General features: G+C 41.9%; 3 protein-coding genes and 1 non-coding gene across 10 annotated transcripts in view; 3 read left to right on the top strand and 1 right to left on the bottom strand.

The window, feature by feature from the left end:
• The window catches only part of DNM3 (dynamin 3), a 645,907-nt gene extending 617,633 nt beyond the window's left edge, over nt 1–28,274 (top strand). For 2 of the 6 annotated variants that reach the window (XM_005902410.2, XM_070385284.1), the window contains one exon: nt 17,040–26,086. In XM_005902410.2, the coding sequence (XP_005902472.1) occupies nt 17,040–17,109 (70 nt within the window). In that variant the 3' untranslated portion in view covers nt 17,110–26,086. The other 4 variants (XM_070385288.1, XM_070385286.1, XM_070385287.1 and 1 more) reach the window with 3 other exon arrangements.
• A 10,290-nt stretch (nt 28,275–38,564) lies between these two features.
• Nucleotides 38,565–41,112, bottom strand: PIGC (phosphatidylinositol glycan anchor biosynthesis class C). Of its 2 annotated transcripts, none has more exons than XM_005902414.3 (2): nt 40,974–41,112; nt 38,565–39,960 (listed from the first exon to the last, which is right to left on the bottom strand). In XM_005902414.3, exon 2 carries the CDS (start codon nt 39,740–39,742, stop codon nt 38,849–38,851), a length of 894 nt encoding a protein of 297 aa, XP_005902476.1. In that variant the 5' UTR covers nt 39,743–39,960; nt 40,974–41,112; the 3' UTR covers nt 38,565–38,848. The 2 variants fall into 2 exon arrangements, with proteins under 2 accessions (XP_005902476.1, XP_014335816.1); XM_014480330.2 differs by lacking the exon at nt 40,974–41,112 and adding an exon at nt 40,751–40,956.
• Nucleotides 41,113–41,760: 648 nt separating this feature from the next.
• C16H1orf105 (chromosome 16 C1orf105 homolog) lies at nt 41,761–63,017 on the top strand. Its single transcript, XM_070384406.1, has 7 exons — nt 41,761–41,781; nt 42,378–42,463; nt 46,289–46,379; nt 54,690–54,764; nt 56,974–57,041; nt 59,571–59,638; nt 62,629–63,017. The coding sequence occupies exons 1-7, from the start codon at nt 41,761–41,763 to the stop codon at nt 62,772–62,774; spliced, it is 555 nt and encodes a 184-aa protein (XP_070240507.1). The 3' UTR covers nt 62,775–63,017.
• TRNAY-GUA (transfer RNA tyrosine (anticodon GUA)) lies at nt 53,138–53,209 on the top strand. The gene has a single exon. It is a non-coding gene; the product is annotated as a tRNA-Tyr (tRNA).
• Nucleotides 63,018–71,553: the final 8,536 nt, after the last annotated feature.

The following is a 71,553-nucleotide window of genomic DNA, read 5'->3' as shown; positions in this document are numbered from 1 at the left end:
TGCCATTGTGCCAAGAACGTATGGTGGCCATTGGGGGAGGGCTGTTAGAGTCCCACACAGGAGCCTTGAAGTCAGCTATTTTGTCTGTTTAGCTATAAGAAGGAACCAGAGCAACCTGGGGATGCCTGTCTTCAGGAATGAAAGTGCATGTCTTTGCCTGCTCGCTTGGCTGCTTCACCTCTTTGTTTCAGATAAGCTGGCTTGCTAATACCCTTCAGAGATACTGCTGAATGCTAAATTGATTTGTTAAGCCAGGTGGAGTTGCCCTTGGTATTTCTGAGCTCACTCACAGAGGGTAGCCGGCAGGAATCAGCCTCCCGAGCCTGAGCTGGAGAGGGAAACCTCCAGGTTTCAGTCGTCTGCACTCGGGAATTTATAGGACAACAGTTGTGTTACTCAAAATTTTTAGGGTATTCTCAAGTTAGAGCCAGACTTAATTTGATCTGGCCTTGCAAAGAGTCTCAAATGTAAAACAGAAATGAGAGTTCTGAGTAAAAGAGGAAAGTTGGTTGTTTTCTGCTGAGCCTTCGAGTTTCAGCGCCAGTTCTGCGCATTGGGAGGGAAATCCCTGGAGGGGCAGGGGGGTGGTCACCTGAGAGAGAGCAAGAAAGACTCTGTCAGGATCCTTATGCCTATTAAAGTTTAGCTTTAGATGGAGAATTCTGACCACATAAAGTCTGTTTTTAATAAAAGCCAGAGCGGGAATCCTACCAAATGCAAGCCAGAAATGAGGTTTAAGATTTCAAAAAAAGAAAGAGAGAGGAAAGGAAAGAGAGAAAGAGATAGAAAGAAAGAAAGAAAAAGTTAAAGGAATTCTTGTGGAAACTTCACCTTGTTCTATTTATTTATGTATTCTCTTTTCCCTCCATGACTTGCCTCCATTTTCTCTATTAAAATCTAAAAAACTTGAAATGCCATTATCCATCATCTTCAGAAAACCAACCCTTAGCTTTCCGAGAAGGAAATTTAATTTTTTTCCCCAGTCCTTTGCTTTCTTAAGGGCCCTTTCTCCCCTTTTATCTGAAACCAGAAACTCATAATATGACAAGACAGCACAAGGGGTATCCCGCCAGCTCCCTGTTGGGCTTTAATGTTACAAAGGCAAACACTGAACTTTTAGCAGCAGAGGATTCTGCCATGCACTGTGTGCCCGAGCTTAGTTTTCTTCCGGATAATTCAGAGTTTCATTAGCAGGCTATGATCTTCACTTTTAAGAGCATAGATTTATTATGACCCTATTCAGACATAATGAAAGTGCTTACAGTTGTACAGAAACCATGAGTATTCTGGGTGTTTTTTTTTTTGTTTTTTTTTTTTTTAAGTGATTATTATTTTATCTTTCCGTTTCAATGTAAAGAAAGAGGAAGGAGAGAGGCTGGTGGAGTCATTTTTGGCCCAGGTTTTCTCAGCTGCTCAAACTGTTCTGGTTTATGTGCATGGAGCCTTTCAGTGAGGGAGCTAGAAATATTGCAAACTACATGCCTGCTTTAATTAATTCCTCCTGAACTAGGGAAGCATTTCTGTCCAAAAGAGGCTCATCAACAGGGATGATTCTACCATTAGAAAGTTGACTGTACATAAATCTGACTTGGGGAACATTTTCTGATGCTAGACGGTTTCGTGTGTCCCCCTCCTCTCTCACCTCCATCAGCTTCTCTGGAGGGGCTGAAACCCAGTTGGAAAACCCCATTTAGTTGTATCCTTGTTTAGCAAGATACTCTTAAACAGACCTCAGTACCTCTTTAGGGGCCCTATTCTTTTACTTGAGGATCCTAATGTCTAGGGCTGATGTAGCTATTTTCAGTTAGAGCTTCTTAAAATTAGCTAATTGGGAATCACAGCCTTTGACATTAACAGAACAAATTAACTGAATCAGAGTGTGTTTTTCCTGGCAACGGTGACTCTGGCATTATTTTATTCATTTGTCTTCTCCCCTTTCCTTGGACTAAGCTATTTTGCAACGGTCAAAAGGGGATAAGGGTGGGAGGAAGGGTCTCTATCCAAGGAAAAGCAAACTTCACTTACCTCATCACCCAGTCTTCTATTTAAAAAAAAAAAAAAACTTAAAAAAAAAAATAGAAGTCCTTTTTTAACCACCCCCTATCACCAAGTCTGATGGTGTCTTTTAAAAATGACACAAGTGAATCAGAGGAGAGGGTTAGCTTTTACTCCAGCTCATTCACATGACAGAAACACAGCATGGATATCAAGAGTGCTGGATAGAAAGAGTCTCTCTCTGGGGAGGCCCATGGTGATACCGGCATCCCTGCCTTGCAGGGACAGCCCTGGAATAGCATTAAGATTACCCCAGGGCCTCCCACTTGCACTCCTTCCATGACTTAGTTTCCCTGACTTTACATGGAGCACCTTGAGAGTCTCCTCACAGCCCCACATTCTCAGTAATTCATGGTTCAACTAACCATAGCAAAAGATACATCAGTTCTTTATGTGAAGAGACAGTCCATGCATGCATGTTCTTTTCTTTACAAAGGTAAAAGCCCTTTGATTCTCTTTAATCTTGTTTTAAATGGTTGACCTTGATGTCTTCTGTACCGTGTCTCTTTTATGCATACATATTTTATGCATTGATTTAACTGACAGATAACACAGAATCCCTTTCACCTAGGGATAAAGCTCCCCTGTTTTGTTTTGTTTTTAGCCAGTTCCCCAAATTTTGAATAAGAGAAAACCTGTGATTCTTATGAGTGTGTCTTTGCATCCCTAATATCAAGGTTTGGTGCCATGAAGGACGAAGCTGCCGAGCCTTGAAGTCGTGGGCTCAGGGTTCACGGACAGTTAAGCAACTTGTGGGACTAGCCTGTGTCTGACTCCTCAGCAGTCATGTTCTGGAAACATCCTGACTTACTCCCTCCTCAACAGCCCTCTAAAAGCATGACTTCTTTTAGCAGCTGAGTGTCTTTGGACGAATGATGAATTCATCTTGTGATTTCTGATTTCAGCCATGAGCTTTCTATTTTCCTCACCATCTTTCTCCTTTAAAGAACAAACAGATAAATTTATGATTAGGTGTATTGATTTTTCAGGGAACAGTTATTATATTTAGCAACTGGATTTAAAAATCAAGCAAGGATTTTTACAAAGTATAATTGCTGAGACTAGAAACACCTTCAAAGCATTGTTTCTGATTCTTAATATTTGAGGCATATTGTGAGGCTACTATGTCACAGAATTTGTTACTGAAACCCCAAATGTAATTAATAATTTGTTGTAGGTTTACCATGAGTTGTCATGATGCTTAATATATTTTCATGAATATAGGAATTTGGCCACAAGATGTTCACTAAAGAAAATGTCTTTAATTTTATTTGATCCTCTCTATTAAATATTTCATCAAAATCATTCAAATACCACAGTGATTCTGGTTGTAACATAATAATTCACTAAAGTGGATCAATGGTTAATGTCAAAGGTTTTCTTTCTTCAGGGTCTTGGTTTCATTCTAGTTTGAGTGGAAGTAAATTAGTCTGGTGGTTTCCTTCTTGGGTCTAGCAAACTTGAGTTACTTTACACAAACATCTCCATCCCACCACAGTCCAGACTGACTGGCAGTCTATTTAGGTCAGGCTCAGGAATGTGGGAGCTTTACAGCTGTGTCAAGATAGACTTCAGATTGCCTTTAAATTTTCAATGTGCCCCTTATCTTACTTTTCCAAACATCTGATATTGCAGGAGGGTACAAGAAAAAGGAAAATAAGAAAGGATCTACATGAGACAGTACAAACAACAGAAATGCAGACAGAAAGCAGGGCAATAAATATAACAATAGACCATATACCATCTCAGCCCCATGGTAACTGGCACTGAGTTAACAAAACAACTTCTTCCACGTCTCACAACAAATAATAGCAAATAGCTCTGTCATTGTTCTTGTTTGGGGCTGTACATTGCTAAGCTTCAACAATGAAGGGAAAGCCTTTCTGAGTTTCAGGGTAGCCCATCCACCCCTGGTTTCACCTGATCGAGGAAAACAGCCAAGACTGGAGTCTGGCACAAGAGCCATTGTCCGGTGAAAAACGCACAGTCAATAGTTATTATTCGTCCTGTAGCCAGTCAGCAGCCAACTGTCACCAGCTGGAATCTGCTGAATGTTCCTACATACAAGTTGATGTCAGCTGAAAGAAAAGAAAACAATTCTACCCAGTGTAAGCAGACCCACAGTCTTGTAGACGCACACAAGCTAGTACTTCTGTTTCATCACTGCCCTCTTTTGTCTCCCTCACTGTAAGAAAAGAACGGTTTTACGGGGAACGATTTTTCATTTTCAGGCAGTTATGGTCAGATGGCATGTTTTTCAATGACTTCAGAGATTCATGGCACAGCATGATCCATGGCTCTTTCACCTCTAAATTTTCTGTAAGCAGCCAGCTCCAAGAATAAGCTGCTGGATGCTTCTTCCTCCCTCTGATTTATCAGTTACAAGGAAAAAATCAGAAGTGAAATTTAGCTTACTAGAGCCACTTCAGCCAATAAATAGCCAGGAAATTAAACATGAAAATGTAAATGCTGCATTTTTCACTCAGAATATGAATTACATGCCTACCTCCAGTTGTATGAGAGAGGAACTGAGGATTTAACTGAGGGTTTGATGGCTGTTGTCTACTTGTCATAATTTTATTTTATTTTATTGCTGCTTAAATATAGAATTTTTAAATGCCCTACGTTGAAACCCTCAGCTTACTGTAGCCAACATCTTGTAACCATTGTCTAGGGGAACCTCTGAATCTAAACATATATTTACACCCTTTAGTTGCCAAATGAAATCCATCTGGCTTACCCAGTGCCGTTTCCAAAAGAATATTACACTTTTAGTCTGGCCAGTATTTTTAAATGTAGAAGAGGAGGTGGGGGGTGAGGGGCGTGTTGGAAAGTCACTGGGTTTCTAAGAATCTGCCTGTGTACTGATGCCACATTAACAGTATTTAGATGAAGTTTAAGCTCATGTGGCAACTCTGACCATAAATAGAATTCCTACAGAGGGCAGTGTCGAAAGCCACAAAGAACTGAGGCAGGCTCATCATGGCACAATACTTTCTTTTCTTTCTGGCTAATTTTTAGGCATCAGAGCCACATGGTAGGCAAATCCACAAACAACGAGTGCTCTAATTTCTGAAATTATTTTTTAACCATTCCCATAAACACCAGGAACTGTCCACTCCTGTTCTCCAGCCAAAATTATCAGCTCACATGAATTGTAGAAAGAACACATTCCATCCAAGGACCAGGGGGAAAGATGCATAATCAAAATGGTAAATGGCAAAATTCTCAATTGCTCATGGTCAATGACGAGGCCAGGCCTTCTTGATTTTAATTGCTCAGACACATGGAGAATTCCAAATCTTCATAAAGTCAGCATTTTCCCCCACTGGGATTAAACACTGAAAAATGGGATAATACTGTTCTTGCTGCTGTTATGGGAACCCAGTAAATGTGTAGGTTAATATAAAATTTAGAAGTAAACTTTATCCTTTTTCTGTTTTTGTTTTGTTTTTGAGAAAGAGAGAATAAGGGAAAGACTAGATAACCACCAACTAGATATATCACCACAAGTGAATCCCCAGGCATCAGTGGCAATTTTGAAACCCGAGAGAAAGGAGACCTCAGGTGGCTCTGAATATGATTTGGAAAATAATCTTATTTTACAATCAAATATGCCAGTTGCCTCCACCATGTAAATAGATACCTGTATTAGGTTTCAGATTTTCGTGAGCAGCTTTATCTACATTTCAGTATATTTGACATTCATCTAGCATGAGACTTTTTATGATAAGAGGAGATGGGAAAGCCTTTTTTAAAGATATTTTGCAGCTCAGAGAATCTAAAATGAAATTATTCCACTTGGAAATGGATAATTATGTAAGGTATATTCTGTACCATGTGCATTTTTTAACTTTATATTAGGATTGCTTTTGAAGCCAATTTTAAGAGTGAATGCAGTTTTTCCCTCAAATAAATCTCCTCCTAGTCTCGTGCTCAAGTGTTTTCGCCAGAAAGTCTGCACTCTGCTTTGCCTTTTAGACCACCATTCATGGAGTAAAGCTATAAAAATGAGGAAAACGTCTACTTATTTTTAAAACAACTAGAATTTCTTTTTACTTCTTAGCAGTATTGGAAAGTATTTTAATAACTAAAATAATAAAACTTCATGTGAGGCCAGTGCTACCTTAATTATTGCCTCTTGGGGTGGAAAATTAAGGAAACATTAGTAAATGTGTTAACTAGAGAAACCACTGCAGTAATTTCCCTCCACGTAACTGGGTCTAAAGTCACAATAAATCCATGCTGTACATATCCTTTGAAAGAAAGAAAAGTTATAGTTTTAGCTGTAATAGTAGTAGTATCAGAACTCTCAGGACTGAAATTAATGGACCATAAAAATCCCTGCAATTCATCAGCGGACTTTGATTAACCTACTTAAATGCTCTCCAGTTCAGTTTAGGGATCTGTGATGAGGGTTGTTGATATGATTCCTTGATTTGTTTTAATATTTCGAACACTCTAAACTACCCTATTACCATCTTAATACTCTAAAACTAATAAGTATTTGGAAATTCATTTTGAGGCACCGTATCTTTGAATAAACATGTTGAAATCGTGTTTCTTGCTTTTGCTTAAAACTTTGGTGTGTGATTGATGACATCTTGTAGATTTCCCTCTTTTTTTTTTTTTTTACTATACTCGCCTCCTTCAACCCAGGACCCTTTCCATTTGATATATAGTGTTTATTCAGTCTTGTGACTGAACAGCACATGAGGCATTCATACCGATAACCACGGTTACTGTGTTGTTCCCTTCCCTGTAGAGCAAGAAGTCTCAGCAAAATATTCTTGAGGGTCACAGGGAATCTTTGCAACTTACAAATACTTTCCCAGTCTCTGTAGACTATTCAGGTTTCTGTCTATATGTTGTTATTTTTATCATTAAAGTTAACCTTTACATTTTTGTCTGTGGATTTCATACCACTTATTAAGGTGCATTTTGAGGTACAAAAATATGGAGCTAGAATAACGAAGGTAGTGCTGACCACTGTCTCCAGTCCGGAAAGCGATGTTAAAGCAGAAAGGCAAGGTTTTAGGACATTTGTCTTTACTGCATTCTCATTGCATTCCTGCTTTGTACTCCCCGTCATTCTGATCCCTTTTGTCTCTAAGTTAGGCACTACACCCAATTATATAGGACGGTCTTCCGTTGGTTACTTCTGTCGGACACCTGCCTTCTAGCTGTGTTTGGCAGGCCCGCCAGATGAGGTAATAATCAGAAGAAAATGTTCTGGTTTTTTGGCCCCATCCACGTACAAGATTATTCAAAACAGTTTTCTGTGAGTGAGAACAGAGATGCTTTGAGATCCGTTGGTCTAACATTCTGTGGGGGTGTGGAGGAACAAAACTGTAAACTTTTTTGATCCCTTCTAGAAGAGTGGAAATATAAATTACATCTGCCTTTGCCCATCCTCTCAGTGATGGTTACAGACAGATATATGTAGAAATGAGAGCCTCTTATTTGTAAACATTCTAGCTTTGCTCTCCCCAGCCGTCTTCTTGAGCACAGCTCCCATGGTCATTACAGCAGTGTTTTCCTAAAAGCATATTTTGTGAACTATTTCTCCAAGATGATGGCAGTTTTTTGTAAGACAGATGCCTAAAAGACATATGGTTTTCATAGATTTTTCCGTCTAGACTAGCTTTATTTAGTGACTTTTGGCCTGAATTGGTCTAGTTAAAGTTTCTGTAGGAGCGAGTATAAAATTTTTAAATGTGGGCATACCATTAAGGTGTAAAACAAAAAGTTTGACTTCTTATTGGCGAATGATTAGAAGGGATTGGTTGAAAATTTCCTTCAGGTTAAGTAATTGTGATCATACTGTGCACCCACTTGTCTATCCCTCTCCCACAACACTGTCCAGAATGGAAAGGCTTACCCTCAAAATCCGGTAACTGTTAAATTCATATACTTCTCACTGTTTTCCTGAGTAAATTCTTTGTATTCCAGTTGATGTGTGTGAGTGTGTTAGAAAGCTGTAATTCTTTCTGCAGACTCTTTACATGGCCCAGGGGACTTATGATTCCTTGCCCTTTTAGCACCAGTTTTTACAAACACAGCATTTCTCTCATTTTAAAAAAAGCGTCCAACAAGCCGCAGAGTAAAGGAGAAGAACATTCAGGAGTTTTTGTAGTGCCTTCAAACGCCGATGAAGATTTCATTTTAAAATGGCAGTTTTTGAGCCAGCGTCAGAAGACTCATTTAGAAACAATATGATACTTCAAGAGGAAAAGAATAATTTCTACACTTGCCTAGAAATCAACCTTTTGCTCCCTGACACCACAGATCCGTGCCCAGTTTAACTGCATCAGAACACGGAGACTTGTGGAAGGGAGAAAATGTGGGCCATTCTGTCTTCGCACTGAGCATTTAATTGGACTCCGTTACGTATTTGTTCACTGACATGGCAGCTTGCAAAGCACACCACCTCTCTGTTTTTCTGTTTGCTTTCAGTGTTTTTGTTTTTCAAGCTTGAACTCTAAAGCATGTTAGAGCTCCTCCTGCTGGAATTTTTTTTAATCACTGGGATTCTAATTAGTAAACTGTACTTCGTCTCCATTTTTTCCTCTCGGATTGATACATGACCAGAAAAATACCATGTGGTGCGTTTAAAACTGGGTTTTTAATTCACTAGGTTTCACAATCAGGCAAAAATGAAACCTTGGTATAACATAAATCTTCTCTAAATCTTCAGATTCCTCATGCTCAGTTTTTGTTGTTGTTACAAAAATAAGAGGAATTGGAAAGTTAACTTTTGCATCTATATTTCTCAGTACACATTTACCCCCTTTGAGGTCAGGCCCCAAGTCGGATACTCATGCCCAGAAGGTTCTTGCTGTCAGAAAGGAGAAAAGGTCTTCCCCACCTTTCCAATGCAGAAGTGAATTTTACAGTTTCATAGAGAGATCCAGTGTTGCCTTTTTCCTCCCCATCCTTGTTTCTTTTCATTTCTTCTCCCTGACTTGAGGTGACAAAGCAGTGTACATCTCAGAAGTAAAAGTTCGCCTCTCCCAGTAGCTGGTCCTTAGCACCTCCTTCCCAACCTCTCCTCCTTCCCCCAAATGTCTGAATTGGCCAACCCCCTCCCCTGGTGCCTGGTGTGGGAGTGAGGGGAAGGGCAGGGAAAAGAGGACAGAAGACCGTGAAGAGGGTTAGAAATAGCTTTGCCCCAGCTACCATCAGTGGGACTAGGTTTCTGCATCCATGCATGTAAGTTCTTAGATCTCTTTGGGGATTTCTTGAAAGAGAGAAAGAGGTAGAGAGGGAGACAGAAGGAAGGGAAAGAAGAGGAGAAAGAGACAAAGAGAGAAAAAAGTCCTCAGAGGGGACACTGCCTAACTTCATTCAATAACCATGTGCGTGTGAATCTTTCAAAACCACCTCCTTTGTCTCTGTGTAGTTTTCTCATCACTATATTCCTCTGACCTTCTGTTTCTTTGCAAACCTTTTAGTCTTTTTCTCTACCTAGCTTCTCTGTTGTCAGTGATATAGTACAGAAACTAAAATATAAAAAGGTCAGAAGTAATGCTTTTTAGGAATCATATTTTAAAACAAAAAACCCTTAAAAACTTTGCTTTGTGAATTAGGACTTGGATTAAAACAAGTAGTTTTGCCACTTGTGATAAAATATGAGACATTTGATTTCTCAAGCTGACAGTACTTTTTCTAGCTTTTTTACCCCCTTCATACGTACTATCTCCTATCCCTGGAATGCCGGCACCCTCAACTTTTTCTGTTTTCTTCAAGCCCTTTTAACACCCCAACCTCTTTCCAACTCCAGTCTAAGACTCCAGGTATCCCTGAAACGCTTGAGGCATAATCCTGTCGTTGCACTTACCCAGCTGTGACACTGTTTACTTGTCTCTCTTCCCAGCTGGACTAGAGATTCCTGGGCAGTGACTGTCTCTATTTCTGTACCCCTAACGCTTTATACAGTACCTAGCACATAAACAGGGCTTATTGAGTGAATGAGAGAAAACAAAATGAGTTGATATACAATGTTTAATCAAAGTTTATTTTCAGAATTAGCCCAATCTTTAGTGTATTTTAAGAAATGATTTAAATGCACACTTTCTCTCTTGTTCTTGTGCTATTCCTTCTGTGCTAAAACCTTGCCTGGCTAATTCTTTTTACAAATCATAAACTGAGCGGAGTTCATGTAGGCATATAATCCCTTAAGCTGCCTTTTTGCTGCAACCACAGAAGTGGATTTATCTGTACCATCCTTATGGGTGGAACCCAAGTCAGACGTTTAAAATAAAGTGAAAGAAGTGTGGCAAGGTGGATTATATAACCAGTTATCTCAGAGACTAATTTATACAGTATATTATATGTTTGCATCTTCAAATAAAAATTACAGACTGTTTTTCCCCTTATGTTGTTATTTCAAAGTTCATCAGTTGATTCATACTTTCCCAATGACATACATTTAAAAATCATGGGTTCATTTTCACAGGGGAAAGAAATGCTGGCTCTAAAATGTAGCAAGAGTCATATTAGAGAATTTCTCTTGAATCCTTTAAATGTACTCCAACTTCTCTGTTGTTTCCAACATCTACTGTAAACTATTCTTGGACAGTACTGGCTCACTCTGTACCAAAGCTAAAAGAGCCAAAAATATGCTGGATAGCATCCTATAGTGTTTTTGACAGTTACAAAATATTATCTTCCATGTGGACAAAATCATGACTGTTCATAGCATTTTTCTGAACTTTGCCTTGGACTTTTTAGATATCCAAAACCTGTTTTTTTAATAAATGCTCAAATTAAGAAGCAAAGCACAATGCTGTGTTGAAATGTAAAAACACTGTGTCCCACAATCTGTTCTCTTAGAGCAGACATTAGCAAGAGGAAGTCCTGGGTCATAGTTAGCTGCCTTTCCATTTCACCTGGAGGTGTACTCCTGTCTGATTTATTCCTGGGCATGTTCACTTATTCATGTCCTTGAATTCCTGCTTGAGACACTGCCCCCTACAGGTGCTATGAAAGGCTGCAAGCAGGATAAGGCGTAATCTCAGGTCATGGGAAGTTTATAATGTTGTTCAGATGATAAACTATGTATACATGCCTTAAACTTTGAAAAAGGATGCAAGGATTACGTTATTCAAGAGGGTCATGGAGAAGTAAGGCATTTCAGTTCCTGGGAAGGAGAAACTATGGGCATCCCCCATTTAGCTGACTCAGACGCCACCAGAGCCATTTTTGCCTGAAGCCACTTGGGAACCACGCACAGCAGAGTCCATTGTGGGAGGCATGCGTCACGATTTTAGAAAGTTCAGAAGCAGTTTTTGCTTTTGTTTTCTAAGAAATTCATCCTATGTAGCCCTCAAAAAGGAGAGATACTTTACTTCTTGTGCTTAGATAGACAAAATCCTTCTTTTTTATCTTTTCATCAATAAGACCAAATGACCCTAAATGCAATTACATGTAAATTAAATTTTAAAACAGTTGTATTTTAAGACTTTACCTATATCTAATAAGTAGAACTTATGGTATAAATTGCATATCCTTTTTATGCAAATAACTGTCCTTGTAGGCAAATATAATTAATTCCCCTAAAAGTATCAGTCTTTGATTTTTTTAGAGTTTTTTATTTTTTTAAATTTGGGTCCACCTAACTAATTAGGCTGGGCTTCAGTTGTACCCTTTTCAAAGATGACAACTTGGAATAGCGTGGTTAGATGTGCTTAGTGTCTGCACCCACTGCCATGTTCATGAGCAAGCTTCTCTAAACAAGTAGTTATTCTTCTGGTGATGACTAACAAAAAAACTACTGTAGTATAATATCTCAGTCTTTACAAAATAAACCTAAAACCAATTTGACCCATGCTTGAATCTGATTTCCAAAGGTATCAAAGAATTTCCACAACCATTTCTTCATCTTTCTTAAGATAGTTTTTCCCAGCACTTTCTCTTTTTTACTCTGACTTCATCTGGCAAGTGAAATGAATTGCTAAGAAAGCAAGGACAAAATCATTTATTATGTCTTCAGACAGTTTTCAAAGCATGGGACAGCAGCATTAGCATAATCTAGGAACTTACTAGAAATGTCTCACCCCTATAGAAAGTCTGTGTGGGACCTAGAAACCTCTGTTTTAGCAAACCCTCCAGGGAGTTCTGATGTACAGTCTAATTTCAGAGACATACCCTTAGAACATGCCCATGTGACTGCCGTATAGAAAAAATGCCGGCCTGGGAGTCCTGATATTTTGGTTTAAGTAAGGAAAGGATGGAGCCTGAGCTACATAGGCCTAGGCTGGCTCACAAACTTATCAGATAGATAAATCTCACTTTCCATCCTGAAGAGAAATACAGGCAGGGGCAGAAAGACCAAGCCATGTCAGTAATTGGTGTTACGATGCACCCCTGTTAAGATCGGTCACGCATTGTGAATACTCAGAACCAGCTAACCCAGAGAAGAGCAAATGAAGATTTAGTTCTCCCATTCTTAGAAAAGAATCAAATGAGACAATCAGAGAATTGATTCATTCTTCTCTCTTATCATTGTAGCCAGTTTCTCCCCCACCATGCCACCCACCCCGTATGAACATTCGACTTTCTTACAAAATTTGTCATTGTCCAAAATAATGCACCCGGCCCATCCCTGCAGCTACAAATGCAACTTTAAGTATTACATCTTTCCCTTTGATTTGGAAGCAGAAACATGGCTCTTCTATCGTAACCATAAACCGCCCACACACCACACAGTGTTTCAATAAACACTAAGTGATGCAAGATGCTCCATTTCAATATAATGGGTAATTTAATGAAGCCCATCTCTGTGCAAAGTAATGGAGAAAAATCTGGTACAAAACAAATAACTCTGCTTGGCCCAAAACAAACTGTCTTATGAGGTGAATATCTTTGGAAACTCTTTGAATGGTTAGGAACTGGACCAATGAAATGAACTTTAACAGTAAACCTTAAATGTTTTTCTGGTGTTGAAGTTGGCAAACATCTTAGCATTACTTATTAAGAAAATTCACACTGAACAACTTGATGCTCCTCTTAGATTGTTTCCCTTACTAGATTATCAAGGGGTTATTGTTTAGAAATAAAATGGTGCTTATTTCTTCCAGAAGGCTTGACCAGCTCTTCAGGATTTTTAATTACTAAGTACATGTATGAGTTATTTTAACTTAAAACTAGGCATATTTTAAAGATGTCATAATTTTTTTAAGAGACCATGATGGAAATTTGATCTTTCTTCTTTTTCAATCATTAATTCACCACACAGGGTGCAGTGCCTATTTAGTGCCCTAGGGACTCCCTTAAAGTGCTCGTAATGGATAGGTTCTGCTGATTTATTTATTTGAAAAAAAAAAAAAAAAAGCATGAGCCAAAGACAAAGCTGAATTCTGGGATATGGTGATGAACAAGACAAACAAAAGACCTGGCACATAATAGAAAGTTGTATTTTTTTAGTTTCCTGCCTTGCCTTCTTTCTGCAATTGCCTATTATCGTTGACTTTGTCTCGTTGCATCAACACAGTCCAAAGATTGGAGAGGAGATTAAGGAGAGGTTGCTGTGCCATCAGAGTATTTCAATCTTTCTATTCTCTGTCTCTATCATTGAGTCCATCCCTTCCACCTCCCCACTTAATTTCTAGTTTCTTTAACCCCATTATAGACCTACATTCTCCTATGACTTTCAAATTTTATATGCCATGATTAAAATCATATTTGCCCCTGCTTTAACCACATTATTGTATTTTCAAGCTCTGAGCCTGAATTACAAAATTTTGCCTCATTTTTTCCACTTAAAATGGGGTGCTGTAGTAAAACCACTTGCATACTTGTTTTAGCCCATTTGTATTCCACTATGAATAGATTTGAGTTTTTAAAAATTATGGAGCATAATACAGACCACATAGTACATGCTCAATAAATTATACATGCAGTGCATAACTGGAAAGCATGTTACAGATCATCTAGTCTGAGTCTCCTGTGTCATAGATGAGAACACTAAGGCTTAGAGAAGTTTAGTGACTAATGATTACACAAATTGGCAGTTGGAGCTAAAATACACATCTTTCAACTTCTGTGTAAACGTGCTGTCTCAAATATAAACCTCTGACAAATGCTTCAAAAAAAGTTGCATTTCTGGCCTCGCTGGACCCACTCTCCTTGAGCTAGTCTATACTCTAGCCTGTCTGAACATCTTTGTGTAGGTACTTTTCAGTCATTCACTTGTTTGTCTGCTATTTAATAAATATTTATTCACTGTCTTCTAATCACATTATACTGAATACTGAATATATGTAATAAATACAGAATATGTGGTCTCTGCACTCAAGAAGTTTGCTGTCTACCGGAGAACACAGGCCATAAGCTAGTAAATACATAATGGCAAACAGTTAAGTGCTATGAAATGCATAAAACCATGAGGTGGTGAGGAGTGGTGGTTGGAAATTATCTGATGGTCAGGAAGTGCTGGGCTATGACATTTAAGCCAAGAACCAAAGAATCAGAAGAGAACTCAGTTGCATTCCTTTCTCTCTTGGCTACAACACTTAGTCCAAGCTATCACATATGCATGGAACAGTTTCTAGCCCACCATGCTACACTGTATTCTGCCCCTCGCTGCATTTGTCATTTCAAGTCTACTTTTTTCAAATAAAATTGCCTAATTAAGTCCATCCCATTATTGAGCCTTCTGATGGAGTTTTGCTTTTTCAGGTTCAAATTCTGGCCAACTTTCTTACTCCTCCTATAACTGCTAAAATGCTAAGAATATATTTCTATACGTTATGTGACTATCAAACTCCCCGAGGAAGGGCCTGTGATTTAGTATTTATTCCAAACATCTACTAAACAGTTAAGCAGTCAAATATCCTGTAGGTAGAGTTTCTAAGAGTCTAAATCCTACACGCCATTGTAGCTGTTGTTTTGGCTTTTTTTTTTGCTAGAACAGTGATTTATTTTTTTAAAATACCTTAGTATAATGTAAAGATCTGTGGCTATCAAAAGTATTCATAAGTTGTTTCTTCTGGGAGTAACTTTCATTTATTCATTTGTCAAACGTTCAATGAATGAATGACAATCTCTGACCTAGACACCACAAGAAAGTGAAGATGACTAAGACATAGTCCATTTCTGGTCAGTGGCAATAAATATATAAACCTAATTCTAGAAATACATTGGGATGCTAGAGAAGCATCAAGATAGGAAAACGTAGGTCAGAGAAACTTCACCAAGGTGGGTGTGGAGGGAGGAATGCAGTTCTAGCAGATAAACAAAAGAATCAGAAGAGAACTCTGATTGAGGACATCATTGAGAGCAGCTCCATGCTAAACACTCTATGAAACACCTCAAGTGGACATGACCTCTGGCTTCTGGCAAGTTCACATCAAAGGAGAAAATGGCTGGGTTCAAAGCCAGGATGTAAGTCAAACATATAACCCTGTCAAATGAAAATGAGCCATATGCTAGTGAAAGGGCAGGTGTTTTTGCGTTGTCATAAGCGAAAAGGAAATAACAGGAGGATTTTTCCCAGCCAGGAAATTGCCCAAACATTTCTAGTGGTCACACTACCCCGTAGCCTTTTGCGGGAAAAGGACTTACTTGTTTACCCAAATTAAACAGCTAGTAGGAATTGGTTTAGTTCCGTACTGTGCATATAAGGTATCTGTAGTTACACTTTGAAAAACTGAGTGCTGCTTAAGTGATAAGACTTAGTGTAAGAGGTTAAACTGGCATGCACCTTCCCAAGAAAAAACCTTTCTTCCACAGTTCCTTGGATATTTGTCAAGCACTGGAGGCAAAAGAAACTCCACTAAGATCTATGAGTTTGCACTTAAGCGGTTGGTACTTTTACCATTAACCAACGATACCTCTTTTGTTTTGATTTTTCCTTGACCATCTAATTTTATCTTATAGCTCTGTAATTTTTAACATTGCATAACCATTTTCTTTAGCTTTTCTAACTTCACTCCTTCATCCTGAGAAAGAGTATTTGATTGGATCAATTTTGTGTGTCCAATAAAGAAGAAAACTTAATGACATGACAGTAATTCCAGAAAGGGGGCAGGAGGGCTCTTTCTGAAAAATGTCAATGGAAGAGTTTTATCAAGAAGAAAAGTTTCAATTTGCAGAATTTGTTGAATCTTACTGGCTATAAACATTACCCTCTGAGATATGATGTGTAAAGTCAAGTACACACATAAAAAGCTGATTAATGCATTTAGGATAAATGTATGGGTTCAATGAATAAAGAGTATTAGTTGGTATAAAGCTGAAGATTCTCAGATACAGTAATATTTCATTATATGAAGTTTGTTTATTTAGAAACCTCAGCTGTTAGAAACACCATTACCAATCAGAAAGTGAGCAACACTGTTACTAAAAATAAGACTTTTAGGACCCAAAATAGAAGCCAGAGCTCATGCAATTTACTCAGGGACTCACCCTGAGCCTGTTTATGCTTATTGTAGAGAACTCTAGGAACCTTGATTTTCTGATTTTCTAGTACCCAGTAAATTAGAAGTAAAATATAGAATATATTGGAGAAAGCTACTGCTGAGGGCAATGAGAAGTGATAATTAACATCCTGACGGGAAAAAAAAGAGGAAGAACATTACATAAAGGGAAGAAAAATTCAAACCCCTTTAGTCTCTGAGGCCTAAATACCTTACTAGTTGCTGAAGTGGGCATACTCTACTGGCTGAGAAATATGCAGTGTATTTCTGATGGCTTTTATTTTTTTTTTTCAGATGGCTTTTAAATGATTTAATGTTTTTATTAGTATTGGGAGGGAGGACTTCAGTTTTTAGAAAGATTTGCATATGAAAAATATCTCATTTTCATTAAAAAATGCTGGGTGAGTGAAAAGTGACAGTATTAAGTTATTCCAGATGGCAACCATTCCTGCTAGCCTGTTTGTGCATGAGCATGTGCGGGATGGCTCTTTCTCAGTATCTTCGGGATAACCTTCTAGTAGTTACTCTACTTGTTTCTTTACCTTTCTTTTTCTCTCTTTCTAGCCGGAGACCACCCCCATCACCAACTCGTCCCACTATAATCCGTCCACTAGAATCCTCCCTGTTAGACTAAACGAAGTGTCTGGCATGGCAGTTAATCACTAATGAATTTTACGAAAGCAAAATATTTGGTAACTGTTGCAGTAAATCATGAGTAGTCGCATGTATGGACATCAGTAGGCAAGTAACCAGTTTGACTAATGCATTCATCACTCACCTTCATTGCTCATGGTATGTCAAACTTTTGGGGTTTGACTGTTGAAAACTGCTGACTCTTTAAGGTTTTGTATGTTGTATTGACCAAAGTAGGTTGTATAGCCGCCCTCTGCTTTGTGGACCATTGGCCTACCCTGGCATATATTTGAAATTGCTTTGACAGGTTTCCCACATTACCTACCAGAGAGCCCATTCAGTGTAATTTTTAAGAGATAAGAGATAGTGGGCTTAGACCTAAATGATATACTTATTTTCCTGCATTCTGTTTTGACTGATGAAAATTATATTGTCTATTATAAATGTTTCTGCCTACTCCAGGATTACCTGTTTAGAGCCTCTCTCCTTCCTCTTTATTTCATAAAACTGATAGGGAGTAATTTTTAAAATTAAGATTCCTTAAAAATAAAACTTTTCCAGAAGCACAAAGTTGTTTGCAAAGGAAAAGTTAATGCATTGCTTGCTCTAGAAGGCTTCTCATGCCAGTGTGTTTTTGCTTCGTGCTAGAAGCATATTCAACAGTGAATCAAAGCTTGCTTTTTGGTAGTCAGTCAGTAAATTTGGCTAGTTAGTTTCAGAGTTTAAGGAAGAAGTAAAATATCACATCTCAAGAAGTGTCTGGACAAATGTAATTTCTTTATTCACTTATGTATTTACCTCCTCAGATTACAGTGAAGGCTAGCATAGAAAATATTTAATTTTTTATATTGATCTGATTTTAGGCATGACTGACTACACTTTGACACTAATTCCATTCGATTTATTTAGTTAGAGCAAAAATATGTCTCTCTTTCCATGCTAATATGTAATTCCCTAATGCAAAAATTTAGCCTACCTTTGAAACAGGTTAATGTAACTTTTTATCCATTCTAGGTTTCCTTAATAAATCCTGAGCCTTATTATAGGATAGCCATATTTAAAAAATGGGACCTGGCATGGAAAAAAAAGATGCCCCGGGTTAAGAGCGGAGCTCATTCTCCTGCAGTCAAACAACTTGAGGGTCTCTTTCCAGGTCCTTCCAGAAAATAGTTAAGACATCGAGATTTAAAGCAAATCGGCAAATTCTAACATTTCTAAAATTTACAAGTGCAGCTTAGCCTGGGGGTTAATAGTTCAGTCTCGAGGCGGACTTTTGGACTACCTAGGAGTAGATGATTAGCATGTAGGAAATGGCCAGAAGCCAACTGGAATTTTGTCTGCTAACTGTCCCCAGACAGCAGACCAAATATTCACTGCCTATTTGTGTCCCATGACACCATTTCATGTTCTGCAGAAGTAAATCAGGTTAGCCAACTGAAATGTCTCCCTTTGAAAGCAGCAAACATGATTTGTACATTACCTTAACTTTAATTTCCTGTGTAGTTTATACCCAAAGCAGATACCCGTAAAGTATGAAGTAAAAACGTTTAACCGTTATTAAAAAGAGAACTTGCCAAGTTGAATGGTGTTGTTTTGAACTTATTCTAAAGGGTTAAAACTAGGCCACTCAGGCAAAAACCAGAGAATACAAGATTTACAAAAAGAGCCCTTCAACTTTTAAATTACAAGTGATTGTATAAAGAACTACACCCTAAATCGCCACCCTAAATCTTCTCATATCTTATGTTTTCTCCTGGAAAAATGTTAACTCTTTGTGAATGGAACAGAGGTACAAGATACATACCGTATTTTTAAAACAGCATTGCAGCTGAGTGGAAATATGTTAAGTAAAAGGAATAGTCTACAGTGAGATCTTTTCAGAAAATTTCCTCTTTTTAGGATTCCCTTTGCTTCTTCCTTTGAATTCTCTAAAATAGGCATCTAATGGATTATATACTTCAGGGTTTGGCTTTGTGCTATATGTGGTTTTACGTTTTTCTATATTTCAACAGTTTCCTTTGGTTAAAGGAAAATATTGTGGATAACCACTGGTGTGTTCTTAGATCAGCACAAACCATGTCAAGGAAAATTGGAGATTTGTTTTCCAAGTTTCTTTGCACTGGTTTTATGCAGTCATAAACAGTGGCATTTGTCACCTTTGGCTTTTGCTCTGGGTTTATAACCCCACAGTTTCCTTGTCTCAGCTGTCTCATCTTGTGTGTGCATTTTTGTTTTATTTTACTTCTAAGCTATTTCTAATAGAACCCAGCCTCTCTCCTGGAATTTCAGCATCATGTTGGAAAATATTTTCACTTTACTGCAGTACTGTGTCATGTGATCAGTATTAATCCCATTTCCCAAAGGGTTTGCATCCTGTTAAAAGGAGATGTCAATTTAAGTGAAGTCACAAGCTCTAGGATGTGCAGAGTTTAGAGGACAGCGTTCATATCAGGTCTTTAGATGGGAATGTCACTTACTGAGCTTTCTAAGTATTCCCCATACGCTTCAGGTCTTTCGTGTAACTGCCCCCTGATTCCTCCAATGTTGCCTGAACAACAGATGCAGCTCCATCATGTCTAGTATAATAAAACATACAGTGATTTTAGGATTTTGAAAAATAAACTGTGTGTTTATTTGATGGGTCAATCTATTTTATTGTCACATGCTAAATCTTGCATGCTTATTGACTAATTGGACCTGCCATCAACTCAGTTGTGGACAGATGATTGAAATAGTATTGATTTAGAACAGATATGTTACATTTTCAGATGTCATCTACCAAAATGACTCCTTGAATATTGCTTCTAGCTGTAGTCTGTAACATAGAAGAGCAGTAGGGTCTGTTTAATTAGCAAATTGCCTACTTGTTCAGATAATAACATTGTTCCAAAACATGATAATAAAACCAAGTTCCTGTGATATAACTATAAGCCTTCTGACTTTAGAATTAAAGAGTAGTCATATATATTCATTTTATGACTTTTTAGTATAGACTGTAGCCATAATTCTCAAGTATGAAATGGGACCTAATACCAGTATGTGACAAATGTTGATGTTTCTGTGTACACACATACTTTCTATGCATGTGTCTCTATACAGACTATGTGTATAGTATATACATAGTAAATTTGTGTAAGTACATGTATTTTGTGTCCTTTTGGGCAAGTAGGTTTAAAATTACTTGTTAAAATGCCACGAGCATGAATGTGATTGTATGTGTATCGTGTATATATGTATATGTATGGGTGTAAATATGTATACATGTGCTTTGTATGTGTGAGTATGAATTATTTTTTAAACTATGCTAATACAGGAGTTAGCCTTAGAGTATCTGCCATACTACGTGATAATAGTGGTTCATTTCCCAAACATACATGAGATGTACAAAATTTTTTTGTATTGTATTCATTCTGAGAGGCACAAGGCTCAGAATTTCCATGACAACATGGTAGAATAACATCTGCAGGCAAAAAAAATAATAATAATTTACAGACATTTACATCTAAATTCACAACATTGCTCTTAAAGAAGAAATTATCTTTGCCAATATAGCTAGCTCATAGTAAGTGTAAGATCTGTAAACCTACCTTTAAGATCGCTGATAGAGTTATAAAAATTATTCTTAGATTGCTGAGCTGAATCTTTTAAAGCTAAGTTGGTCTATATAGTCATCTTTATCTCTATTGTAAATGTCAAAATTTTAGAGGGATCTAGCAGTATAATAATACAAGTAGTGGATTTTTCTGAGTAAATTGCTTAAAATGCAGGGAAGAAGTTATGTAATACCTCAAAGGCAAGTCATCCATTCACTTTTTCAGGTAGACATTTTTCATTTGTCGGACAGTATAATTATTTGAAATTGACAGGAATCTCCTTAACGTTGAGAATAAAGCTTAAATAGTAGGTCTTTGAACTATGGAACTCAATGAAAGAAGATAATATTTGAGACTCAAGCCATGAGTTTTATATTATTTCACCAAGAGGGCTGAAAGCTATGAACTCAGAGTTTAATGTGAATGAGGCTGTTGATAGTTTCCAAGAAACAGTTATTGGTTCACTAGATCGCTCATTCCTTTCTCAAAAGCTCAAGTGTGTCTTTTAGATAATCTTCAGTCATCCTGTCTAGTTGGTATGTTTAACATTATGTGGTGTTCTGTATTGTGAAATTTTAAGATTTTGAAGCATATGTTGTATATGCATTGCTATCTGTATATATGTGTAAGAATGTTGGTATATATGAGAACAAAAGACAGGGAACTCAAGGAAGAATCTCCTGTTTGTCTTAAGACCTGTTCATACTGGTATGTTGGTGAGACTTCTCACCTGTCTGGGCTTCCCTGGTGGCTCAGACAGTAAAGAACCCGACAGCAATATGGGAGACCTGGGTTGGAAAGATCCCCTGGAGAAGGGAATGGCAACCCACTCCAGTATTCTTGCCTGGAGAATTCCATGGACAGAGAAATCTGGCAGGCTTCAGTCCATGGGGTCGCAAAGAGTCAGACATGACTGAGCGACTTTCACACACACACACACACACACACACACACACACACACTCACCTCTCTGGTCTGAGGTTTTACACATGGCTCAGCTCAAGGCTTCATTTCTTTTTTTATTTTTACCCTCTGATTTCTTAATGTAATGTTTTTTAAATTACTGTAAAATTATTCTGTCTAATCTCTTGCATTGTCTATTGTCAATTTGATAAAAATGATCCTTCCCAATCAGAAATTCCACCATTACTTGATTTCTATTTAATTTCATATGTATAGCCTTTGTTTTGCTTACCTATGTTTCTTTTCTCTCCCTTTTCAAAATCAAACTCGTTTTTTTGCTTTTTTATATTAAGAAGGAGTGTACAGAAGCAAAATCTTGCCTTTTATGTCAATTCTTTATTTGAGCCAGAATACTTTCCACTGTCAGAATCCTGAAAAAGCATTTTTCAGGATTTCTTAATGCTGATATATATGGATGGACTCTGTGAATGGACATTTTGAAGCAACTTCCTTTAAATCCTGTATCATTCTAGAAGGTCATGTGTACCTGTTGTGAAAATGTGAAGCTGTACTACTGAACCTGAAATAAATGATAACATTTGAAGGACTCCCTCTTCCTCATTCTTGTATATATTTGAGTCATGTCTTTGCTTATCGGTAAGACCTGACTTGTAAATACTTAGAACTCTTTTTAATCCAATTGTCCCAGAATTACCAGTATGGAGAATGATAGCATTTGACATTAGTGTCATTAATTTGGGGAAGAATGAGATTTTTAAAGGGAGCAAGTTGAACAAATCAAAGGCAGGAGAGTGGGAAACATTTTTACTGACTTGAAGTCATTGTTTTACTAAGTTAAAGAAGGACACAAACCTTCGGCTGCTGGAGCGTGCAAAGTGACACTTGGCAAGAAGCACCGCGACACTTAGCTATTGAAAAGGAAGTGATTCTGAAAATCTAGGTCTACAGAAGGCATTTCTTACAGAAAGTAATTGAGCTTCTGACTCAACAGTTGACCTCCATTGTTTACTCATGGTGTGTTGATGGGAGAAGTTACCACTTTTCATTTCCCCGGTAGTAAGAAAATGGAAAAGTGTTCAGTAGTTACACATGTCCTTATCCCAGCTGAATTTCCAGAGAATAGAGAAAGACTCTTTGTAAGAAGGGAATGGGAGGGGAGAAATTTTGATTTACTTTCCCTTTGTGTTTAGGATAGACTCCTTGTGGAAAGATGAATTGGAAAGACTGTTGGGTTAATTCACACTTTCCTGTTGTAATTTCTTTCTCATGTCTATACATGTTCTGTGAGAGGGTCCATTAGTGTCTTCAGAGGAAGCCTCTTAATGGAAGAGAGAGTCAGGATGTGAATCCTGCTGTGCCCTTGTGTTGTGCAAGCCTTACTGCATGATTCTTATTCAGAATTGTTCCTGACAGAAATACCCAAACCGAAGGACCTTATTGTAACTGTTTGGCAGATTTCCATTTGTATTTTTAAAATAGTTCTGACATCAATGTAAATATCTGCCCAATTAGTTTTCAAGATTCTTGTTTTTCTGCTGGAATCTTTAAATCTAATCCTGAGAAGTACTCATTTCATCACACACCTGACATTGCCCCTTTTAAGACCATTTCTTGGAGTTCTTTCACACTGAGGCAGCCTGATACTTAGTGCATGCAAGAGATGTTGGCTAAAACTACAACTTTAATTGGAGTTTCCCAAAGTCCACTCCATGAGATTTTAATGTTTTACACATTCATACACCAAGACCCTCTCGATTAAATATACTTGGGAAAAGATGACTAAAAATTAAAGGTTTATTTACTAGAAGACTCTACAGAAGCTCTCATATCAGATTACAGGGCTAGTGTCTCCATGTTTCTCACATTTATTTTAACATCAATGCTTTGTTCATAGAGCATCTATGAACTATACTACAGGACTAGTGTTCTGAGGTACATGCCTTAGGAAGCACTGTTTTAGTGGCTTTAGGCCAGGTTCAGTTCAGTTCAGTCGCTCAGTTGTGTCCGACTCTTTGCAACCCCATGAACCGCAGCACACCAGGCCTCTGTATCCATCACCAAATGCCAGAGTCTACCCAAACCCATGTCCATTGAGTCCGTGATGCCATCCAACCATCTCATCCTCTGCAGTCCCCTTCTCCTCCTGCCCTCAATCTTTCCCAGCATCAGGGTCTTCTTAAATGAGTCAGCTCTTCGCCTCAGGCAAATGCATTGAGTGAGATTATCCCAGTACAGACCATCACTAACACAAAGTTGGGTGGTAAAATGTCATCGTAACCAGAGATCCCAATTTAGGACCATCCTCCTGGTATTCTGGTGCTTTGTCACAGTGGGGTCTGAGACCCAACCAGGTAGGTCACATAGGAGCAGGAGACCTGAAAGCAGATAGCGACAGACATGCCATGAGTCCTAGGGAGCCTTGTGGAGAACTCAGAACGTTTTCAATATGACTTTGACTCTCTCACTCCAAAGTGAGAGAAAATACTGAAGGCTTGGGAAAGTGAGACAAGAAAGGCAATAAGAACAGGCCTTCTTCTCAATGCTTCTCTGATGATCTCCACTTTTAAGTCAACTTAGATCTCTCCCTTCACAAGAATACACTGGGAGTCATGTAATTACCTGAGAAAGGTATACTGAGCTGAGTCCCAGTATTTTCAGCAAATGCCTTCAAGCATTTCAGCATTGGGTTAAGTAACATAGTAACATAAGTAACATAAGTAACATAGAGCAGCAGTCCACAGCGTTTTTGGTTCCAGGGATTGGTTTCCTGGAAGACAATTTTTCCACTCCTTTGAATTAATTACATTACCCCTAATGCTTGTGAAGGGAGAGATCAAAGTTGACTTAAAAGTGGAGATCATCAGAGAAACATTGAGAACACCTGTTCTTACTGCCTTTCTTGTCTCACTTTCCCAAGCCTTCAGGCTCACCCACTTCTCAGGGATGTGAAGTTATCTAAGTGATGGGCAAAGGAAACAAGCAGAGCATGTTTTGTGAGATTGTAACAGAAGAGAACAAAGTTATAAGGAAGGCCTTTCCAGGGCTCTTGCCAGAGGAATGTCACCATAAGAACAGATTGCAGCATTGAGGTAGATCCAAGAGAATGTGGGTAATTCATCATTCTTATGAATAATGGGGTCTTTTATGTATATATGAATTATGCCCATGTTCCACACACAGGTTTTCCTGCCCCTCTACTTCCTGTTTTGGCCAAACGATTCTCTGAAGTTATTTTCAGAAAACTTAAGGAGGTATAACCTGAAATGATCATCTTGACTAGGGAGAATTTGCTTGTACAGTGAATGCTGGCATGATGAGCTTTCAAAAGTGCTAGCGACTCAGTATCCCCACTCAGTAGTCCAAACTCAATACTTCAAGTTTCAACTGTTAGAAGTGGCAACAATAGAAAGTTCCTTTGTTGCCCTTCATATAAAAAGCCCCAGTATTTTCAGCAAATGCCTTCAAGCATTTCAGCATTGTGTTAAGTAACACAGAGCAGCAGTCCTCAGCCTTTTTGGCTCCAGGGATCGGTTTCGTGGGAAGACAATTTTTCCACTGACAAGGGCAGAGGTTCAGGGGGTGGGGATGATTTCAGGATGATTCAAATGCATTACATTTATTGTGCACTTTATTTCTAATTATTATTACTTCAGCTCAGTCTCAGATCATCAGTCATTATATCCCCAGAGGTTGGAAATCCCTGATATAGAAAATTCTGGAAAAAGTAAAAAAAAAAAAATTTGCCAAGATCCATAATAGAAGTAGCTCTGAGCCAATGTATGGTGTCATCACCAAGGATGTGTTTTTGGCAACAAGTGGAAAGTTAGATACAGGATGAGTGAAGAGGAAAGAAAAGAGCTAAGGGGATAAATGTATACACATTTCTCCGGTGGTTGAAGCAAACATTCTAGCTGTTCATGAAATATATTCCAAGACATAAAGCTTCTGACCCTGTTTCTGGACTAGAACACCAAACTCAAACAGGAAGGCGCTTTGGCATATGCTGACAAAATGTCCCTTCAGCACTGTGGACTTGCTGTTCAGTTTAATGGCTCACCTCCCCACCCTGCTGAGGTCATTAAAGTGTTCTAAAGCCCCTTCAGAACTCAAAAATAGTTTCTGTTTGCTGGGCAGGTGATAAATCTCACCAAGCCTGACAGGAATTTAATTACACTTTCTTCACAAAAACACTAGGGATACCCATTACCTGGATCTCTAAAGCTAAAGGCTTGCAGACCCCCCACAGTTGAAAGGTTAGGGACCCATAATAAGTTCTTCATCATATAAATGGATGGGAGGCCTCCTTAAGTGCAGCCAGCTTAAATTGGACCAAAGAAAAATTGGTCTTGGACTTTAGGAAAGGTAAGATCATTTTTCACTGTTGCTAAGAAATACCCCCGTCAGCTTGGCTGCATTAACATTTTATAGAAGATGAAAAAGAAGTTTGTTTTTGTTTTTGTTTTTTTGTAGACCTCCTTGCTCCACTCACTGAAGTGTTACAGAAGTAAGATGGAAGTGAGTATGTTGTTGAACACCTGGACGAGTAGCCAAAAAGAAGTCCCACAGGGAGCGGGGTACTGAACTAACCTCGCAGTTGTATGGCTTGCTGTAATGTTGAGCTCATTACCAGTTGAGTTAGAAGGAGGAAATTAAACATAGACTTTTGCAGGAAACCCATGGGAAAGCTTCCTGGCCTGCTGTTGTCCTACTTACAGAGCTGCGCCTTGCTGTGTAGCCTTTACTGCATCTTCTCTACCAGCCCATCATCCAGAGGCTGACGTCAAAACTAACCACTTCTCTGGACCCTTCTTTCACAACCAGTGAACCTGACAAGATGCAAGCCAGGCTAGGGATACAAAGAGCCAGCAAACCAAATTTCACTTACCCTGGACCCAGTTCAGAATAAATCAGAGCTTCAGTTGCACCTAACTCAGAGTCAAAGAGAAATTTTACAAAATCCTCACATCACCATGAACCAGATGTAGCCTCCAAGTTTGCCTGGGCCTAGAAAGGCTATCACATCAGGATTTTCACCTGCAGGAAATTCTCATTTACCAACCCTTTTCTCCAAGATTGACCCCTGATATTTTCCACCTTGTGATTACATTGCTCATCTGATCTCTCGCTGCCTTCTACTGTCCCTCAGCTTAAAAAAAATTTCCCCTGTCATATTGCTCTATCAACTCCCTCTCCCCCTATGGAGATTTCACAACATTTATTGAAATCTTTGAAAATAACTGAATGTCACAAAATCAGGGTTGGGAAACAAATACTCAAGTTATAAAGGTATGTGGCTCTGGTACTATTCCCAGTTTTCCTGAATATGATTGCATGAATATCATTCCATGGTACAAAATAATATGGGTTTGGAGTAGGCTCAAATGGCTCATACCTAGCACATGACTGGTAGCCAGGAAACAGCCCAGGAGCTGCTTACTATGCCACGTGATCTCTCATTTCCCTTGCATGTCTGCATGTTTTTTGTCTGATTTAAATTTGATTTTTGTGGGATTATTTTTGCATGCTCTTATTTGGATTTGTTTTCTGGTTTAAACATTGTTTTCTTCCTCCGCATCTGTGTTTTTCTTTTTATTATTTTGTTTTGTTTTCACTAGGCGACCCCCTCCTGCAGTTCCTGGACAACCATCCTAACCCCCATCATTCATCTCCTTTTGTGTCCAACAACATGTCTGTCTGTGGTATTTAAAAGCCTTTCATTTGCGCTGTATGTCATATGTACAGAAAAACTTTTATTTTTGATCCATGTCTATAATAAAAACAAAGTTTATTCTATATAAAAAATGAAATGTGTTCTGTTTCTTTTTCTAAAGAAGATCCAAGTTAAAATAGGAGTTTGTTTCAACTAAAACCAGGTATGGTGAAAAATACATAATTTGACCTGCAAAGGAGCTTCAATTGAAAATGACTGATTTTAAGTTCTTAAAGCATTGTGATTTAGGATGATATTTGGTGGACAATAGTAATCGATCTTCAGTTGAAATGTCTGTCCAATAGAAGAGTGAAAGATGAAGCAAAAATCCTGGGTGTCTAGAAAAGACACAGAGAACCGAATAAATTCAGTCTGCTCCCAGGAATCTCATTAATAATTATTATTGCACCAAGACATTTTGCACTAAGACATTTTGAAGGAGGAAAAGGGGACAACAGAGGATGAGATGGTTGGATGGCATCACCAACTCAATGGACATGAGTTTGAGCAAGCTCCTGGAGCTGGTGATGGACCATGCTGCGATTCACAGGGTCACAAAGAGTCAGACACAACTGAGCGACTGGACTGAACTGAAGCAACTGAACTGAACTGAAAAAATGAAGACATTTTTTCCTATTTTCATTGTTTTTTAGGTGATAAAGTACATAAGATTATGTTAGATTATGGGAGAAATTTTTGGTCTGAAACATGTAAACCTCATATATTCTATTTGGCAAGTTCAGGGGAAAAAACACATCATTCGAGTAAAAATACAAGGCAAAGAAATGTTGCCACATTGAGAAGATTACTAATGATGTCAGTAAAGTACTGGATGAACAAAATCTTTATGAGTTTTCAGGAAGAGAACTTTTTTTATACCTTAATCCTCAAATGATAATTTCAACTCTGAAATTTTAAGCTATCATTAAAAACTAATCCCAAAGACTTACCCAAATAAAATGATTATTATTAACACACTATTGACCAGGAGATTTTTGTAGAAACTAATGTCTGTGGCTGGTGATTTGTTATATAAATGACTGTTGAAATACTCAGGACAATAATGCTTGTGTAACAAAAGATGAATTAATATGTCTGTGGTCAATAAGTTGTTAAGGTAACATAGTTTATCCTGCCAAATATGTGATCTGAAGCCTTCCACTAAAGGCTTGAGATTTAATTCAGAGTTTTCCTTTTGAATATTTATTTGGTCTATGTTCGAGTTTTAAAGGATCTCCTCTTGGATCACTTCTCCATGTGCCTTGCTTTAGCACATGAAGAAAGAAACTACAGGATGGGAAAGTAAAACACTGTTGATCAGGACTCGGTGTTCCACTCACTTCCTGGCTGACCTAGACAAGCACTGGCAAGGAGAGGCAGCTCAGATGTGGGCAAGAACCACCTCGGTACAGCAACGAGGACCCTCACTACCAATGTCCTTTCTCTGGGCCATAAAAATCTTTTTCAAGGACTACATGCTCCTCCCCAAAATGCAAAACCAGCTTATCTCTCAGGTGAAAATTTTCATCTTGCATGTTAATACATCACTGTGTATTTGCATCACAGGTCCAGTGACTGAGAGTTAGAAGCGCTGGTGACTAAGGAAATTCAAAGACACCAAAGCAGAGGGTCAACCAAAGCTCAACTTTACCTCCAAGTGACTGAACTGATGCAGACTACCACACAGCTTGCAGTCTGTTGCCCTTCCTTTCACCTTCAGTCTAGACATTTTAACTTTTTAAATCAGTATTCTTATCGTGTAACATTCTCATTTGATAGCATTCTCATCCCAACAGACCCAGAGTTCCTGGGTTATATCACACCACCTCCCCAAATACAAACAGAGGTTGTCAACAGGAAGGAAAACCTCAATTCATTTCTTTTTTTAAGTGTTTGGTATTTTTCCACCCTCTGAAATTTGAACTTGTTTCTATGTGCAATGTTATACCATTTAGATGTTTAAAACTTAGATTGATCTGATGACCATGAGAACGTAAAGCTGAAGTCGTAGTTGAATGAAATGATTCCGTGGCAATCCTAATCCATCTCTTCAACCAACAGGTATGGCCCCATCCTCACATTAGACTGGTGAGAAGAAAGGGGACTGACGGGATGGGGTGGTGGGGGTGGGAAGAAGCCTGGAGTAAAATTAAACTATTCAGAGGTTTGTTCATATTTCTTTATTGTTCCTACCATTTCTGTGTTTTATAGTATACCCTTGCTCAGCTCTCCCTCCCTCCTCACCCCTCAATATTGGATAGAGAGCTGAAGAAGTACAGTTCTTCAGAGTTGAATCAGGATCTTTGGGAGAAAAAACTATTATATTTTTAATACATATTCTTAAGTATTCCCATCCCTTTATATATCAAACATTCCTTGAATTTATAAGAATGTCCTAGTTACTGGGAATACCAGATACGTTAATAGGATAAAAGTAGCGGACAAAATAGGGAAATAAGAAATTCTAATATAAGCTATGACAGGAAAAACTTTTGGACTTTTTTCCAGGGAGAACTGTTACTGACTTCCATGCTAAAGCAACTATTTGAGTCCTAGAATCAGATTATCCACTTGACCCAAAGCCTGCTAGCATTCTAGAATGTGGTGATTTTGACCTCTGACAAAAAAATAACAGAACTCATTTCAGCCAATCAGAAACCAAACTTTTCATTTCTCATGGAATAGTATAATAGACTCTAAATCATGTTAAGTGTGGGTTGAGAAAGACATAGTGGGATTGAAACTGAAGCAGTCTGTTGTTAACTTTGCTTTGGCTTCTAACAAGAAGGCTTTAGATTCAGAAGGTGTCCTGCACTGGTCTTCCACTGGACGCAGTGAGAGGAGTGAGAGTCCTCCAGCCTCTAGCTAGAAACTCGCAGACCACGCAAGAGATGGAGAAAAGAGAACTAAAGGTAGGGAAAAGAAAAAAAAAACTTGCCATACTCTCCTTAGAGATTTCCACTGGTAATATATGTCTGTAAGCCTTGGGAGCCACATGTACATTGAAGCATTTTTCAGCAAACATCCTCAAAGTTGAGAGCCAAGAGGAGATAAGGAGATAACCTCAGCTGTTCACATACAAACATGGACACCTTCAGTGGGTTTGGAGCTTGGACCCTTCAGTCCCCTTCATCCCTGAGTTTGAAAAATACTGTACTTGACAACATCTGTTTTATAACTCAGCACTAAGTATAATTTTTTTTTAACTCAGAAAATTGATATTGGAATCTTTAGTCCAGTTCCATAAGATTCTGAAATAAATCTTTGCAACTGTGAATCCATTTCAAAGACATGAACCTCATCCACAGAGAGAAAAGATAGCTAAAAAAGAAGAAAACCTCTATTGCCCTTTATAATCCTATAGAATCTATATCTGAATAAATCAGATGGAGCTCAAATGCCACCACACCCCTATATGTTCCTCATTTAAATGGACACACTAGCTGCCTTCATTAACATAATATACACCTGTTTTTTAAAAAAACTTTTTATTTTGTATTGGGGTATAACCAATTCACAAATGTTGTGAGTTTCAGGTAACTAGCACAGGGACTCGGTCATGCATATACGTGTATCCATTCTCCCCCAAACTTCCGTCCCATCCAGGCTACCACGTAACATTGAGCAGAGTTCCTTGTGCTAGACGGTAGGTCCTTGTTGGCTATCTGTTTTAAATATAGCAGTATGTACATCTCCAACCCAAACTCCTTAATTATCCCTTCCTCCTGTCCTTTTCCCCCAATAAGTTCATTCTCTAAGTCTTTGAGCCTCTTTTTTTGTTTTGTAAGTAAGTCCATTTGAATATACATCTGTATTTTGATTTTTGATTTTTTTAATACTATAAATTACTATCAGATCACAGTACTGTCAACATTTAAGATTGGATCAGGTGGTAGGTTGTTGGATGAGTCAACGCTATAAACTGCTACTCTCATGCTTTTTTTTAATCAAATCACATTTTACAGTACTCCTTATCAGGTCCTGATCTCACCACAGTTCACATCTTCCGTGATCCTCTTGAGCAGGCACACAGTAAAGACAGTCTTAGCAAGCCCCAGGGTCCAAAGAGACTTACGATCCTCAAGAGCGTAACACTGAAGTGGGTCCTCCCTCTCAAAACAGCTGCTAACAAAGGATATTTTTGAAGCTCCGTATAACCCAATGGAAAAACAAGTCTTTCAGATTCTTAAGGGCTCACTTTTCATCCTCCTCTCTGTGACTGTATTCTAGAGGCAGCAAAGAGTAGTGCCAAGGAGACTGTTCTTCCTCCTGCTGCTTTTTTCTCTTTTAAAGACAGAAACACATTCAGCCTCAAACACAAAAGCTGCCTGGGGCCTAAAGATCTGTTTATTTTGCAGCTTATAAAGAGCAGGAGACCCGCAGTATTCTCACTGACCAGAGTCCAAGTGTTCTTGGGCTCTGCAAAAGGCCCCGGGGCCGTCCTGTAAGTGAGCTGGGAAAAGCAGAAGCAGCCCCCTTAGCTGGGGAAAGCTAGCTTTTCGGGGCCTGAGGGGACAGTACCCCTCGACCTCAGCTCTGGTAAATGTGCTCCACCACCCCTGCAAAAGTACAGTCAAGGGACTGGAGAGCTAGTCTGTTAGGGCACAAGACCTCACTCAGGCTGATCCTGAAACCCAGGTGCCAACCGCTGCTGGATGATGACAGAAAAGGCCATGCCTTTCTAAGGCTCTTCCTCGGGCACTCTTACCCCTGTGTCATACTACGGGCAAGATGGCACCTGTACCGTGGTGTTGCTAGGCCCCTGGTGCCCAGCAGATGTTGGCCTGTGGGGAAGCAGAGCCTCCCTTATCTCTGGATAAGGGAGTCTTCCTGTTAATCACAGTAACAGATCTGGGAAGAAAAGGGCTTTTTGATTTGGCTGGTGATTGCTATTGTTCCCTAAGTAAATGAGCCAAAGTTAATTGCACCTGTGAGCTGTAAAACCCTAAGCCAAAAGCAGTGGGCTGGTAAGCTAGCTCATTCCTACAGAACCTCAGCCATTTTTCCTCCACCTCTGGCTGCAGCTAAGCTAGCCAGAGCCCTGTCAGTGGTCCGAGGAGCCGCCCTCCTCAGTCCTGATGGTTCCCAGGACCTTGATCAAACCCTGGCTCTCACTTCAGCCCTGGTCACTTTCCCCAAAATCAAACTTTCTCTAGAAATGGCATGGCCCCATTGTTAGAAGTTTGCATGGTTCTCAGGAAATTAGTCATTAGCGCCCCACAAGGCTCTGGTCCATATGTTCATTTATCTACCAACCTTCAGTTCTTTCTCCTTTATCTCCTGATGATTTTAGCTCCTGTTTCACTGTCATTCTCCTGTCTTAATTCTTGGAGATTTCCACCTACCTGTAGGTACACCTTCCAACACCCCACTTCCATCTCACTTCTCATTTCCTTGGACTTCACTTCTCCAATATCGTTGCCCTCCCCCCACCTCAGCTATTCACTTCCAAAGTCACAACCTTGTCTTTATCTTTTCTCCAGCCTTTACTTCCTGGCTTTCAGACCCCTTGAACTTCCAATCCATAGAACTTTGCCCTGTCCTTCATCTCCATTTTTCACCCTTCTTGAGGTTCATTCTCCTTCTTACTCAATTTAAATTCCATGGCCAATCATTATAATCATGCCCATGTATAATTACTATTCTCCCTTGCCCTTCTCTCAGTCTGATTAATCACCATCCTGGGTAAATTCAACTCCCCATCTGCTCTAGTTTGCACTCATGTAGCTGTACAAGGTCAGCAAAACACACACACACACACACACCCAACTTCACTTTAAATTCATGACTACCAGTCTCAAGTGAGCCCTTCCTTACTACTGCTGGGCATTATACTAAGCATCCCTAGTTCATCCACTCCCCCAGTGTCACAAACTGTTTCATATCCCCTCATTCCATCAGTTCCCCTCACTCTCACATCTCAGCTGATTCTTTGCCTCCTACTTCCCTGAGAAAAGTGAAGCAATCAGAAAAGAACATCCACAGATTCCCATCACCTCATCTGTCCACTAGCCATCTACCCACTTACCTGCATCTGTATCTACACGTCGCGCCTTCCCACTTGTTCCCAGAGACCAACTCTTCTTCTCTTCCTGAAGCCAGTCCCTCCCCTGTGCTCACTTGCTCAAGAACATGACCTCAGCAGTTAATTCTCCCCTTTCTCACATCAACTATTACTTTCTACTGTTTCATTTCCATCAATATACATTCTCCCATCTTAAAAAAAAAAAAACATTTTCTTTGCCCTCACCTCCCCTTTCAGTTTCTGTCCTATTTCCTGGTTCCCTTTTGATGCAAAACTTCCAGAGAGTTGCCTGTACTTGCTGATCCAATTTCTCTTCTCTTGTTCTCTTAAACTTACTTCAAATAGGTTTCTATTCTCACCACTCCACAAATATATATATATTAAGGGACACCAATCACCTCCTCCTTGATAAATCCAGTCATCAGTGCTCAGTCCTTGCTTTCTTGATTTTTCAGATTTTGATCTAATCACAGTTGACCATCCCCTCTTCCTGAATCATTTGCACTTGGTTTCCAGGATTCTAAACTCTGGATCTTCCTCCTGCCTCAGTCGTTGTGCTTTCCAAATCTTTTTGTTTATTCTTCTCTCCAACATTTCACTTTGGATGTCTTAGTCCTCTTCTATATGAAATTCCTTCCTAGTGATTTCATCCAGTCACACAGCATTAAATGCCATTTATATACCAGCAAACCTTAAATTTCTATCTTCATCCCATACATCGCTCCTGAAATTCAAACTCATATCCCCAACTCCTCACTCAGCATTTCATCTTGGGTGTCTACATTTCATACATGTCTACATGCCCCAAACTGAACTCCTGACCCTCCTCCCCAGAATCTTTACCCGTATCTCCTGGACCCCCATCTCAATGGATGCCATCTCCATCTTTCAATTTGCTCAGGCCAAAAACCTCGAGTCATTTATGATTCTTCTCTTGTGTTCATGCCGTCCATCTAACATACTAGGAAGCTTTTGACTCTACTTGCAAACTATATCCAGAAGGTGACTGTTTTCCACCACTTCCTCTGCTATCACTGTGGTTTGCGGCACCATCATATCCCCTGCTTGGATTAATATCAGAGCCTCCTCTAATGCTTTCTGCTTCTACTCTTGCCCCACAGCATCCAGAATGAGCCTAGTCTCCCACATTCCCTCTCTGGCCTCCTCTTCTGCTCTCCTCATTCACTTCATTTCGGCCACTCCTGGCTATTCCCCAAACACATCATGCCGCCTTCTGCCTCTGCAGCAGCTCCTCCCTCTGCCTGGAATGCTCTTCCCCTGAGACCGTGGATAATTCCCTCACTTCCTTCCAAACCTTTGGTTAAATGTTACCTTTTCTGTGAGACCTACCCAGACCCCCTTATTGAATTCCATTGCTACTTTTTCCTTTTTTGCTCAATAGCATTTATTACCTTCTGCTTATGTTTATCATGTCTCCTCTTGCTAGAATGTATGCTTCACTAGGTCAAGGAACTTTGTCTGTTTTACTCCTATGTAGGTGTATCTCAGGCAGACAGAACAAGCGGTATCTGTCATATAGATAGTGTTCAGTATCTGTTGAATGAATACATTTCTAAGGTTAAACATCATAAAATGTGAATGGTAGAAGTGAATAGAGGTGGGCCTAGGTGGACAATAAATGTTTTAATAAATAGATATTGGGGGAAGAGAATAAGGGATAAAGAGGGACTTGATAAAGCATTAAAAGCAACAGCCTACCAGTTAGCCCTGGATGCATTTCAAGACTTACATTGAATTTCATTATAAAAAGGAGTATCAATAACTTCCACAAGATGGCACTATGTCCCAGGCCTGTTTTCCTGCATTCGAAGTTTGAAATATTGTAAAACTGTGTGACTGGTGCCCTCTGCTGGCTTGCTTTTGTTTTTGTTTTTTGACTTTGAGCCTTTGGTTTAAAGATGTAAGTGATGGGCTCTATATACTTCCTTGAACATGCTGTGTGGATTCTTAAATCCGTAATTTAAGCCAGCTGCCCAAAAGCACACTCAAAAGTTTATACTGGCACAGCATACAGGCATAACACTGGTACCAGTTTGATTGCCACAGAGAACCACTGTGGTGTGGGGACACTCAGATCCACGCACAGCATTCTAGCTACATACCAGTCACGCATCACACCACAAAATCCAGCACACCTGCTGCCCTGTGGCTCTACCTCTCCTTGGTCCTTCCATCTCGACTACAATCCCTGGTACCATTTTGGAAGGATGGGCAAAACTGCCTTCCCATCCCTTTACCCTTGCTCTAGCTTGCCACCCTCCCACCTTACTTATAACTTATGGTAACAAGAAACAGAGCTGGGAGAAAGGAGTACAGCTTCTTATATAAATATTTGACAGGTTGGGCTTAATTGGAGGATAATTACAAGGATTTTTATTCCAATGCTACTCTTCCCTTCTGCCCCCCACTACCCACCCACATACACACACCATAATTAATATTCCCTGGAAATTTAAATCATTAATATCCTACTTGGACCCTTTCAGTGTGGTATAAATTTAGAAGGCTGATTAGACTACATACTTAAGTGATGAGTAACTTTCTCAGGAATTATCACATTAGGGCCTGTTGGTCATTAAACAGGCCAGCACCCCTGTGCCAGCAGCAGCCCAAAGAAGCTGCCATATATGAGCTCATCACCCTTCAGGTAGCAATGCCTAAGGGCTTGGGATTTCTGAACATGTCCTTACAAGACATTTATAGCTTTTTTATTTGCACTCCCCGCCCCCCAAATTTTTGGATCCCATCTATATCCCTGGCTTGTGAAACTTTTTGGACTTACATGTAGAACGTTTATAAAATTTTTTGTCTTAAATTTTCTGTTCAAAGGTGTCTCTCCTATAAGGGCTCCCCCAGTGGTTCTGTAGCAAAGAATCCACCTAACAATACAAGAGACATGGCAGGAGATGCAGGGTCAGGAAGATCCCCTGGAGAAGGAAAGGGCAACCCACTCCAGTATTCTCACCTGGAAAATCCCATGGACAGAGAGGAGCCTGGTGGGCTACAGTCCATAGGGTCGCAAAAGAGTTGGACATGACTTAAGAGACTAAACAACAAAAACCCTCCTATATAAGGCATGAACATTCACTTTCGTCACTAACAGTTTTATAGGCAATGACTGGATCTCTTTTAAGCCTTTCTTGCAGGCTGTGGTGGTTCTATTCTCTAATCTGGTTTCATAGGCCAGCCTCCTTTCCCTCAGATTCCTACCATTTTGGTTATTCCAGTTATCCTTCTGTGATCCTTTTCTAATTGCACTATAGCCTGGTTGTGAGGCCACCGACTCTATACAAAGAATTCCAAACACAAAAGTGCTGGATTCTGTTTATATCTCAATAACCTCCTCGATAATGCCCAGAATTCTGAGCCAGTGTCCTCCAGATACTACATATGGAACTAAGCAGTTCGCTTGGGTGTACCACCTCAGGCACCTCGAACTTAAAATGTCCCATTCTTATCTATTTCCAAACCTGTTCTCACTTCTGTTTTCTTATGGTATAGTTATTAGAAACACAAACATCCACTCAAGGCGGAAGCCCTCCCAGTCATCCTCTTCCCCTTCTACCTTCCAACATGAATTCACCAAGTTCTAAAAATCTCTCGTCAGAACCCTCACCTCCTTTGCCCACTGTCACCACCCTTAGTCTAGACTCTCATTTTTCACTATTGCCACAAATGCTCCCCATGCTCAGCCTCTGTAATTCAGCATGAACACTGCTATTAGAATTTCACACACCATGAAGTGTTAGGTGTGAATCCTAGATCCCTTTTTTTTTAAACAAAAAACTTATTTTCATTGGAAGATAACTGCTTTACAACATCGTGTTGGTTTCTACCACACATCAGCATTAATCAGCCGTAGATGGACATATGTCCCCTCCCCCTTGCATCTCCCTCTCACCTCAGGTGGGAAGCCTATATTCCTTTCCAAAAGCTCCTTCACTTGCCATTGACTCCAAGATCCAATAATTCAACGTACTCACCACTCTCAGACCTCAACTTCTCTGCCCGCAGCCCATCTATTCTGCACTCCCCTCCACTGCCAAGAGGTATCAAGCCCTGTGTGCCTGGACATATACTCATCCTTCTACCCACAGATACCTCTTTTCTATCTGAATTGAATCTGCTGCCCCACCCTGTACCCTAATAGCCAACCCACGACACCCCATCCCCTGCCACCTCCCCTCTGAACTACAGCCACAAGACTGAACAGGATCAGGCCTTGGGTAATTCCAAATATTAGACAGTATGACAGCTGAACATGACAGCACAGGCACGTCAATTCACCCCACTGAGGAAGTATTCTTCAGAGTGATTCAAATCTGTGGAACTTTCTGCTCACCAACACGATGCAGTTGCTATGTGAGTTCCCTCAAGTTGATCATCAGAAACCCATTCAGATAAGGAAAATATATTAAGACATTAAAAAAATTTTTTTTTTACTTGATGTTTGGCAGAAACCAACACAATATTGTAAAGCAATTATCAAAAGTAAATTTAAAAACAATTTATACAACTCTTATTACATTCCACCACTATCCCCTATCTTGTTTCTGATGTGGACTATATAACAATCATGAGCCAATTCTGGTCAGTCAAGGCATGCAGAGTAGTGGTTACCTTGTTTGGACAGGGTATGCTCTCCCAGTTTTCCAGCTGCCATTAGTCACATGAAGCATGCCAGCTCCACTTGCTCAGCCCAGGTATTGCTGACCTGGGCTAAAGGCCTTTGCCACTTTGTCTCCCAAACCATTTTTTTGCTTGCTGAAATCCCAACCTACCCTCCAGGACTAAAGCTCAAGTGCTGTCTCCTCTAAAAAATATTTCATTACTCCAGCTCTCTTTGCCCTCCAGCCTCTTTGAATTCCCCCAACATTCTGCTTGTGTATTATGATACATCATACTCCCCTTGAAGTTAGTTAGTGGCATACAGGCTTCATTAAGAACTAAGTGGAAATTCTGAGTCAAGGTTAAGTGATCAATTCTGTGATCTTTGGCAACAAAACTGGACATATTATCCAGGGTTCTAGCATTTGAGCTGTAGATAAATAACAGAGCCTGCATTTGGTATACTGAGAAAGGTCGAGAGAAGTGACTTTACATGCACACACATACACAAATTCTCACTCTCCATGTCCCTACTGTATGCCTTCTGCTTACAGAAAAATCATGAGACAGCTTGATGTGTTGTTATTTTTTTAATAAATAGAAACCACACCACTTCATTTGTTACAGAGAAGAATTAGAGGCAATAATTCGAGGGCCCCACAAAGCTTTTTCATCTATACGATAACAGAAAGGATAATCACCTTCACCACCCAAGCCTTTTGTTAACATTTTCTTTTGATCTCTGATCTCCCACCCACATCAGCGTGCCACTTCCAGAATGAACTCTGCCTTCAAATCTTCTACTAGTTGGAAGGCTGATCTATCAGCTTGTCTTAGTAACAGAATGGAGGTCCCCAACTCAACTGAGGAACCGGGACAAATCTTCTTTGATTTCAGCCTCATCCCAAGGCCCATGAATGTTTTCTTTAAAAAGCTGCAGGCGAATGAGGTAGAAAGGACAGAGACATGAGATGGAAATCAGCAGAAGGGCAAAGAGTATGGCTCCCACAGCACTGATGGACAGCAGGCCTCCTAAGGCTGAGAATGCAAAGAGCAGCGTGACCCCCACATAGCTGCGAGGTGTACATGCCTTCAGTTTCTTCTGTAACATGGGCCACAGGGCAAAAATCTGGATGGCAAACGTCACCATGATGAAGGCATGGAGGGATCGGGGCAGGCGGGAGGCAAGGCAGACAGAAGCAAAGATGGCCATGTTCAAGGACAGTGTGCTGGATACAATGGCAGCATTGGCACCATAGTCAAAGAAGATGAGGTGACCTAACAGCATGAAGACTGCCATGGCATAGATGGTGTCAGTGCTGACAGACTCTGTCAGGGTCTTCAGCACCGGCGAAAAGCCATAGGTGAAAGTAATGAAGACTAGGGCACTCTTCAAGTCAGCCCACCGGGTCCGCCCACTCTTCTTCCGTCCTTCACCTCCATCAATGAAATCAAACAAAACATAGCCAATCAGTGAAGAAGCCAGGCCAGTCCCAAAAAGCCACTGAGGGGCCAGAAGACCCTCATCCATATACCACCAGATAACCACAAAGACACAGACACTGCACAGCTGCTGTATCACCACACTGGACTCAAACACCACAGCCCAATATTGGTATTTCCGGGCATAGATGTTTTTCCGGAGCTCTTCAAGGAACCTCCGATCCACGTAGTTATCAGGAAAGGGCTGTCGCTCATACAAGACCTTCTGCCACCTGACCTCTTTGGTGTTAGCTACAGGCTGGGCACACATTATCCTTTCGCTCAAACTCAGGCGACTTCAATCTCCCTTGCAGAAGTCCATGTGGTTCTCGTTCTTTATAAAGTTTTGAAGTAAGACTTCTCTGGAAATTCCATGCTGAGTTGTGGTTTATATTGTATTGACCTTCCCTTGCTTTCAAAGGCAGCGACCCAGGCTAGGCCTACAGTAGATGAGTTTGTTCTCTGAGGCAGGACAATGCAGCTAAGTTCCTACAAAAAGAGAGACTATGAATCTATGAAAGGTCAAGGGTAGGACTTAGCTAAAATCATATCAACTTGGTTCGTTAGAAGCCTGAACAAAATATACGTGGTAACCATCTTATACTATAGATGTGAAAACTTCATTTCAGATTTTACAGTGTAATTCTTTTTCAGCTGTTGCTTATCCAGTGCCTACTATGTCCTGAGCCTTTGAAGCTTCTTTCATTTAATCTCCACAACCTTGCAAGTTAGTGTCAGTCCCACTGTATCTAGTAAAACAGCTGAGATTAAAACAGTGGTAAATAGTGGAGCCAGATTCAAACCAAAGTTCGGCCCAAAAGCCTGTACCTCTAAACCAGTTCTTAACTCAGGGGTTCACACACCCCTGAGGTCTATCGATGATCTCCAAGACCATTCAAAACCCTCCCTGTTAATGCATATTTGTTGCTGTGATTTATGCAAATTTCTAGGACTGGAATCCAAGTTTTTATTGGGTTCTCAAAGGCATCTGTTACTTAAAAAAAGTAGAAAAGAAGAAAGTTACCGGTCTATAAGGAAAGGTAAACCTCACAATACGGAAAGATACGAGCTCTATGGTTTGTTTAACCAAAAGCAAAGATTCAAGATTCTTAATCCCTTAATTGAGCTTAACATCCTTTAAAGAGCTATCATCCTACTCATTAACGGCGAAACTCCGGAGGATCGAAGATAATGATCCCCTTTCCACAAAGGGAAAACTAAGAGTCAAAAATACCAAGGTCATCCAGCAAGACTGAGAAGAAAATTCTTATTGCCCGACCTTATTTCTTCCAAGGAAACCACGGTAGGGTCCGAGGCGCCGAAAAGGGCAACGTCCACCCAAAGGGTGGGGGACAGGGCCGGGTGGGGTGTCCCCGGGGGCGCCCCACTCCCCCTCCTGGGCCTCCCCCGCCCGCCGCCGCCGCCGCCGCCCTTCACCCGCATCGGGCCTGCGGGAGATGGCGGAGGAGGCCCGGAAACACTGACTCCCAATCGGAACCCACCTGCCCGCGAGTTCCTAGGGGTGCGCGGCCGGGGAAGGGCGGCCGCCCGCCTCCTTCCCCATCCGGGGCGCCGGGGTCGTGTCGATGGCTGAGCACTTCCGGGGCCGCCACAACCTCCGCGGCTAGAGCGCCCTTCCTCAGCCGGTGAGGCCGCGATGTCGCTGCTGCCTCCTCCTGGCCACTTAAGAGGAACTTCCAGTTCCTCTCCCAGGAGGAATGCTCTGAGCCAGGAAAGCTGATCTTCAACAGCGAGACCCGGAATGTGGCATCGGAAGGGCAAGGGAGAGAAGCCAGGCTGGAAGAAGAAAGGTTATAAGGGCGACTTGATTGAGCTCCTGTTGTGAAGTCAAGCCCTCAGCTAGGGACATCCCATGCATCCGTGCATCCACTGGACACATACTCAATAAATATCTACAGGTATCATGCACTGTTTCAGGTGCTAGTGATACAGCAGTGAACAGAAGAGACAAGAATTCCTCCCCTCACAGAGATTTCTGTCTTGTGCATTGACCTGTAAAGAAACGACGTCCTCCTCCTTTCATGGAAGACAAAACTGAGGCTCAGAGAGGTTGTGATTTGTCCAAGGCCACACACTTGGAAAGTGGATTAACCTAGATTAACATCCAATTGTCTACCGCTTGGAGGTGCAGTATTTTCCTCTGCCTCCTGGAAGGGGTGAGGGTGGACGGCCCTGTGACTGAAAACAGCCAGACACTTGGAATGGGAGGCTGCTAACATTCACCTGAGGTTGTGGAAATATAAGAGGACGCATAAACAGATGGGAGTAATGAAGAAGCAGAGGGAGATAGTAGGACACAAGATGTAATCGACACATAAATCAGAAAACCTAAATCCACTTACTAGCTGTGTGACTCTGGAGAAGGCAATGGCACCCCACTCCAGTACTCTTGCCTGGAAAATCCCATGGACGGAGGAGCCTGGTGGGCTGCAGTCCATGGGGTCGCTGAGGGTCAGACACGACTGAGCGACTTCACTTTCACTTTTCACTTTCATGCATTGGAGAAGGAAACAGCAACCCACTCCAGTGTTCTTGCCTGGAGAATACCAGGGATGGGAGAGCCTGGTGGGCTGCCGCCTATGGGGTCGCACAGAGTCAGACACCACTGAAGCGACTTAGCAGCAGCAGCAGCAGCTGTTCAGTTCAGTTTAGTGACTCAGCAAATCACACTGACTAAATTTGATTTCTTCATCTGTAAATGGAGATAACACTATTTCCTCTTGGCTACTTAATGGGAGAGTCAATGGGGTCAAACATGAAACATAAAAAGTGTGAAGTGCTGACTGATGTATAGCTGCTGTTAGCCTACTTTCATCATCCTAATGATGGAAATGGCCAAGTGAAATACCTTCTGCAAAATGAGCTCTTTCCATTTTTCCCTCTAGGTGTCTGTTCCAAGATTTCACAAGATTCCCTGGTTTAGTGAGGCCAGCTTCATGAACAAGCCATTAGTGCTCAGCCTCCCCAAAAGGTAACAGCCCAACCACTGAGAGCAAAGATTTCAAGCAAGGTCTCATGGAAGATGATTTCTTAAGGATTAGGGACAACCATCTGAGGGGCATAGCTGGACGGTTAAGAGGCTAAGTCAAGTGCTTAAAAACCAGAAAGGAGAACTTGCCCAGCAATCCAGTGGTTAAGACTATGCCTTCCAATGAAGGGGGTGCATGTTGGATCCCTGGTTGGGGAACTGAGATCCCATATGCCCCAGGGTGCCACCAAATTTTTTTTTTTTAATTAACAACAACAAAATGGAAAGGGCCATGGTTTTTAACCCAAAAGTGAGCCCTGAGAATTGGCCTGGCTGGAGGGGATAAGACCTCAACTAACTTCCTTCTGTTCCACTACCGCTTAGCAATACAAGAAAATTTTGCCCATGGACACTGCCTTTCAAAACAATTCCATCCTCTTCATCATCTTACCCTGTCTCCCTGCTTTAATTTGAACTTTTAAAATTTTAACCATCAAAAGTCTAGAATCAAAAATTCTTATCTTCATAGAGTAGCAACTTCCTGTATTTTAACTTTGAGACAATCTCGTCCAATCTCACCAGTCCTGCCCTTTCAAACAAATGCCTGTGGAACATGTGTCTATCCTTTAAAATTGGGGGATTTCATGTGTAGGGAGTTGCCACTTGAAATAACTGAGTTCACTCATTCCTCCCCCATTTCTAATCCCCGGGTATGATCCCCAGGTCTTATACTCTCCTCTGAAAGGGGAAATAAAAGGAAGGGTGAGTGGGAAAACCCAGGGAAGACTGGGAGAGAGCAGGCCAGGAGCTAAGTTTATAGGTACATTATAGGTGAGAAATCGGCTCCCTTGGCATGTAAGGTCATTTGCTGGAAAGATAATACTCTCTGAAAAGAGCCTTTCCTCCTTTTGGTAACTGTCATGTACTCTCCTGTCCATGGATAAATGACTCTGCATGAGAAATATTTCCTCCACATCCCATTTCAATAACATACACATTTGCTTCGTCCGCTGCCCTTCTTAGAAACCACATTCTCAGTAAGCAGCTAGACAGTTTTGTATATTCTCAGAAGCACCTGTAAAGTGCTTGTTGTTTGGGGTTTTTGTTTTTTTTTTTCTCATAACTTGGAATATATCTAAACTCTAGCTAATGTCTTAAAATAAAGCAGGCAATCTGAGATTGAATAAACCCAAAGGCTTGTTGACTAAATAAAAACACCAGTGACTTAGTTCTTAAGAGCTGCTAGCAGTTCAAGGATCAGCATGAGTAATGACAATTTAGCACCTTTTAATTAGGGACAGGGTACAAACTCACATGGCAGTGATAGTCAGATGGTCAGCATACATGAGTAGAGCTGGCCGAAGGGAACTGTAATGAAGGGAGATCACCTCCCTTCAGGAGAGGAATGGTCAGCCTCTACCCTGGTCAATGCTGCCTGTAGGTATGTGACCCTGTCTGTATTTCCAACGGTAGCAGAAATGTGGATTTCCATGTGAAATGGGTAGTGTCTGACATCTAACTAGGGTAACATCCCGCTATCCCATCCCACCCCACACCTCTTAGACCTACCACTGCAGCCATGAGCAAAGCATCCCGGTGCATGGCTCTCTCACCCCCAGCTCCCTTTTGCCTTGATTGTACAAGCCTTTGGTGGGAGGTAGGAAGGGAGCACTGGAGTAGGCAACGGCAACCCACTCCAGTATTCTTGCCTGGAAAATCCCATGGACAGAGGAGCCTGGCAGGCTACAGTCCATGAGCTTGCCAAGAGTTGGACATGACTGAGTGGCTGAGCAAGCCCACAGGGAGCAGGGATGTGAAAAAGGCAGACCAAGAACACAACTGGGCACTCTCACGCCCTGTTCAGTTTCACAGACGGGTCCTGGGGTGTCCCGGGGCCAGCCAGCTGGGGAGAGAAGGAGTAGTTTTTCCATGCAGCCAGCCATGCTTGAGCCAGTTGCAAAGAGAAATAAGTTGACATGGTACGGAGCTCTGCCCATGTCTGTTCTGGGAGGATTTCTCAACACCTCTGAAGAGAAATGGTGCTTACCTACCTCACAAGAACTCTAAGATGACTAGATAGCACCTGTGAGGTGCCCTGACCTTCAGAAGGACAAGATAGGAATGGAAAGTCTTTTGAAAGGATTCTCCAAGTCTCAACAGTTCCTAAGAATTGGAAACCCCTTCTCTGGCCATAGCTCGGAGTTCCAAGCTGTTTATTTCTGGAAAAAACCCTTTTCTAGGAACTTGGTTGGGAAGTTCTGAATGTGCTTTAAGTATTACTGAGCTTTGGACAAGCAGTTCCAACACAGAACAGTCTGAAAAAGAGAAAGGAAACTTCAGTGAAATGCACTCAGAGCACCCCTAAATGCAAGTTCTGGATACACACCTGCAGGCTTGGAGGAGGTGAGACCCAGTTCTGAGGGTCACTGCCCACAGACCCCTTCCTACCAGGAGGTATCTCTCTCAGGTCAGCCTGACTGTGCTGAAGCCACATCCATCATTTGTCTCAAAAGCCCTCACGTCACACTGTGGTCCTGTTTAACATTCTTGGGCGCCAAAGCAGTTTTACAGGGGCCTCTGATCTCTCCTGGTCAGCATTTGGGTATCAAGTTCAAGGCGAGCTGTTCACATGTCAAAGACAGAGGTGGTAAAGGAGCTGGATCAGACCCACCTCTCCACTCTCCCAGAGCATGGTGGGAGAAATAAAACAATAAATGCCTCATGAACACCATGTGCACGACTTTGTTATAAATGAACAATGGACAATGAAATCTTTCCTTATAAACGAGGAGAGGTGTTCTTGGCAGAACTACCAGCATTCCACACGATTTTCCATTTCTCGGAGGCCAGGGAAGGCCCAGGGCTGCACACACAGGCTGCTTACGAGGCCCAGGCCCCCTGCACACCTTGGCTTCTTACAGTGTACTTAAACAACCCACAGGGGCCAGCAGGGTGGGTCACCCTGGGAAGAGAACTCTTGTTATTGCTGTAGCATCTCTGCCTCACCTTCTGCCTGGAACGAAGGAATGTTCCAGAGGAAGAGTATAATTGGAGGGAGATGTTCCATGGTAGGAAATGGGTGGATCATTTTAGAGTACAGGGACAGAAGCTCCAAGAAAGCAGGCCAGGCAGGAAAGGATTGCTCTTGTTAAATATCAGTGGCTTGTGTGCAGACCTTGCCAAGAAGGAGCTCTGGGGTACATGTCACCCATTATCTTTCTGCTTTTCTCAACAGTTTTTTTCTAGCTTTGTTTGTACACTGTCCACTGTCTCTGACAACCTACAACTGGCATTGGTTAGTTCAAAAAGGGTGAACGTCTCTGGTGGTGCAGTGGTAAGAATCTGCCTGCCAATGCAGGTGTTCCATCCCTGGTCTGGGAAGATTCCACATGCCACAGGGCCAACTAAAGTCTATGTGTCACAACTACTGAGCTCACGTGCTGCAGCTACTGAAACCCACGTGCCTAGAGCCTTGCTCCAGAACAAGAGAAGCCACCTCAATAAGAAGCCCACACACCACAAGGAGGAGTAGCCCCCACTCGCCGCAACTAGAGAAAGCTGGCACAAAAGCAACAAAGATCCAGTGCAGCCAAAAATAATTTAAAAAATTTTTAACATTAAAAAAAAAGGAAAACCTAAAGGGCCAGAGAAGCCAGAGTGACTAAAGAGGAGAAATCTTATGGCAGCCCCAAAATGGCCGGGGCCCTCCAGGTTCAGGGTGAGGAGCAACAACTTGGGTGTCCCCCAGGTTTTCTCTGAAGTGCCCAAGGGCCTGACACCTCACATGGGGCACCTCGGTTCTAACTTGCTCTTGTTTTGCCTTCTCAGATATCCTCATTCCTCTGCCACTTTTCTGGTTGCATCCAAGAAGGATATGAATTTGCCAATTTTGTTCCAAGTTCCAGATATCTTATCTAAGGTACCCAATTATTTTTTAATCGAAAAGAAACCCGAGGCTATAAATAGTTCCAGGATGACAGAATATGAATACAAAGGGTATCATATCTCCCTAACACAGCCCTGAGTCTGGATCATCCTCAGTGTTCAGCAGAGATCTGTTAAATGAAGTGAGTGAACAATGTCTGCCCCTTGCCCATCCTGTCCTGAGTATCTTAAGGCTCCCATGCACTAGAACTAAGAATAAAGGCATCAGGTTACAATAATCAAAAAGGGAACCCCCCCAACACACACACCAAAAAAAAATTTTTTTTTTTTCATATTGAAGGGTCTTCCCTGAGACCTTCAGGGACTGCTTCTCAGCCTGTGCCCAGAACCAGTCTGCTTTTCTGGAGTCTCTAACCCCTTCCCCCCACCACCATGAAGCCCTCTGTCTCCAACCTAAGACCCCCTAAACCCAGGGAATTTCACATTAAGAACTCCACACCTCTCCTTCACCTCGTGGAAACCTGCCACGACTGGCTGCTGGGGGACACTGCGGGGCGGGGGTTCCCATATGAGGGGTGCTGGTGCAGCGAGCACCCGCCCCAGGTGGAGAAAGAGCATTCCGAGGGATGTGGGCAGTGTCTCCACCTGAAAAATCCCAGGGCTGCTAAAGGCGGCACGCCAAGCGCTTGGCACGGTGCCCTTGGGTCAGGGGATGAACGCTTCCAGGGCCCTCGCGTTATGTGGTTGAAAGAGATGAGTGAGTCAGATGCCACCCACACAAATGGGTGGGTGGACGGGCCAAGAACCTAACCGCGGACTCAGAGCAAAGTCCTGGAGAGGAGGTGGGGGGAAAGGTCACCTGCGGCCTGGGGGAGGGGCGAGGGAAGGATGCGAGAAGCAGCGGCACCTGCACCGGATCTGGAAGATATTATTTCCACCTGAGGAGGAAGGGCCGGGGGTGGGGGTGGCCAAGACTTGGAGCCTGGGCTTGCCGCTAGAGCATCCAGGAATCCCGCCGGCAGGAGTGCGGGCCCGGGGTGGGAGGGACCCAAGGAGGCGGGTGGACCCCGCCCGGGCACGAAGGGGACGTTCCAGGTCTACAAGCACGGGAGTGGCGGGGTCAGGGCTGTGCTTGAGAGTCAAGCACGAATCCCCCTAACACCTTAGGCTGGACAAGCAAGTAAGTAAGAAAGGGACGGAGGGGCCTGAGCGGAGACGGCGTTGCTCCCTTGTTTGCTGCAGTGCCAGCAAGAAGCCTTCCAGTCACTCAGTCTCTGCAGTTCTTCCTGAGACAGGCTTTCCGCTGCCACCGAGCGCCTCCTCTTCGCGGGTTTGCCCTGGTTCTCAGCGCACCGTGCCATCCTAGGCGCTAAGGCTCTAAGGAGGGGGAGGAAAGCATCATGAGAGAGAGGCCTGGTTTAGGATTTCACGGCTGCAATACTCTTATGTGGCCACTAGATGGAAGCCAAGAGCAACAGCTCCCGCGGCCTGCCCTGCAGGCTGAGCCTGGGAGGCTGGTCTTTGAGCAGACCCAGGAGGTCACAAGTCCATCGCTCCTGCTGCGACAGGAGACTCAGGTACTTCACCCACACCTTCACCCCCACCTTGTCAGAGACTGACCCTCCACCAGTGAGCGTGTGCGTGCGCGGGTGTGTAGGCCAAGCAGGTGTAGGGGAGGCAAAATTTTATCTTTGCTGTCTTAGGGTTTGGGGCTAAACTAGAGATTTAAAGGGACAGATTAATAGGAGAAAACTTTATATGCTATAAGTTTTATGTGAAACAGGAGCCTTTATAAGGAAATGAAGACCCAAAGTAGCAAAATCTGAATGTTTTTATAGTAGGTGTCAAAAAAGGCAGTTGTGCAAGAGTAACAAAACTGTGAGGAGGCTGAAGGAGGAGAACAATTCTCTTGGCTTCATTTCTTGTCCTTGAAGATAAGAATGTTTCTTATCTTCTGAACGTTTCTTTTCTTCTGGTATTAGGACGTCTTGTATATGCGGTTTTATCTCCTTTTAGGAAGAAAAAGAGGAGGTTAGAGCACTTTTCTTGCATGTGCTGTTTTTACAGAGCATCTTAGCTCAAAACAAGGCTTAGGCCAATGTGGCAGGTTTGGGGGAGGCATAGTCTGCCACCCTTCTTAGGGCCCTGGGATCTGTTGGGGCACCTGGCGGGTACCTCATGTCAGATCTGAATCCAGTGCCCGGAGTCAGTGGCGAGCCTGAGGCCTGCATGTATGTGCTGCTCCTCTCTAGAGCGAAGCTATGTTCTATCTCATGGGAGTGGAATGTACTGTCCTCTCTCTTCCTTTCTCCTCCACACCAGGGACCTGTCAGGAGGCTGTGGTAGCCCCGAGATCCTGTCCCCAGGGCACAGGTGCAAAGGTCCTGCCACCTGGCTCCCTTCCTCCTCATCATCACGGGTCAAAAGTTATCGCTTTGAACATCCACATTCCAAGTGGCCTTTGCTGCCCAGGAGCAGTCCCGGGCAGGGGCGAGTGTGTGTGTGGAGCAGACGCCTGAGTGCATCACCAGAGAGACAGAGAACCAGAGGCTCAGAGACAAAAAGACAGGGGAGGGAGACAAACAGCAAGAGAGCAGAAGCCAGACACACAGAAGGGTCAGGGGACAACACAGACCAAAAAGGAAACAAAAAAGGAGAGGTGGAGCTCACAGAAAAGAAAACAGAAAATGAAGACCAAGAAATGAGGCCTGAACATGTCCCCATTTAAACACCTGCGCAGCAGCTCTTTACCAGCAGGGCTTTCACCTGCCTGTTCCAGGCATGTACTTGACTCCTCTGGATTCTGGGAGAGAAGAAAGTGACCACGGTAATTGGACAATCGAGGCCAGGAGGTGACTTACTCAGAGCTCACAGCCCAGCAGAGCAAACATGGAGGCGATCAGGGAGCCATGGTGGGAGCCCCTGGAGCCTTTTGCCTGCTTACTGGGTGGGCTGTGACCGAGTCTCCCCCCAACCCTGCACCATGGAGTACAAAGTACCCCCCACTCCATTCCTGCCCCATCCCCATCTGCTCTCCTTAACTGGCTTTGTTGTCCCAGTCTAACGAGTCAGAGAGAAGAGGAGAACATTATTCATACTGCTTTTGGCAGACTTGTGACAAAAAGCCCTCATTGACAAACACCGTCCAGCAGCAGAGATGTGGCTGGGAACACTATAGGAGGCAACTTCCCATTTTCTGAGAACTCTTATTTCTCTGTCATTGACTCTCAGTTTTTGCAAATTCATGACCCCTCACATATGCTTCATTCCGTCTCCTGTTTGTGTTGATCAAACACATATAACCACAAATCCAAGCTTTAAAGGAAAGAACTGACCTGAAATAATGATCTAGATATAAATAATGATCTAAATAATGAAATGAAAACCAAGTTTCATAAGTCTGGGTGATAGTTACACGGCTGTTGATCATTTCGTGTATGTTTGAAATTTTCCTAGTGAGCAGTAAGAGTATTTCTTATACTATGCTCACTTTTGTTCTTTGAGATGGTTGCTATTGTCCAAGAGCAGGGAAATGTGTAGTTATGATGGGGGCTTTTGGTTTGAATATTGAACGTGGTTCTTCTAGTGTTACTTTTTGGCTTCTAAGGGCTGCAGGAATCATCATGTCCTGATATGGACACTAAGAGTTCTCTCTCCCCCTGGGAAAAAGGTAGTCTTTCTTTGACCCTTTATCCAAAGAACTTTCTGGATGACAGAAACTACATGTATGGACTGTTGGACAAATCTCTTAACCTGTCTGAGCCACAGTTTCTTCACTGTGTCCACCAAAAGGGTGGAAGTAGGTGATGGTTGATGAGGTGTCTCAGTTAAGGCAGGCGTGAGCAGGAGGAAAGGAAGACAGGTGTGGGGCAAGAAGGTAGGAGGCAGGCCTGTCAGTGCCCCTCAAATCATGTTTGTGATGGATATTTTTAAAATCGCCATCTGGTGCTTACATTTTTCAGTTTTTGTTAGGTGGACAGGTGTGTGTCTGAAAGAGAGCGAGAGACAGAGAGAGGAAGAGGGAAGGAGAGGGAGAAAAAAATTCTTTTTTTTCCCTCTAAGATTCAAGGAGGCCCAGCACTTTGGCCACAAGCCAGAGTTCAGGGGCCTCAGCAGACACTAAGCTCAGATAAGAGGCTGTTTCCAGGTGATGTGAAGCGCAGGCTTTGGCCCTGGGGGTCGACTGAGCTCTGCCTCACCTTGGCCGGGCTCTCCTGAGGAGAGCTGCTCGGGAAATGAGAGCCCCATGGACATTTCAGAGCCTCTTTTCCTGATGGCTCCGACTCTGCAGATGACACAGCCGGGGGGCCTGTGCTTAGAACCACCGGCCTGTTTATGCTCCATTCCTGCTCGTGTGCTGAGTGAGCATGAAGGAAATCAGGAATGAGAAGGAGAGGCTTCACATAGAAGGACCTTGGTTTCAGGGCTGAGGCCCAGAAAGAACACAATCCCAAAAAGTCTGTGTTGGTGTCTTTATAGACTGGCCAGGCAGGATTGCTCATCACGGCCACCTCCCACACTGCACAGACACCCCTCTACCCCCCATCCCCCCACCTCCAGGCCCTCGCCCGCCTCTCCAGGTGAGGAGGGATGCAGTGGCTCTTCTGGGGGCGAGGATTGGCTGACAGTGAGTCTCAGGTAGAAATACCGCCACTTTCCTGGCAGAGTGACTGAAGCCACACGTCAAAAACTGGTTCTTTCTGTCCCTAGAAAGCGTGGGCAGGATGAGAGTTGGCCTCTGGCCTTTTGGCCACAGAGACCAGCAGCAGCAGCAGCAGGGGGTTGGGAGTAACAGAGCGTTTCAGTGATCGCCCAGTCAAGCCTCTCAGAGCCAGGTCTGGAACCGAGCAATTTGCCTTCCAGCCTTGGCTTTTCTAAGAACTTTGTGTCCATGAACTGGTTGCACACAAGCGTCCTGTAATGTTTCCCTGAAGAAAGTGCTATTACAATAATGATCTTTGCACACATCTGTCTTGTGTTTTAGAGGTTTATGGACATACATGTTTGCTGCTGCTGCCGCCAAGTCACTTCAGTTGTGTCCGATTCTGTGTGACCCCATAGATGGCAGCCCACCAGGCTCCCCCGTCCCTGGGATTCTCCAGGCAAGAACACTGGAGTGGGTTGCCATTTCCTTCTCCAATGCATGAAAGTGAAAAGTGAAAGGGAAGTCGCTCAGTCGTGTCCGACTCTTAGTGACCCCATGGACTGCAGCCCACCAGGCTCCTCCGTCCATGGGATTTTCCAGGCAAGAGGCTAGTCATGTCTATATACCTGATCATTTAAAATGCTTACACTGACACATTCGTTCAACCAACATGTGTTGAATGCCTACTGTGTGCCACACAGTAGGTTCTAGATTCCGGTAGTACTTTGGGTCAGTGGTGATTATCAGTACTTCCCTCTGAAACTTGTATTTGTCGCTGTATGTGTTTGATCAACATGAAACAGGGAGGAGGACTTAGGAGATGCAGGGTAGTTGCTCTAGTGATCACAAGCTGTCAAAACTTGGGAGTCAATGAGAAGGAAATAATAAAAAGAGTTCTCTGTGGTGAGAAGATTGGAAGTCAGCCTCTTATATATCCAAAGATGTGTGAGATACATTCTTGCTCTTAGGAGGAAACAAACATGCTAAAAAGCAAACAGAACAACAGTGCAGATTGCAGCAAGAGTTATACTAAATCTTGATGCAATCTGAGAGGCAGACACCCAGGTAAGGGAGTCAGGAGAAGGACTTTCTGAGAAAGAAGAATCTAAGCTAGATTGTACAGGATAAGGAGTTGCCAAAACCAGATCAAACAATATATATGACATGCTTCTCCCTCAGATTCCCAAGGATGACAGTCCTCACAGTGTGGGACTCAGGTCACAGGTCCAACTCTCGTTAAACTAGCAAGCTCCTGCCAGGCACCTGGTATGCTTGTTGCTTGATTTGGAATGAATCCTGTGATTCCAATCCCTGCAGGCCCTAGTGTTTTCTTCTGCAGACACCAGATGTCTGCAAGAGGGGCAGAATCAACTGCAGGAAACATAAGCACCTGCTTCTAACTCCACTGAAAACAAACCTGCTGAGCACCCTCCCATCCCACCTCCGTCCATCCAGGTCTTCCTTGTCCTTTCAGACCAAGCACAGATGCCACTTTCAGAAGCCCCTGCTGAGTCCTCCAAGGGGACACAGTCCGTCTCTTTGCTGAAGCCCCAGAAGTACCCTCGCTTCTTCAGTGATGCCTAGCACATCCAGCCTTGAATCGCAGTTTCAGAGAGGTGTCTTAGTCTCAGAACTCAAAGACATGAGGGACAGGGGGAGAAGCCTGGGCCCCAGGAGGTCCCATGCCCAGGATATCTGGGAAGAGAAGGTAGAAGCTTGAATGGGCCCAGAAGAGCAGAGGAGTCAGCCCAGGGTCAGGGTGAGGGTTTGCGGGGGGTCCTCTCCAGCTTCTCTTTTCACCCCTCCCCCCCACACACACACAACTGGCCATTCCAGGCTGTCCTCACTTACCTGAAGTGGATTTGCCAGGTCTTTCTTCCAAGTCACTGCGCAGTGTTCCTAGGTTGGAACACCGCCCCCTCTCCTTGCTCACCACATCCAGCACCTACCCAAGCACTACCTGTTCTTTCAACCCGCCTCAGAGCTTTCTCGTGACGCCCACCCCCACCAGGTGAACTCAGGCCTCCTTTTCCTCCCAGTGGCTTCAGCATCTTTCTGCCTTCAACACTGGCACGCTTCTTGGGTGCTGAGCAGGTTGCAGTCAGAAATGGTTTCTTCTTTATCTCCACGTCCTCAGTACCTGGGGTTCCCTGGTGGCTCAGATGGTAAAGAATCTGCCTGTAATGCAGGAGACCCAGGTTCGATCCCTGGGTTGGGAAGATTCCCTGGGAGGGAATGGCAACCCACTCCAGCATTAATGAAAGGACAAATACATGAGTCTGTATTCTTCCCTGGTCTTCCTTTGGGCCAGAAACCTTACTCATCTTTGTGACCCCATCTCAGCACCCTCCACGCGGTGGCGTCACAGTGAAGGTTTGTGGCTGAATGAATGGATTAAGCTGTTCCCAGTCATGCTTCCACATGCCAGCCCAGTGTGGAAATACTGATTCTTTGAGCTGATTCTTTGAAAATGGACTATAAACATGAAATGTATTTTGAATATTTGTCAGAAGAATCCAACATGGTGCATACTTTACAGTCCTCAGACCCCTAGTAATGCCTCACCCAAGTGTATCTCATGGAAAAGTCCGGCAAAGGTCACGTTAGGAGCACGCCGCAGCACTCCCCATGCCATACAGGTATATTCCCCATCTTCCCGTTCTGTACAGCTGGCTGGACGGCAGGAACGCGTCAAGGCACAGGTGGGCACTCCTGCAGTGACAGACCGCCAGGTCACTCAAATGAGAGAAAGCCTTCAGTTTGCAGTAACCGACTGCTTGTCTCTGTGGCCCTCCTCTCCCTTGTAGCTACGCTTCCTGAGAATCTTATCTCAGGACTCTGGTGTCAGTGTGAACAGGAAAGGGTAGGAGAGAATCCCTACGTGGGATACTAACCTCAAGTTGCCATCTGTTCCCTAACCAAGCTTTCACCAGCTATGCAAATGAGGAGCCTGTGTTTCAGGTGGAAATGCTCCGAAGCCCACCCTTTCCCCTTCTGGCAGAAATGGAGTCTGAAAGAGAGCAGTGTTTGCAGTGAGCAGACGGCTGCCCCACTCTCCCTCTGCTGGTGGTTTCTTTGCCTCCCTCCTCTGGGGAGAGAGGGGCTCAGGACCCACACACCGGCTCCAGTTCTGCCCAGGTCTTGATCGGCGGCTCGGGTGGTGCAGAAGGGCCTCGTGGTAGCAGACAGTGTATGCTTGAGAGCTGATGTCGTCCCAGAGTAAAGGCCTGACAAGAGAGGATAGGATTTCAGAGAGACTAGAGAAAGCAGGTTTGCAGCCAGCAGAGAAGTCTTCTATTTGTTTTTCTCAGGCCATCAGAGGGTCTCAACTAGTTAAGATGGTGGGACTTGTGTATGACATTTGGAAAGTGTCACCTATGAGAGAGGAAAGCCCCTCACACTGGAAAGAGGGACCTCACTGGATTTCAGCCCCAGGCCCACCCTGCCCCACCCCACCCCCTGCCAGCTGTCTGATGCCTGTGCCACTGTATGCGGGTTCCCAAGGCCACTGTTTAGTCTGTGGCTCACCCCCTTCTGTCTAAACCCTGTCTGAGTCTAATGTCCATCCTGGGCATGGCTGGGACCAGAGTGTTCATCTCTGTTTTGTGGCAGAAGTAACTGTTATTCCTCCCACCCCTCCACCCCTTCCCCACTTCTTTGCCACCCCTGCTCCTCGCCTCTCTCTGTCTCTCTCTGCAGGCTGGGTGGAACCAGAACGACCCCACGCTGATCAGAAACAAGCAGCTGTGCTCCACATGTCGAGGTGTGAAAATGGTAGGTGAGGGGATGGCAGGTGTGGGCATGGGTGTCCCCAGGGCACAGCACTACGCCTTCCGCACCAAAGCCCAGCAGAGAGACCAGGAGCCTGGCAGGAAGGGCCACAGATGAGCAGCTGCTAGCCTGGGAGCTCCATCACCTTACATGATATACCTCCCCATTTGCAACGAACCACAGATGAACCAAGGCAGGTTGAACCCTAGGGGAAAAGCAGAGTTGAGCTGCTTTGCTTGGCCTCAGGTGACTACCCTACAGAGGTGCCGGAGGTTATGGAGCCTCTTCTCTGCCTTAACATGTCTCCAACACAACACTCAGCATCACAGCCATGACACAAGCAGCTTCATCCTGGGCTTTGTCATACATTCAGTCGTCGCCTCGGTGGTGGAGCTGGGGGGAGAATCTCTGGTACTTCCTGGCTACAGGTGGTTGTTTGTTGCTGGTGGTAGGGAATGGTGGGTCAGGGGAGTTTTAGGAAAGAAAAGGCTATTTAGGGGATGTGGGTGCCTCAAGAACAAAGCTCTGACATCTGAGTTGCTAAAGAAAGAGGTGTATTTCAGGAGGGAGGCTGTACGTGTTGGAGTTAAGACTTGGGTCAGTGTAAGAAGCAAGGTTAGGGGCCTTCTGAGAAAGCATCGGGCTTAGATTGAAGGTTGACTTAGTTGAATGGTTAGGTTTGGGTTTGGGAAGCATCTCTTTAATTCTGATCCTCTTTGACTCAGGGAGGAAGGTGAGGCTAGTTGTGCAGAAACAGGAAAGGGGAGAGGAATAGAAGACAAACAGGAGGCACGAGCGAGGCCCCTTTGATGAGTTCACAGTGAAAATGCTTCCAACGAGCAAGTGTTTCGCTGGGTTTGTGAGTTTGTCATGTGGGATTTGGAAATGTCACTGAAGCTACCAACAAAGGTGTACCCGGATGTTACAACATCCATTCATGTTCTGCATAATTAGGATCACAGTGTTCAGTATCAGCTTTGGCTGGGGTCTGGGAAACTGGGATTGGAATTTCTCCTGGTCTTATTTCTGGAATCACTTGTGTCTACGTTTAGAAGGCTCTGACCCCAGGCCTAAGCAGGCCCTGGCCAGTTGGCTCCCTGGGGACCTCAGCAGCTGTTCTCTCTCTCAAGACCTCTTTTCTGACCTTTGCTTTTGCCCAAACCAGCCCAAGTGGAAGCACACAGCAGGGTTTTATCATTCGTCGGAATGCCCAAAGGAAGCGCCTCAGATGCAAAAGTGCCCAAGGGCCCTTCCCTATTGCTGTCAGAACCGGGCCTCGCAGAGCCTAGGGGAAATGAAAAGAGGTTAGAAAATAAGTGCGAAATACTCTTGGCTCACTGTGTGCAGTAGCAGCTCCGCTTCCTTCTTGGCGGGGACTGGGGTGGGGACTGCTTTGTCACTGAGACCCCTCCATTCATGGGGTGGAGCGGAGATGCTGGGAAGGTATCAAAAGACTCCTAGGAAATTCCCTGGTGGGCCAGTGGCTGACACTGTGCTTCCAGGAGGCGTGGGTTCAATCCCTGGTCAGGGAGCTGAGATCCTGCATGCCATGGGGAACGGCCAAAAAAGGTGATTCATAAAAATAGAGGGCACTTCCTCAACTTGGTGTGGGGTGTCTACCAAAAACCCACAGCTAACATCAAACTTAATGAGGAAAGACTGGGTGTTTTCCCCTGAGACCAGGGACAGACCTGGATATGTACTGTTGCCTCTTCTGTTCACCATTTAGTGTTCGTTCTAGTCAGGAAAATTAAGGCAAGAAAAAGAAACTGAAATTAGAATAAAAGAAATTAAAACTATGGAAACATAAAACCATATTTCAAATGATGTGATTTTATATATAGAAAAACCTATATATATTTCTATATATAAAACCCTTTTATATATAGAAATTTTATATATAGGGATCCACAAAACATTTACTAGAGCTAATAAATGAGTACAGCAAAGTTATGGGACACAAGATCTATGTACAAAAAATAATTTTATTTCTATGTATTAGCAATGAACAATCCAAAAATGAAATAAAGAGAACTATTCCAATTATAATAGTGGCAAAAAATTAAAATAGGAATAAATTCAATAAAAGAAAGGAGAAAATGATATATGAATGACTCACTAAATGCAACTTGAGTTTGCTAAGATGGTATGTTATTTCTATAACTTAGAGTGCAGTTTTGGGCATTGTTACACATGTGACTTTCTTCCATAGGTGCAACCAAAAACTCTGATAATCCCAGATGATCGGAAACTATCCTTTGCAAATATTATGAATCATAGGTAAGTTAAAGATTTAAATCAGGACACAGATTTATATCTGGTTATATTCATTTGGGGACATAGGATAGTGGGTTGAGTAATATAATAAGTAAAATGTTTGGGGAATGCTTAAGCGATGAGTTTCTTGAGTGGTTTCATTTTCTGGTTAAACTATTAATACACAGTTAGACCAAAAAAATAGTTGTTTTTACCTTTTCCCTAAACAGCTATTGAAACTAATGTACAAACTATAATTTTTCTTTCTACCTTCATAAGACCTGTACAAGGCATAGAATAGATTTGTTTGATGACTTAGAGCTAAACACAAATTTTCCATGTAGATGACATATCTAATCCATAAGATATGGGAGATTACACATCACTTCTCTTGGCCTGGGACAGCCTCTGATACACTGCAGTGACTAAAATTACTGTTAACCATTCCTTTTGTTGTCATTTGCTGCTTTCTTACCAAGATCAAATATATCAGAAATAAAGTCCAGTCAAAGTTTGATTAGTTGGATTTTGGGTTTTTTTTCCTGCATGTTACTACCAGACAGGGAAGAAGAATTCAGTTTTCATTTTATTAAAAAACTCAAAACATGGAGTCACCCTGGATAAGGAACCAAGATAGGTGGACTTGCCTTGCAGTAGATGGTTGAAATGTAAGCCTACACTGACCTTTACATATGACTAAGCCAAAAAGTTATATGTGATCTAATGACAATCATTAACTTGTTTCCTCTACAGAGAGCAATAATGTTGGAAAATACATAGGCCCTTTTGTAACCTAGGATGGACAGTAGTAGATATTATATTTCTCTGTATGAGTTCAGGGACATTTATACAAACTAAGATGCGGACTCAGACGCATCAAAACCACGTCCTGGCCCGAGTAGACATGGTGGTGGAGGAAATGGGCATTTGAATGTGACAGGCTCCAGCACTAACATTACCTACACCAACTCTATACTTAATAAGTGCTCTTAGATCACAATAAATGTAACTCATAAATATTCTTTACAGACTTTAAATGGAAAATTGAACTATTTAAACTCAGGAATTTCTGAGCTAAAGTTCATTCTTCTATGAAAGAGAGTTTTGAAAAGTTTTGACCCAATTTATTTATCTTGTATATTTGGTACTTTAAAGAAAGTCTCAAGTCGTGAGTCATTAATTTTTTTAAAAACCAAGCTCTTCTTCCTTTAAAGCTTAGAGTGAAGGCTGAACCAATCCTAAAATCATGTCAATCCCAGTATTATTAGATTGGTCATTTTTAGTTTTTATTTTTTAGTAAAATGAAAGAAAACATCCTACTCTGAGATTTAGCTTGTGTGACTATAACGTAAGGTCCTGGTTCTGTTTGTAGCTTATAATTTCTCTCCTTACAGTCTCTAAATATCACTACGCATATAGGCTGATGAAATTGTCTTCATTGAAATACTTTTTAAGAGACTTTAATTATAGTCATTGTAGGAATCAAATGATGTTTGTTGATTGGAAGGAATGAAGGAAAGAGGGAAAGGAGAAAGGAAAAGACAGAGGAAATAAGTATGAGCAGATAGATATATATTTGTTGTATTATAGTGTAGACAGTTCTTAAACTATTGTCTTACAAATACCACCTTCTTGTTTGCCAAAAATGGGCAATTAAAGGTATTTTTCTTTTTCTTAGTCCCAGTGAATCCTCCAATGGCAATTTAATAAAATTAACTGGATGGATTGACCATATTTTTAGTAGCAAAGTTAAAATAATCTTGGAAAAATCTTTGTTGAAATAGATACCAAGAAATGAATGTAGAGATGTAGCTTGCCCATCCAAGTTTACAGATTGGTCAATCTTTAGAAAAAAAACAACTTAAAATAATGTAGAAATGGTTTGGGGCTTCCCCGATGGGTCAGTGGGTAAAGAATCTGCCTGCTAATGCAGGAGATGCCAGAGACATGGGTTCGATCCATGGGTCAGGAAGATCACCTGGAGAAGCAAATGGGAACCCACTCCAGTATTCTGCCTGGAAAATTCCATGGACAGAGGAGCCTGGAGTCTACCATCCATGCAGTTGCAAAGAGTTGGACATGACTGAGCAATTGAGCACCTTTTGGTTGAGAGTCACTTCCAATCTTAGCTTCCGGAAAAAATAGACAGTGGTCAAGACATTTTCTCCAAAATTGGAGGATTGTGATAAAAATATGCTCAATTTTGCACTTGAAAGGTAGATTGGAAGTGTTGTTTACATTTTTCTTGAGAACTGGAGGATTCTCTCCTTAATCCCTTCTATTTTCAGACTATACATGTTCTGACAGTGAAATAAAATAGTATTTTAAATGCAGCTTTTATCAAACTCCATGAAAATATCACTTAAGTAAAAAGAGCTTCTGAAGTAGTGGTCTTTGACCAGTCATCTCACACTGCAGCCAAGTGATCTGAATACCACGTTAGCAGGTGCTGGGTTCGAGAGCCCATCTGTGTTTTAAAATTTATAAAGACACATTCCTTTCTGCCAAGCCCTCGCCAAATCACTAATGTGTATTCTTGCTTCTTCCCATCAGAATGATGAGTCTCCATCAGCCAAAAGCCCAGACTGTACCCAAACGTTCTCGTGATGACATCCTAACAGGTTTGCCTTCTTTTGGAGTACTTGTAGGGAGACACATACCACCCTCATGGTAACAGAATGAAAAGTTTACTGCCTAAGATAATTTCTGAATTTTTTGAACAAATTCCCATTCTCCATCCCTTCTCTTTCACGTTCTGCTTATTGACCTGTTTTGGTGGGTCCACACCCCTCCCTTCACTCCAGCCCTCCCTGTCCCCTCTTCAGCCCTCACTTGGCCTTATCCATGGTGTGTTCCTTCCCAGGTCCTCTCCATGCCACATCACTCTGCCCCATTTAAAGAGCCCCATAATCCACTTGCTGAAGAATGTCTATAGATAATTCCCTTCTCAGGCAGTCCTAATAGCCCCAATTAAGGGGAGAAAGGATGTATGTCTCCACACTGCTGGAATGGCCTTCCCAAGCCCTGAACCCTCCCTCCCACAGGCTCCTTGGAGCACCTGCCTTCTCCTGGCAGCTGCCCAGTGCTATTCTTACATTCACTCGCTGGTAATAGAATAAAAGGATAGCAACTCTATCTCTGGCTTCAGCATTGACATAAATCTTATCTTTTAGAGAAACCAATACAGGGCTGGTGGAGGAGGGGTGGGTCATTCTTTGGAGTGATGTAATTTAAGGGTTTGATGCAGCAGAGGCTGTCACTTTATGTCCGTATTTTCATCTGTTTCCAGATTAACTGAAGCCACTTTCAGTTTTTCTTTTGATACACATAGAAAGGAAAATCAAGAGCACTTTCTTTACTTCATACTAATGGGAAAGTCTAAGCTCTGTCCTGGGAGGTTGCAGGGGAGTTAGAGCCAGAATTGAACTGAGAAGACATCAGAAAGGAAATTTGAGGACAGAAAGGGTATCTTGAAGCAGTGTCAAAAGGGAGGATCAGAGACTTAGTGGACAGCTGAGGTTAGGAGATTTCCACTCTAGTGGATCTCCAATTCCTTCTTATGTATACAGAAATATTGGCCTCTCTACTGCCTGTCATTTAGCCAAAGTGGACTGAAGATCCAAGAGTTAAGTGCATCCTTCATGAAAGCTCCCCCATCTGCCTGCAACCACCTCATTCTCTTGAAGCCTAGGGAACGCTGGGCGAATGAACCCATGTGAGGCTGGTTTCAGGGTTCTCTCTTATCAGCCGCACATTCATTCTGAGTTTCCCTTAAGCCTGGATTTTTTTCAGGTCTGCCTCACAAAGGACGAAACCTACGTGTGCACACGTACTCACACATAATTACATGCCCTTCCCTAAGCAAAAATGTTTATTTTCTGATTTTACAGCACAATGTGATAAGATGCTTCTCATGAATTTATTAACCCTGAGGATATATTTTCAACTACCAACATAAGAGCTAGACTCAATGAATGTAGATTATATTAAGTTCTCAATAGACATTGTTCTTGCCCATAGTTTTCATCCAAGAACCACAGTCTTAGAGGTAGGACTTCAGGGAGTGCTTTTAGAGCTGAGGCTTGATAGATTGGTAGTTGATTCCAGTCGTGACCCTTCTGAGCTGAGCTTTGCTCTTGTGTATGCTTTCTGAGGTTAAAAAAAAGGTGCCTAGGAACAGAGAGACCTGGGTTTAGATCCTAGCCTTGCTAGACAGGTTTAGCTATCTTGTTGAAACTCTTTGGGTCTCTATGTTCCCACCTTTAAAACCAGAGAAGCATTTTGCCCACTCCCACCCCTGAGAGCCAGACACTCAGTACCAGCAGCCTTCACTTTTGATCGACCCAGAAAAGCTGCTGACACTGCCCCAGCCCCCGCTGGCTTATACAGCTTAGACGTGTCCCTACGTTGCATAGCCTGTGGACATGCTGCAAATACCAAATGGCTGAGTCATCCAGCAAACATCACTGCCAGTGACTGCCCAACTCATTTTGTTGATCACGACAGTAATCCCTGGTGTTCTTCTGGATTCAGCTAAATTTCATAGATCCTCAATAATTCCTAGTGAGAACTAAGTAAATGGAAAGAGCCTATCTCTATTAAGTGATGGGGTTTCTTCATCTTGACTCTGGCCTTGAGTCCAGAGTTCCATAACGCTCACAAGCTCTTGTCCATGAACATAGGTACAGCTGCTAACCACCTGGCTTAAGTCTACCACCTGGCCTGGTCTACCACTCCACCGGGGCTAAGACGTGACATGAAGTGTTAGGATTAAGGAGATCTGGCTTCTGATCTTTAGTTCATCATGACCCTGTACCTCGGTTTCCTCTTCATTACAGTAATAACACTGAACTGGTTTGTGATCTTCTGACATCTCTTAGCTCTCATTCACCTGGACCATGGAGCTTTTCCAGAGAATTCAGGACACCAGCTCCCTTAGTCATTCCGTGACTTCCGATGAGAATATGCTATTTTAGACACTGATGTACTCTCCTTCACAATGAGTAGTCACAAAAATGAATAAACCAACCATCTGTAAATAAACTGATAACCAAAGAAAAGGTCAGGATGGTAAGAGTTTTATGCTATGCTATGCTATGCTAAGTCACTTCAGTCGTGTCCGACTCTGTGCGACCCCATAGACGGAGCCAGAGTTTTAAGGAGCCCTAAAATAAATTATTTCATAAAATGAAGGTTCCTTTTGAAATACAAGTGTATTTGCCCTACTGTTGGCTTTTGTAAGATCACATTTGTTTGTTTGAAGAGCAGAACCACACGTGTGTCCCTGAAAAGTCTTCTGAGGATTGTATCCTCTTTTCCCTTTAACTCATGTTACAATTCCAGTCGCACATTATCTTCATTTATAATTTAATTGGCAGTCTCTCTGAATATTTGAGTTTTGTTTCTAAACACTCTTTTCTGGCCTCTTTGACCAAGATATGTAAAAGCTTAAGTGTGGTGGGGTAAGATGGTTCTGTTAGAGAAGGTTTTCATGTGAATCTTGAAGCTGTTTTATAAGGTTGAGAAGTCTTTGGTGACACCAGTTATTTTGAGTGTATTTTAAAAATAGAATCTAAGGAGCCCTCTCCTTCCTTCTTGCTCTGTTCTCCAGAGAACGTTCACTACAGACTGCCCATTCTGGGCCCCAGGACAGCTGTCTTCCACAGACTTCTGTCAGATGCCTACGAAACCCTGCAGGAGACACAACTCTCTTCCCTGCCCAGCAAAGAACCAGTGAGCAAAGCAGTGAGTCAGTGAGTGGTGGGCACTCATCACCTTCCAGATGCTGAGAGAGAAAGCCACCTCACCCAGTGAGTTTCTGACACTAGTGCCTTCACATCACTTCCTCTTAGTATGAACAAGATGACTCAATTTTGCCTTCCTAACCATTGTTAAAGTTCTAGCTCTTACCAGTATCTTCTCATTTCTCCTAAAGATAAAATAGTTTAATGGACATGATTATAAACATGTGATGATTAAAATGGAACATTTTGAGTGTCATTTTTTTTTTTTGAGTGTCATTTATTTTATTTTGCTAAAGAGTTTCTATAATAGACAATAGTTTTCTGTTTCTAAGACATGGATTTTCTGTGAAAATCAATTCTTCTTTCAGGACAGAAGGCCAGAGATGGTTCCAGGAGGTCAGCATAGTAAGAATAAAAGAGAGAAATGGTGGTCACCCTTCTGTCCTTATCTCAGTTAGTTAACTCAGATGACAGAGGTTGCTGTATTGCGGTAACTGGTAGGTGGTAGGTGAAGGTTGTGTGTTCATGTCACGTTAGCTCATAGCTACCCAGGGCTTCCCTGGTGGCTCAGATGGTAAAGAATGTGCCTGCAGTGTGGGAGACCAGTGTTCAATCCCTGGGTCAGGAAGATCCCCTGGAAAAAGGAATGGCTACCCACTCCAGTATTCTTGCCTGGAGAATTCCATGGACAGAGGAGCCGGGTAGGCTGAGTCCATGGAATCACAAAGAGCTGGACATAGGTGAGCGACTAACACTTTCACTTTTTTCACTTTTACTCTTGAGGACAGAAAAAGTATTTGTCTTGCCTTCCTCATGTAACCTCCATTAGTGTCTGGAATGTAACGGATGTTCTTCTCATCTGTGTTCAATCAAATTCAAATCAAATGCTTCTATTCTGTATTTTGGTTACTTTGGTTTGAGGATGTATATCCAGCTGTGTCACAGTCTGTGTGTGTGAGACAAAGGAAAATTCTAGGCTTGTAATATTATATTTGTGGGCATATATGCTCCATGCCCAGCTTCAGGAAGGCTCATGTAAAAAAAGATCCCTTCCATTACTTAGGAGGCAGTGGCCTTATGGAATCCCAAGATCCTGTCTAAATGGGCACTGGGCCAACCTGTGGGAATGAACCTCTGTGCTGTGTTTGAAGAATGTAATTCAGAAGTCTCTAACAGATAGCCTGGTGACCAAACTGACCTCATTTCTTGCGCATGCGTGCATGCACAGACACACAAACCCCCAAGCCGGAAAAGCTTTCTTGATTACCCTATATTCCTGGTAGGCTATGGATTCTTGGTTTCAGTTCATTTAGAGTTCAAGAATTCCAAAAATAGAATGCAATTCCTTTCAAATGAAGGCTGTGTGCATGAATTGTGATCCCATTTCAGATAGTTGTCGAAGGACAGATGAAAATGTTTCCTTATCTTTTTTCTTTGCAAATTAACATATCCAGTAAAAGGATCTGGGGCACACATTCCCATATGTTAGAGGAGGGTGCATGCCGGCAGCACAGTTATTTAGAGCTTTTGAGGTAATCTGAATATTATCTACTTAGATAGAATACTTCCTAAATCTCCTTAGGAAATCTTCACCTAGAATCCTTGGGTGTTCCCCAGATCTCATTGAAAAGAATAACATGGTGGTATTTTGTTAGCGTTCTAGCATGGTGACTGACAATCATGGTCTATGTTGTGGTTCTTACAATTTTTGATCTTAGGAACATTTTGCACTCCCAAATGTTGAGTGGGTTATATTCATTGACCGTTACTGTGTTCTAAGTTAAGATGGAGAAATTTCAAATCACAACAGTACACAAGTAGACCTTCCAATTTCTGTCAGAGTGATAACATTGTCACATGTCAGGCAGCCTCTGGAAAACTCCACTGTACTTCTAGGAGACAAGAAAAGAAAGGCAAGTAACATCTCAGTGTCATTATGAAAACAATTTTGACCTCAAAGAAATCCCAAAAAAGGATTTCAGAGACTCCAAGGGTCCCAAGACCATGCTTTGAGAACTAGTAATGTACAGGGTGTATGTACCCTTGCATCTTCAGCCTTCCGGGAAAAGGAATGCTAAGGTGCTTTCACTTATCTACCTGAGAAGTCTGGTCCCTTGGGAGAGATTAGAGAGAAGGCAACAAAGTTTCAAAGAGAAGAGAAGGTTTGCGAAGTTTGGAGATACTAACTTTTTGAACATCCTTTACCTCTATTTGAACATCTTTTAACTCTCTTTCCTCACATCATCTGTTTACCAACCTTAACTTGGTTTCTCAAATAGTGTCCTGGTAAGAAGAGGATGGGTTGACCAGTTGGCATAAGAACTCAAGTTCCCTTTGAACTCTCATTTTTCTATATGAATGCTTGTTAGCTTATGTGCTTTTGGTTACTATGAAATCATTTCTCAGAATCTGAGGTCCAAGCCTTGACCCAAGGTGGCCTGAGCCCACTGGTGATGTCCCATCAGCAGCTTTGTTGAACAATTAGCCAGCTGGTGAGTTTCCTTCACACTTTACTCCTGCAACTATATCCTATAATGGCACTGAGGGCAGATTGTCCTAGATTGGGAAGTCCAACCCTTGACTTCTTCTCCATACAACCTACCCAATGCAATGATTTCAATTTAAACTCACAAATAGATCTATATGGGTATTGCCTGTTTTTTTTCTACTGGTGATAATGTTTATAAGAAATTATCTTAAACATGCTTCTCTTTGTACCATAGGGGTTAAATGGTTGAGTCTACCATCTTCTTTGGTGCAATCTCTTCCTTACCTAATTGAATCCTTGGAGGTAATAATTTGGACTTGTCAGTTATTCTTTTATCTACTGCATGTTCCTAAGCTTCATCCACAAACCTCTCATAAATTGACCAGGATAATTTCTTCATGGTAAAAATCTAGTCATAATGTTATTCCTGATTCAAAGTCATGTACTGTTTGGATTAATTTTTTAACATGGATAATCTTGGCTAGATTTGTTTGTTTCAAGGCTAAAGCCTGATTTTTCTGTTTTAAAAATAAATGACTCTTGTTATAATAAAAATCCACAAACATGAGTCAGACTTACTGCTACTCTTTTATCTTTTTTCACCCCAACAGGGAACTTAAAAACCAATCAATCAGCATAGTTGTTGCCTTACTGCCAGAATTGGAGAGGAATGCTATATTTAGGAGAATCTGTACAAAAAATCAAGTATGTAACCCAAAGCCATTGTCGTCTCCATTCCCCAGTTTAACCTTGGGAAATCCCACAGGCCTTTACTGTCTTGTACCCTCCGCAGGGTCACTCGTCTTCTTCCTGGCCCCTGACTGTCAAAGTTAATGGGAGGCCAGTCAGGGGCCTGTTGGCTCCTGGGCCCTGCGATATTAACACTGGAGCTGCCCATCTTCCTAAAAATGCCCAAGAATCATGTAACTCCAAAGAGTAGATGTGAAACAGGGTTTGGCAGAATGGCCTTGTCTCCTCTAAGGAAGCCCTGTTGGAGTATCCTGCATGGGTGTAGTTCCTAGGTTGGGAGAGTCTGAGGATGAGGACGACCATGCCCAATAGAATACAGAAAATTTCCCAGAAGAGGAGGAAGCACAGACTTGTTTCTGTTAGTCAATCTATGAACTACAGTCTTAAGAATCAAGATTAAATTAGAATGTCTAGAAATAGAAAAACTTAATCTCTAGAGAAAACGAGGACAGTCAATCCTGTTTCAGCCATGTCCCCCTCAAACCCACCTCAATTTAGCACCTTAGTAAGCACTGCCCCTGTTTCATATTTGTAATTCTTGTCTCTCTAGAAAAATGTGTCACTTCATGAGGATGAGAACAATGTCTCACGCTCCCACCATATCGCCATGGGAACTACTCACATTCTAGCGATACTAAGAAGGAAGAAAAGTTCATTTCTCAATTGCTAAGCAGAATGAAAAAAACAGGAGGTGAGATCCTAATATTGGGGGCTCTGAGGATATGAAAGGTTTAGGTACTAGGACCCTGCCTTTGAGTGACTTATCATTTCAATTGGATAAATAACAAACATATACACAAACAAAGAGCATGTGCACAGGCCAGTATGGAAACAAGTGTGAGTTACTCTCTAACTGAACCCTGGTGATTGCAGCAATAGTGCTCTCCTAGCACCAACCGTCCAGCTCGCTGGGTAGGAACAAAGATGCAATTGTGTGACTGTGTCAGGAAAGTTGGTCAGAGGAGAGATAGCCATATCCACCCACAAAGGATGTTATCTTGCATTCTTTGCAGTCTTTGGCAAGACATTTAACTAACTGCCTGGCCAGTGGAGTGCAGAATAGTAAAATTAGGCATTGACAAATGTTTGCAATTTTGAGGAAGACTTGTTCCTAAACTTCTTGGGATTGGCCTCTGCTCAGTCCTGTGTCTCAGCGACCATCCTATGGGATGTCATATGGCTACAGTCAGGAAACCCTTACAACTCAGATTCTCACATGGAGAAAATTGTGTGAAGAACAAGATGTGTCTAAACAGCAAGAGAGATACTGGTTCCCATTAGTTGGCTCAGGAGTGGAACTGAATGGCTAGAGAAAAGACATTAGCAAAAAAAAGAAAAGACATTAGCAAAAGAAGAGTTTTCATTTTTCTTTACTCTTTGAATTTTAAACCACAGGAATGGTTTCATTGACTCAAAAACAAAATAAGAGGAAATGAACAACAGCAAAAAACTCTGCAAAAGTGTTAATAAACCTATCAACATAATTAATTGTCTTCCTGACAAACAAGACACAGAGTCCTTGAATACCACAAAGTTCAGGCAAACATCCAGGTCAAAGATAAATTTTATCTCTGGCCTTTGGAAGTTTTGCTACTGAAATGCTAGTTCTGGCAAATAGTAACTGATGTCTCATGCTTATGGAGCATTTTAAGGTTTTCAAAGCACTTGTCACTTACTTTTCCTCTCTCTTTACATTCAAGTTCACCAGTGTTCTCCTTCCATTAAACAAGAGAGGTAATGTTCCACTCAGTGCTGTCCACTTAAGAAACACAGTCCTTGCCTGGGCACCTCTGCAGAACTGCTCATTCTGTTGTAACAAGTGCATTTGCTGCTTTTTTTTATGGCACTGCCTGCATGGGACTGGTCTCTTGCATAAAACTCTTGAAATATTTGATGAAATGACCATGTTCTCCTTAGTCTTATTATTTACTTGTTTATTTACATTGATGTATATTTGATTCACACTACTCGGTTAGTTTCAGGTGTCCAGCAAAGTGATCCAGTTACATGTACACTTTTCCAATTCTTTTCCATTATAGGTTATTACTGTGCTGGATAGGAGGACCTTGTTGGTCACCTTTGTGATGTAGTGTGTATCTTAATCCCATACTCCTAATTTATCCCCTCCCCTACCTTCCCTCTGGTAACCATAGGTTTGTTTTCTATGTCTATAAATCTGTTTCTGTTTTGAAAATAAGTTAATTTCTATCATTGTTTTAGATTCCACATATGAATGATATATTTGTCTTTGCCTGACATACTTCATTTAATACGATAATCTAGTTCCATCCATGTTGCTGCAAATGGTGCCCACTTCTCGTTCAACACAATATACCGAAGATTTCCTAGCAGTCAATCACCTCAACCTTGTTAGAGTTAAGTCCAAAGTAGCAGTTCCTCAGTGGAATTCTCTACCTTCTGAGGGATGAAACCGGCTGCAAACCAAGCCATGCCGAGCCCCATCTTGGGTTTACCTGGCTGAGGAATGCCACATGCTTGCTCGAGGCACAGGCCTCTGTTCTCTCAACCTGTTAGATGTTCAGGGTCATTAGCATGGGTGATGTCTTTGGAACGGGAAGCCAGGGTGGGGCCATAAGAAGCTGAGCTCTGGCATGAAACTTGCCTACCAGGATAGACAAGGCTAGGAAGGGGAATGGTAGAAGGTAGACTAGACCCAAGAGTGTGGCAAGGTCAGAGGATGAATCTTCCAGCAGTCAGCCTAGGTGTTCTGGTCTGCAGTCAGAGCCCAAAGTGGAGGAGAGCAGCAGTGACCAGGGAAGTGGAGGAGGATGTATGAAGGAGGAAGGGCTCACTTGTAAATACCAAGGGCAGGAGTTCATCATCTTGGAAGTCTGATTGTCTGTGGGAAAGCCCCGTCACAGAACCAGGTTCAAAGGGCTGCCCATGGAAGGGAGTCTGGCCAGAGCAAAACTAGAAGAAGCCCAAAGGATTCCCATAAGAGCATATCATGATCTATGGGGGAGGAGTAAGAAAGTGCGTGCAATATTTTAATATTTTGCATACATACACATTTAAAATATTCTTGTTGTGTTAAAATAGAACATAATGAAAGCAAGTATGAACAAAGTCATTTTAGCTGGTGAGGATGTACAGAAACTAGACTCTAGCTCAAAACTATTCTCTTTTGCATATTAGTGACTTTCAAGGGAGTTGTGAAGTTTTTATGTTAGCTAAAAAAGAGGGCATCAGTTTCAGTATTGAGAAACTCTCGAAAAGTAGAAGAGAAATAGAGAGTCCAGTTCTGGGGATAGGCTTTGTTGCCCACACAGGCAATAAGTTAGCCTAGGACTTTTTTCCATTTGTTTGGTTTGCTTTAATTACTTATTTATTATTTTTTATTGTATCTACTTTTTGGTGTAGCAGTAGTTTCTTCTCATATCCATTACAAGGCAGAAGTAAAGAAATATGTGTGGCAAAATAATCTTATTAATATTCAAGCTTGATCTTTAAAGTCTTGTTATTATAATTAAACCTTTAGGTCTAGGATCCAGTGGGAATCGACAATGCTATTTTTTGAAGCCCTTTGTGAAGTTCTACCTTGTATTCTCTGACTTGGCTGAGAACCAAACAAAAGAAAAGAAACTTCTATTTCATCAGGGACCATTCAATTATAAGAAATGTAAAAATATTTTTTCTTACTCAGGAAAGAAAGATAATTTTATTCACTCAGTGGAATATTGTGTTTTAAAATCTTATTCCCAAGGTTTGAGAATCTGGTAGCTAGATATGGGCTGTCCCATGAGTTTTGGGGGGACCAGATGATCTTTGGTGACAGAGAAGAGTTGGGGTCACTCTTCAGTCTTTGGGTTCCATTCTGAAATGAAGATTCACCAGGACTATTCCTAGATTATTTAAGTGTAATAGTATGTAAATTAAATGCCATTTTCAGCAGCAGGGATGAACCTAGAGATTTTCATCCTGAGTGAAGTAAGTCAGGGTAGAAGTATCATATGACATTCCTTATATGCAGAATCTAAAAAGAAATGATACAAATGAACTTATAAAGCAGAAAGAGACTCATAGACCTAGAGAACGAACTCACGGTCACCAGTTGCAGGGTAACGGTAGTTAGGGAGTTTGAGATAGACATGTCCACACTGCTAAATTTAAAATGGATAACAAACAAGGACCTACTGTATAGCTCAGGGAACGCTGCTCAGTACTATGCGGCAGCCTGGAGGGAAGAGGAGTTTGGAGGAGAATGGATACATGTATATGTATGGTTGAACCTGGCAGTATCACATCATTGTTAATCAGCTATACTCCAATACAAAATAAAAAGAAAAAATAATATATACATTATCATAAAATATAAATACTCGTGAAAGTAAATGTGTACCATTTTGAGCATTTTATATTACTAAGACTTTACTGCTTAAAGAATTTTACATAAAATAAAATGGGAGTTTTCCCCCTTAGATTTAAAGAAAAAGGAAAAAGAGAGGAAGGGATGAAGAAATGGAAGAAGAAAAGAAGTGAGGGTTCTGGGCTTATAGAGATGGACAAAGGGCAGGAGAAATTTTTCCATTGATCTAAAACGTTTCTTTTGGATCTTGTTGGTGCTAGCAGCCATTACTGTTTATGAAGATAACACAAGTGAATGAGTTTGTAACCAGTTCATAGGTAGGGTCATTTAAATTTTTTTGAATCCAATTTATTTAAGGTAAAAAAAATAATCATCCATTTCTTCTACTCCCCATCACCCCTTGCCTCTTATAACCATCAATCTGTTCTCTGTATCTGTGAGCTTCGGTTTTGTTTTGTTTCAGATTTCACATTAAAAAAAAGAAATCATATGGTTTGTGTTTTTGATTTATTACACTTAGCATAATTCCCTTGTGGTCCATTTATGTTGTTGCAAATGGCAAGGTTTTGTTCTTTTTGTGGCTGAATAATGTTCCATTGTGTGTGTGTGTGTGTGTGTGTGTGTGTGACTTCTTTATCCACTCATCTATTGGTGGACATTTAGGTTGTTTCCATATCTCGGCTATATAAATAATGCTGCAATGAACATGGCTGTGCAGATATCTTTTCAAGTTAGTGTTTTTATTTTCTTCCAATAAATACCCAGAAGTGGAATTGCTGGATCGTAGAGTAGTTCTATTTTCAGTTTTTTAAGGAAACGCCATTTCTACTAACAGTGTACAGGAGTACCCTTTTGTCCACATCTTTGCAAGCATTTGTTACCTCTTGCTTATTTTTAAATTTTTATTTATTTATTGTGCTGGATCTTCGCTGCTGTGCCGTCTTTTCTCTAGTTGCAGCAAGTGGGGGCTACTGTCCAGTTGCAGTACTCAGGCTGCTCACTGCAGCAGCTTCCCTTGTTTCGGAGCGCAGGCTCTAGGGCACGTGGGTTCAGTAGTTTTGACTCCCGGCTCAGTGGTTGTGGTGCATGGGCGTGGTTGCTGTGTGGCATGCGGGATCCTCCCGGACCAGGGATTGAGCCTGCATCTCCCTTTATTGGCAGGTGGATTCTTTACCACTTAGCCATCAGGGAAGCCCTCTTGTTTTTTTGACAATAGCCATTCTGACA

The sequence above is a fragment of the Bos mutus genome, chromosome 16 (genome assembly GCF_027580195.1).
Source record: "Bos mutus isolate GX-2022 chromosome 16, NWIPB_WYAK_1.1, whole genome shotgun sequence".
Taxonomy (NCBI): domain Eukaryota; kingdom Metazoa; phylum Chordata; class Mammalia; order Artiodactyla; family Bovidae; genus Bos; species Bos mutus.
Note: the sequence above shows the minus strand (reverse complement) of the source record. Positions and strands in the feature narration are given on the sequence as shown.

What these genes read in the sequence shown, in the direction of transcription:
- PIGC (XM_005902414.3), bottom strand. Translation starts at nt 39,742, where the DNA reads ATGTGTGCCCAGCCTGTAGCTAACACCAAAGAGGTCAGGTGGCAGAAG.
- C16H1orf105 (XM_070384406.1), top strand. Translation starts at nt 41,761, where the DNA reads ATGAAGAAGCAGAGGGAGATA. An exon ending in GTGCTCAGCCTCCCCAAAAG is followed by an intron (nt 42,464 to 46,288) that starts GTAACAGCCCAA and finishes TTGCCTTCTCAG; the next exon opens with ATATCCTCATTCCTCTGCCA. An exon ending in TTCCAGATATCTTATCTAAG is followed by an intron (nt 46,380 to 54,689) that starts GTACCCAATTAT and finishes CTCTCTCTGCAG; the next exon opens with GCTGGGTGGAACCAGAACGA.